The 70,704-nt window shown below is 47.9% G+C and overlaps 1 protein-coding gene, 1 non-coding gene and 1 pseudogene across 3 annotated transcripts; all 3 read left to right on the forward strand.

The window, feature by feature from the left end:
- The first annotated feature begins 5,969 nt into the window (after positions 1–5,969).
- PPP2R1A (protein phosphatase 2 scaffold subunit Aalpha) lies at positions 5,970–38,397 on the forward strand. 2 transcript variants are annotated; one of them, XM_066271227.1, is made up of 15 exons: positions 5,970–6,152; positions 14,659–14,749; positions 18,674–18,774; positions 22,062–22,294; positions 23,282–23,429; positions 23,513–23,668; positions 26,236–26,350; positions 26,455–26,525; positions 27,369–27,503; positions 29,959–30,132; positions 30,417–30,477; positions 31,519–31,673; positions 32,422–32,564; positions 35,794–35,885; positions 37,792–38,397. In XM_066271227.1, the coding sequence occupies exons 1-15, from the start codon at positions 6,075–6,077 to the stop codon at positions 37,809–37,811; spliced, it is 1,773 nt and encodes a 590-aa protein (XP_066127324.1). In that variant the 5' UTR covers positions 5,970–6,074; the 3' UTR covers positions 37,812–38,397. The 2 variants fall into 2 exon arrangements, with proteins under 2 accessions (XP_066127324.1, XP_066127325.1); XM_066271228.1 differs by lacking the exon at positions 37,792–38,397 and adding an exon at positions 36,038–36,487 and having other exon boundaries at positions 5,972–6,152.
- TRNAT-AGU (transfer RNA threonine (anticodon AGU)) lies at positions 16,338–16,413 on the forward strand. Its single transcript has one exon. It is a non-coding gene; the product is annotated as a tRNA-Thr (tRNA).
- An 18,400-nt stretch (positions 38,398–56,797) lies between the features above and the next one.
- Positions 56,798–57,852, forward strand: LOC136332006 (heterogeneous nuclear ribonucleoprotein A1-like; annotated as a pseudogene).
- The last annotated feature ends 12,852 nt before the right edge of the window (positions 57,853–70,704 follow it).

A 70,704-nucleotide genomic window follows, 5' to 3' on the forward strand; every position in this document is an offset into this window, starting at 1 on the left:
CTTCGTACTGCTTAATTACCTTAATTTTCGTGTCGAGATCAGTGGCCTTTCTTTCCTTCTTAGCAGGCTGAGGACAATTTCCTCTTGGTAGACATCTTGGGAGGGGTTTGATGAAAAAGATTCAAGACACAAAACACAAATTGCTGTACCGAGTCTGGGATAACAGTTGAAATGGTGCACGCAGAGATGGTAGTGCTGATGGAAGCTGGTCCGCACTGTCGTATGCCCACCTGGCAGCGCTTGCACTGCCAGACGCGGAGCAGTCGTGGCTAGCGACTGGGATTGTGGTCGTAAAGTAGAATGGCCGTAAGTTGCATAGGTCATAAATCGATCAATATCTGTATTTTAGACAGTAGGGGAGACCTTTTACAGGTAACTGTTGGAATCCATGGGAGTCCGAAAGACCAGAGTAACAGGCTTTATTGAAAGGAAGAAAGGAACCCTGCTGGGCACTTCTCTTGGGGAGAAGAGCGCTGGTTACAGACTAGGGGCGAGTTATGTAGTGTTTGGGAGAGCCTGAGGGGGTACTGAGGCAAAAGTCCTGGTATGTCCTGAATGCTCCTCCTTGGGGGGCTTCGAGCATGTGGGTGTTGAATCAAAAGTCCTGGGCCCTGGCCGGTTGGCTCAGCGGTAGAGTGTCGGCCTAGCGTGCGGAGGACCCGTGTTCGATTCCCGGCCAGGGCACACAGGAGAAGCGCCCATTTGCTTCTCCACCCCTCCGCCGCGCTTTCCTCTCTGTCTCTCTCTTCCCCTCCCGCAGCCAAGGCTCCATTGGAGCAAAGATGGCCCGGGCGCTGGGGATGGCTCTGTGGCCTCTGCCCCAGGCGCTAGAGTGGCTCTGGTCGCAACATGGCGACGCCCAGGATGGGCAGATTATCGCCCCCTGGTGGGCAGAGCGTCGCCCCTGGTGGGCGTGCCGGGTGGATCCCGGTCGGGCGCATGCGGGAGTCTGTCTGACTGTCTCTCCCCATTTCCAGCTTCAGAAAAAATGAAAAAAAAAAAAAAAAAGTCCTGGTATGTCCGGAGCCCCTCCTTGGGGCGGCTTCTCATGACCTCATCACCTCCCGAAGGCTCCACCTCCTAATACCGTGACCTTGGGGATTAGGTTTCAGTATGGGAAGTTTGTGGGACACACACACATCATAGCAGGACCCCTTGTGAAAACGAAACATTGTTTTTATACAACAGAGTAGTAATTTTGGGTGATATGCCTGCACTTCTTCATCCCATAAGAGCCAGAGGGGATTATCCCGGTCAGTGAGGTCAGGCAGAGAAGTGGTAGTGGGACAAAGTACCCTGTGTCTTGTCACTGCAGGGTGAGTGAGGGTTCATTCAGATCAAGCGTCACTAACCTGATATATAGTGGTACCTTAACACACCAGCACTTTAAATCACGAGCAATTTGAGAGATGAGCAGTCACTCGTGGGATTTTTTGCTTTAAGTCACGACCTTCCGCCACCCTCCACTAGATGGCCTGCTGAACGTTCTGAAAGGGAAGAAGAAACAAACTTCCATGGAAAGGTTTTGGTTGAAACGGCCTCCAAGTGAAAGCGAGGAAAGTGTGGCAGAAAAGCCAAAAATCAGTGAAGAAAATGATGATTAACCAATGTAAAAAAAATAGCAATTAAGTTTAGTGATAAAGTTACGTATCATACGTAGTGTATAAGTTAAATTTTGCAATTAAATGTAGCGTTAAGCATGTAGAGTAGTTATGTTAAGTGATAGCACATGAAATGAAAGCCTCCTCTGCCAGTCTCCTCCCCCTCCGCCAGCATCTGTGCCTGACCTTGAAGGTAAATACACTATAAACCAGTTTATTTCTTTACATTCTCTCATTATGTATATGTATATGTATTTGTTATTTATAAAGTACATTTTCTTATTTGAAAGCATATAAAACAAAAAATTTGTGTGGTTTTTGGGGGCCAGAATGGAATAATTGCATTCCCAACTAATTTAAATGGGGAAATCCGATTTGACACACGAGCAAATTGAGTCATGAGCTCACCCATGAAACGAATTAACCTCATGTGTCAAGGTACCACTGTACACAGTTCTTATTATATGAACAATATTCTCTTTGTTAGCCCTGGCCGGTTGGCTCAGCGGTAGAGCGTCGGCCTAGCGTGCGGAGGACCCGGGTTCGATTCCCGGCCAGGGCACACAGGAGAAGCGCCCATTTGCTTCTCCACCCCTCCGCTGCGCTTTCCTCTCTGTCTCTCTCTTCCCCTCCCGCAGCCAAGGCTCCATTGGAGCAAAGATGGCCCGGGCGCTGGGGATGGCTCTGTGGCCTCTACCTCAGGCGCTGGAGTGGCTCTGGTCGCGACATGGCGACGCCCAGGATGGGCAGAGCATCGCCCCCTGGTGGGCAGAGCTTCGCCCCTGGTGGGCGTGCCGGGTGGATCCCGGTCGGGCGCATGCGGGAGTCTGTCTGACTGTCTCTCCCTGTTTCCAGCTTCAGAAAAATGAAAAAAAAAAAAAAAAAAAAAAAAAAAAAAATATTCTCTTTGTTAGAGGGCTCAGACTCCATAGCCCTATGGTGTTATCACCTCTTTACCAGTGGGTATAGCTGATGTACCCTGACCATACTCAAAGTTCTGATTTCCAATGACAGGTGACTGGGACCCTACAGATGTATCAAGCTCAGTCCTTCCAGCAATGAAGGAACATGTCACTCTGGGTCTCCATCATCTGCAGGAGTCCTAGCCCTTACTAGGCTCCTGGGCGATGGGAGATGCACACATCTCTGTGAGTGATGATTTTGTCATTTAGAGCCTCTGTGAAAGGGAGCAGCCTCCCTGAGGACCCATCTGGTGTATGAACTCAGGGCCACCCTGACACAACTACCAGTTACACCTCTGAAAGCAGAAATTAGCTCACTAGTCAGGCCTCTTCAAAACTGAAGTGTGGCTTTTAGGAATGTGTGATTCTCTAGCTTGTTAAATAACAAAAATTCAAACAAGTAAATTTAAAGATCAAATTGGCTTCATTCAATGATTCGTTAATTGGGTAACATCCAACCTGGCAAGTAGAACAGAGCTCTAAGCCCTGGCCGGGTAGCTCAGTCAGTTAGCTACTAACTGAAGATTAGGTCTAGAATCATTTGGTCTATCAACTTCATACATCACCAGAATGGCTAACTTTCGTGGACTGGCGTGAAATTTCTGGCAGAGAAGCACTGGTCCACGGACTGGCAGTTGAAAACCACTGAGAGCATTATCCTGATACGCCAATACGCCAAGGTTCGATCCCTGGTTAGGGAATATACAAGAGTCAACCAATGAATCCATCAATAAGTGGAACAACAGATTGATGTTTCTCTCTAAAAAAAGAAGAAAAAGGAACTCCAAAGGGCTACAGAAAAAGAATTTAAAATTTTTTACTTATTGATTTTAGTGAGAAAGAAAGGGGGAGAGAGAGAAAGACAGGAATGTAGATCTGTTCCTGACTGGGGATCCAACTGGCAACCTCTCCACTTTGGAACAATCCTCTAACTAACCAACCCAACTATACAGCCAGGGCCAGAAAAATAATTTTAAAGGTGTGTGGAGGGAATTTTAGTAAAAAACATTGTTTCAGGCAAGGTCACTCTTGTAAGGGGAATGGAAGGTGACAAATTTTACCTTATTGATGCTGTCCAGGTAGTTCCAGGTGGAGTGGTCAAAGGTTACATCCTGAGAGGCCTTGAAACTGCCATTAGGTTAGGTACTCTGTCTTGTTTTGCTGATGTGTGGTTTCCTAGGCCCATTTTGGGCCTGCTGTCTCTTTTTTTGTTTTGTTTTTTTTGGTGATGGAGACAGAAACAGAGAGAAGGACAGACAGGAAGGGAGAGAGATGAGAAGCATCAATTCTTTGTTGCAGCATGTTAGTTGTTCATTAATTGCTTTCTCATATGTGCCTTGATGGGGGGGGGGGCTACAGCAGACCAAGTGACCCCTTGCTGAAGCCAGCGACCTTGGGCTCAAGCTGGACTTGCTCGAACCAGATGAGCCGGTGCTCAAGCTGTTGACCTCAGGGTTTTGAACCTGGGTCCTCCGCGTCCCAGTCAGGTGCTCTATCCACTGCGACACCGCCTGGTCAGGCTGCTGTCTCCTTTTTAACAAGGCTTGATATTCCAATCTTGAAAGGAGTCAACTTGGAATGTACCACTCGCAAGATAGGAAGGGTCCAAATGTTTCCTAGTTTCATGCAAATTGCATATTCAAGAATGAAGCCAGACTGGGCTTTACAGGAACAAGGGGCACCTGTGTCCCTTATGGAGGAAATCTGAAGCTCCACACTGTAGCCAAAGCCACTGGCCCTAGGAACCCCAATCCTCTGAGATTCCCATACATGCAGGGCCCTGGTCCAGTAGTGGTTTAAGCGGAAACCTAGTGGAGTCCCCTGGGCCCTGTGGCTGTTTAGTCTCTGCGTCAGCTGTGCAGAACTGAAATCAGGTGCTGTTCCCTTCACTGGTCAGCTTTCAGGTACCTGGCCTGCTGCTAGTGGTCTAGCTGTTTATTGTGCCTCTTGGAACACTGCAGACTGGCAGGTTAAGGGCGCCCCACATTTGGGTTGTGAACTATGGAAACTAATTGCAGTGCTGAATTAACTGGGTCACTCATTTAGATGTTTATTGGAGAGGGTCTGTTCTTGAAGAGTCTGACTAGAATCTTTGTTTCTGATGCAGAAGCTACCTCTGCATGGCACACTTGTAACTTTTTTGTTCAGCTTTTTTGGATATAACTGACAACATTGTAAGATATATAAAGTGCACCCTTAGTTATGAAAAACCATAGTCTCAGTGAGCTGGGGTGAGGGTGGGGGAGTGATCCCGGGAATATGGAGGTCGGGGATTGAATTATACAAGCTCCCTCTCCCCTTTTTTGGGAGTTTCTGAACTTGACTGGGTAGGGGGGTTCTTTGGAGAAGATGCTTGGGTTAGTCAGACCTATCCAGGAGTCCAACTCAGGATTGCTCTTCAAGTGGCAGAGTAAAGGAGGAAAGAACACCCCAGGCCTCCCTGTCCCCATCCCCCAACTCCCTCAGGGTGGTCCTAAAATTGCAGTTGCGGGGAGCTGTGTTGAGTGAGGCTAGGAACAGCAATTAGCTCTGTCCCGTCCTTGCTTCCAGTTTGTAAGAGGAGACAGGATACAACGTATAGACACAGCCACAGCTATGGGGATAGGGATTTTGAGAAAGACAAGAGAGAAGGCAGGCAGATTATTTGGCTATGGGGGCTTGACAGCCAAGCCTGAAGTGAGCCAGGGAGATCTGACAGCTGAATAGGAAAAGCTCTCCAAGTAGGGAGGGTACAGTCTGTGCAAAGGCTTGTTGACATGAAAAAGCACGATATGCTTGGTGCTCAGATGGCTCTAATTTTCAAGGAGGGGTCACCTGGAACAAGCAGGGAGTCAGAAGATAATGCCTAGACAGGGCTCAGGAATAAGATGCACAACGGTCTTGAAGACCAGCCCGACGGCCTCGGCATTCAATTCAAACACTAAGGCAGGTCTCCATCCTTCGCTGGACCTCGGCATAATAAGACATAAATAAACAACTCATATTGGCCTCCTCTGGCACAAAGGCGCGGGGAAACCGAACGAGCCAAGGCCTCACAACCCAAAACCTGTAGACTGTTTCTCCATCTGACAGCCTCAGTCCCAGTGACGCACGCGCAGAAGCTTTCTGCAGGACTCGAAGGACAGGCTTCGACTCCTCCCAATCCTGCCATTTATTGGCTAGAAACAACTGCTCGTCTTGGCTGTTGTTAGTAGCAACGTAGGCGGGTACAATGATGGTCGCTGAGATATTACGCACTTCCGTTTCCTACACCACCTTTTTTGGCTCCGGCAAGGCTAACTGCGTCCCTCCGACCAATAGCAAATGGTCACTGGGCGGGACCTTGTGTCCGGACCAAAGAAACGCGGCTCGGCTAGACGTAGGGCGACCAATGACTACGGGGCAGCCCCTGTAGAGTGGCTCGGAAGCCCCCTCGCCGCCTTTTCTCCTCCTCCTCCTCCCGCTCTGCCCCTCCCTAGCCGTATTCAGCACGGCGCTGGCCGCAGTCTGACAGGAACGGGACGGAGCCAAGATGGCGGCAGCCGACGGCGACGACTCTCTCTACCCCATCGCTGTGCTCATAGACGAGCTCCGCAATGAGGATGTTCAGGTCCGGAGACCACGGGAGACTTGGGGAAGGCGGGATGGAGGACCCCCAGGGGACACGGGCGGCCCTCGCGGAAAAGGCTCTGTGTTCGCTGGCGGAAGGTCGTGTCGGCCAATCAGCGTCCATCTCTCATCTCTCCGGCTCCCTGGACTGGATGAGAAGGCTCCCAGGATTGGGCGTCGGTCCAGCGGAGGGCGGGAGCGAGGGCGAACCCGGAGGGTCCCAGGCCTGCCAAGTGCGCGCGGCCCCGGGGCCTGGGAGGCCGCCGCCCGGCCGGGAGTCGGCCGGCCGCCCGGCCAAATGGGGAGAGGAGGGCTCAGGCTTTCCTTGGGGCTGCGGCCGAGTAGGGGAGGGGCCGCCGGATTGGTGGCACCTGGGGAAGTTTTCTCCTTTCTGGGTTTCGGTGGCTGGGTCTCAGCGCTCTGGGGTGGGCTTCCCCAATGGGAACTGAGAGGTGAAGTAAAGGCCGCCTTTCCATTTCCTTCCCACCGTTCCGGTTCCGTTTGGGGGAGGGAGGCCAAGACATCCCACCTTTAAGGAGTTAATGTAGGAACAAATTAAGAGGTGGAACCCCACCCGTGTTCTGGGACCCTCCCATGGTCCGGAGCATGGGCAGCTTACTAAGCGTGCTGTCTCCGTTCTGGTGAGTGGGGACAGGGAGGCTCGGGTCCCTGAGCCCGGCCCTCGAGGGATGGAGAAGAGTTAGGAGTGCACGGTATGCCCACCCAACTACACCTCCTCACCTGCCGTGTGACCTTGGGCAGGTTACTTCACTGCTCTGGGCCTCGGCTTTCCAAAAAATATAGACTGATGATAGTCCTGGCCTCTGGGGGTGGGGGTTGCGGCTGTGAGGGACTGAACGAGTTAATAAACCAAGTATAATAGAACAGTGTATGGCCTCTTTTGAGAGCCTAATAAATGTTAGCTTTAATCACCGAATGGGCCCCATTTGCCCTTTGGGCCTCAGTTTCCCTATATATAAAATGAAGTCGCCCTGGGCCCAGCCACGGAGGTTCTGGGTCTGTCAGTCTGGTTCCGGAGTCACAGGCTGTGGTTGTATGGCCGGCTCTTCCACTGGCGGATTGACACAGGCAGGTTGGTTCAGCTCAGTGAGCCTTGGTTTCCTCTGCTCTCCAGTGCAGGTAGTTGTCTGGTTCATAGGGCTGCTTGTGAACTCATTTGCTCCTTGAACACCTGCCACAGGGCAGGTCTAGTGCTGAGGATATAGTGGTGACATCAGTTGCTACACCGGAGACAGATGTGAAACAGAGCTGAAGAGAGTAATAACACGTGTGAGAAGTGATGGTAGGGAAACAGCAGGATGTTGTGATAGTGACTCGGTAAATATTTTGGGGACCTCTACTTTGTGTCGGACACTGGTCTAGGGATGGGTATGCAGCAGGGAATCAGATAAACAAAACCTGGTCTGGAGAAGCTTACCTTGTAGTGAGGGGAAATGTGATACAAGACAATCAGTAAAGTGTGTTGTCTGTTAGATGGGGAGAAAGACTAAGGAGAAAAATGAAGACGGTTGGGGAGGGTAGTTTTCAAGAGTGATCAAGGAAGGCCTTGCTGAGAAGATGATGTTTGAGCCAAGACCTGAAGGAGGCCAGGGAAGCAACCCGGAGGCTGTCTGGGCAGAGTTCATCGCGGGCATGAAGTGGGCCAGTCAGGGGAGGCTCCTCTGAGGATGCAGTTGAAGCTAGGACCAGGAGAAGGACCCAGCCCCAGGAAGAAGCTGGGAAGAGCCTGCCAGGAAGAGAGAGCAGACAGGTGATGGCAATAGTTCTGCCCACCAGGGAACAGTTGGTATTGTCTGGAGACATTTTGGGTTGTCACACTGGGGAAGTGTGACTGATATCCAGTGAATAGAGGTCAGGAAAGCTGCCAAACCTTCTACACTTCACAGGACAGCCCCCACAGCAAAGAATTATCTGCCCAAAATGTCCACTGTGATGAGATTGAGAGAGACCCTGGTATGGGAAACTCCTGAGGCAAATTTAGTGGCTTAAAAGAATGCCAGGTGATCATCCTACAGTTCTGGGAGTCCAAACTCTGACGGGTTTCACTGGGCTAAATTCTAGGTGTTGATAAGGCTGCTTCCTTCTTAGAGTCTGTAAGGGAGAGTCTCTTTCCTTGCCTGTTCCACCTTCTGTAGGCTGCCTGTATTTCTGGGTTTGTGGTCCCTTGCTCCATCCGCAACGGAAAGCCTAGGCCTGGAAGAGACACCCAAGAGGCAGTGCTGTGGGAGGAGGTATGTCAGAGACTGCCGTGTTTCAAGTTACTCAACCCTTTTGGACCTTTGTTTTCTTGTTAAGTGGAGAAAAAAGAATGGAAAACACACTGGGCCAGGTTATTGTGAGGATTAAATGAGATGTCAACTATGTAAAGACACAGTAGCTACTAAGATCTTGCAACAGCATGCCTGTGTCCACATCTCAGAAGTAGGATGTGACAGGCTCCAGCTTCTTTTTATATATCCCCAGAGTGCCTGGGGATGTGTTGAAGCAGAACTTAAAAATAAGTTTCCCTGAGTTTAAACCAGAAAAGAAGTTGTAGGATGCTGGTGAGGAACATGGGTTCAAATTCCAGGCTCTATGACGAATTCACTAGGTGACCTGCATTTCCCTCTCTGTAAAATACATGCAAAGGTGGTATCTGCTTCATGGGTTTATTACAAGAATTACAATGTGTGTTAAGTCCTAAGCTTCATAAATAGTAAGTACTCTTTGAATGGTAAGGTTTCTTACTGATTTTAATAACTGCTCTGTCAGAAATGTTACAGAGAACCCAAGCAGTAGTTACTTAAACAAGTAAAGGGAACATTTTTACCTTGATTACTAACAAGGATATTACAGAATTGGGTCAGAGTCCACTCTTTTCACCTGCTTCCTGTGGTCACAAGCTTGCTGCAGCATCTACTGTCCTGATGTCCTTGCTAAAAGCAGGGGACATTCTAAGACAGAGGTTCTTGTCCTCCTTTTTGTCAAGGAGGAAAATCTTTCCTGGAAGCGCTTCAGCTGACTTGCTCTTACATCTCTTTGTCCAGAACTAGGTCATGTCCAGAGTTAGCTGGGATTGGGTTTGGCTGTAAGTAATAGGAAAACTCTAAGCAAATGAGGCTTAAATGATCTTGAAGTTTATTTCTAACTCATGATCAGAAAGTCTGGTGGTGGCCCTGGCCGTGTAGCTCAGTCAGTTAGAGCATTGTTCAGAAATGCCAAGGTTTGCAGGTTCGATCCCTGGCCAGGGCACATATGGGAAGCAGCCAGTGAATGCACAATTAAGTAGAACAACAAATGAATGCTTCCCCACCCTACCCCTCTTTCCTCTTTCTGTTTCTCTAAAATCAAGCAATTAAAAAAAAAGTCTGGCAGTTCAATCTGGTATGGCACTCTGTGGTAGGGTCCCAGGCTTGTATGTCCTTCATTCTGCCCTCCCCCATCCCCCAAGTTACCTCAAGGTCCTATGATGGCTGCTAAAGCCCCAGCAGTCACAGCCCCATTCCAGACAGAAAGGAGGGGACAAGGCTGTGACCTGATCTCCCCATAAGGACACTCCCTAGAAGTCACACGTGCCATTCCCACTTGGATTTTATTGGCCGGATGTTAGTCTCATAGTGACATTCAGATGCAAAGGTGATTTGGAAATACCTTTTCTTGGGGGTGGGTGAGGTAGGGTCATGAGCACAGCTGAAAGCCAAAAGTTAAGAAGCAGCAGTGCAGGACCTCCTAACCAGGGCCCTTGTATATTTCCAGGGCAGGTCCATGAATATGGATGAGAAGAATCACATCTTTATTTTCACTAACCTCTAACTCAAATTTAACTTCCCTTCTGTTATAAACTCTAGTATTACAGGAGGACATTATAAGGTCTTGCTTTAAGACCTATCTCATTTCAGCCATTGCAGATACTTTGTGTATGCTCACCTCTTCACAATTTTAATATTGTGGTTGTTATTAAACCTGCTAAAAGAGTCCATGACAGCCTCCCCAATAAAAACAAGTACAGCCTGACCAGGTGGTGGTGCAGTGGATAGAGTATTGGCCTGGGACACTGAGGACCAGGTCGCCAGCTTGAGCGTGGGGTCGCTGGTTTGAGCATGGGATCATAGACATGACCCATGGTCGCTGGCTTGAAGTCCAAGGTCACTGGCTTGAGTAAGGGGTCATTGGCTTGGCTGGAGTCCCCCATCTCCCCAGCAAGGCACATGAGAGCAATCAATGAAGGTGCTGCAATGAAGAATTGATGCTTCTCATATCTCTCCCTTCCTGTCTGTTCCTGTCTATCCCCCTACCCTGTTCTCTCGTCAAAAAAACAAGTACAGATTGCTAGTGGTGATTACTGGTTAAGAGCCACCTGGCTGGGGTTCAGATCCCAAGTCTGCCACCTACAAGTGTGTGAGGTTTCTTAATCTTCTGTACCTTTGTTTTCTCTGCCATAAAATGGGTGATCCTATATTTACCTCATGAGGTTGTTGTGAGGATCAAATGAGTTAAAACACTGACACACCGAGCACAGTGCCTGGTATACAGTATGCACCATGGAAATATTTGCTGTCTGTTCTGTTACTAGTATGGGAGAAGAGAAAAGCGATGGTGGACAGCTAGCCATCTATTACTCGTGCCTTTTTTGGTGGCCAAACAAAACCACGACACTTGTCAACAGGATGAGGTGGCTACAGTGCCATTATTTACTATATTTCCCCATGTATAAGACTTTCCCATGTATAAGACGCACTTTAATTTGGGGGCCTGAAATTTGAAAAAAAAAGTATTACATAAAGTTACTGAACTCAAGTTTTATTCATCATAAAATTCATACAACTCCTTATCTCTGTCAGAATTCCCATCCATTAGCTTGTCGTCATCGGTGTCTGATGACGAATCACTATCTTCAACAATGAGCGCAAAGACACAAAAAAGCGGGAAATGCAAATTAAAAAATCTACAACCACTGTATAAGACACACCTAGTTTTTAGACGCCAAACTTTTGGGGGGAAATGTGCCTCTTATACATGAGGGAATACAGTATCTACCTCTGGTGCTAGGGTATGCCAGTATTGTCACTTTATACTGATAGTAACCTTATGAGAATAGGGATTATAACCCCATTTCACAGAAAAATTAAGTTGAGGCTCAGAAAGATGCAAAATGTAGCCTCAGACCCCACAGCTAATATGTAAAGCAGCTCAGCCTTGAACATGGGCAGTGCGATCCAGAGCACCCGTGCTGCCTTTCTTAAGTGTTAATGGTGCTGTCTACACTGAAGAGACCAGCAGACAGTTTTAACGCAACCCAAAGCGCATCTCCAAGGATGGCTGTGGAAGGAAGAGGGCTCTCCACCAGGGCAAAGACGGCCTGATTCTCGGGGGTCCACCCCTGGGGCATCCTCCTTTTGTGACATTATGATGTGGAGGTTACAGTGCCAAGGCACATGGCTTCTGGTCCTGGCCCGCCGCTTTCCAGCAAGTGACAGCTTCCCTGAATCAGTGTCCTTGCCTCTGAAAAGAGGATTCTGGGAATAACAGCTATCTCAGAGCAGAGTTCTGAGGATTAAATGTGCAAATTATCCATGTCAAGCCCTTGAATGCTGCCAAGCACAGTAAACATCCGATAAATGTTAGCTGCTGTTGCCACTGACCTCGTGATCATGAGATTCTCTGTCACATCAGTCCTCAGGGCTGCTGCTCACCTGTTGTGGCCCTGACCCGTGTATACATTTCCCCCTAGTCCAGCTGTCAGAAGAACCCACAGACCCAGCTTGGAGGTGACAGGAAAGAAATAGGTCACTAAGTCACTGCTTCCCCACCTCATATTTCATCATGGAAAACTGCAAACATACAGAACACTGAAAGACTAGAACAAGAGCCGGCAAACTGCTGCTTATGGGCCATATCCAGCCTGCTGTCTGCTTTTGCAAGTAGAAGTTGTTTTATTGGAACACAGTCATACCCATTTGTTTACATGTTGTCTGGTTCTGTGGCTGCTTTTGTGATGTAAGGACACAGTTGGGTGGTTGGGACAGACCTGGTGGTCCGCAAAGCTGAAAATACTATATGGTAATTTACAGAAGGGGTGTGCTGACTCTTGAGCTAGTACAATGAGCATATATACACGCACACAAATACACACACACACTTAACAGTCCAGGTCCACTGTTAGTGTTCATCATGTTTAGTTTTTTGTTTTTTTAATCTCTTTATACATTTTATTCTTTGGTTGAAAATAAGTTGCCGGTCTTGCAATACTTAAATCTCGTTAAGGTTTTTCTGCCGTCAGGAAGGTGAGTTTTTGGACCACTTCAAGCCCAGGTAGTCTAAAAACCTAGTGATGCTGTACGAAACTGGGTGTGGGGAAGGCCATGATAACATTTAATCAGATTGTCTTCATTGTCTGTGATCTCAAAGAGATTTTTAAACCCTTGGACAAGGGAACCTACTTGATGTATTGCACCCCAGTCACTGACACAACTCTTCACAGTAGCCTGAGGCCTGGGGAAAGGACAGGTTGAGGGGGGGCCCCAGTCCTTTCTTGTTCTGCTTTTCCTTCCAGGCCCCACTGTCAAGGTAGAGAAACAAGGTCCGGGAAGCAGAGGTCACAGTCAGCCGTGCCGTTAGAGCTGGGTCAGGGTCCTCGCTCTCTCAGTGCTTACCTGGACAGGTCTCTGCCCCTCTGAGCCTCTTTGCACAGTGCTGAAAGGGGCTGTCAGTCGTGTTCACCTTTCTCACTTCCAGAGGATGTCATGAGGTCCCAACTGGAAGCTCTGAGGAAGGTCGTGCCCCTCTCCTAGCTTCTGGTGACTGCTGGCAGTTCTTGGTGTTCCTTGGCTTGTGGGTGCATCCCCTGATGTCTCCCTCCATTTTCATCTCACCTTTCCCTCTGTGGGTCTCTGTCTTCTTTCTGCCTGAGGACACTCATTGGATTTACAGCTGTGTAGAGGAAACTCGTTCTTCTCTATGTCTCCTTGACTCTCACACATGGCCACACACAATTTCTGACTCCCGATGTGGGGAGTTCCCCTCACCCAGCCATTCTCTGTGACACTGCCTGGGTGCCGTACAGTTCAGTTCTGACACTAACCAAAGTAGGCCACAAGCTAAGGGCTCAGTCCCACGGGCCTGCCCCTTCCCAACATGCACACACTTTAGATGCCAATGACAAGTCCTCAGGCTGCCCACAACTTCTGCCTGACTTGGCCACAATTTAAAGGTTTCCTGACCCCCTCCTTGGATTGGATGATTTGGTAGAACAGCACACAGAACTCAGGGAAATACATTTACCAGTTTCTTACACAGCAAGGGGTGCAGGTGAGCAGCCAGATAGAAGATAATAGGCTGAGGTCTATAATGTCTGGAGTGGAGCTTCTGTCCCTGTAGAGTCGGAGCGTGTCCCCCTTCTGGTGCTTGGTCATGTTCACCCACTTGGATGCTCGCGAACCCCCTCATTGGGAATTTTTATAGAGGCTTCATTGTGTAGGCTTGATCAACCAGTAACTCAGTCCCCAGCCCCTCTTTGGAGAATGGAGGATATGGTTGAAAGTTCCAAGCTTCTAATCATGGCCTGGGCTTTTAGGTGAGCGGCCCCATCCGGGAGCCCACCCACAGTCACCGCCCCAGAACAAAAGACATTCCTGTCACTCAGGGACTTAGGGCTTTGGGAGCCCTGTGCCAGCATCCAGAGATGTTTCTCTGTTACTTCACAAGATCCCCCCAAAATTTAGGAGGACCTCATCCTGAGATACTTACTTGATTACATCTGCAAAGACCCTGTCTTCACATTCACAATTACTGGGTTTAGGACAGGGAAGTGTCTTTTTGGGGGCCACTATTCAACCCGTTACACTAGTGGCAGGGTTCTTTCTCTTCTTTCTCTTCACACTAGTGGTGTTACTACTACTGCTGATGCTGCTCCTGTTTGTTATACCAGTGCTGTCATAATACTGTCTGATCCATTATCATCACTATTAGCCCACTATTAGTTTCAATCCCTGCTTTGTACCATCTGAGCTGCATGACCCTTAGAAGGTACTTGCTTCCTGAGCCTGTTTCCTTCTCTGTAGAATGGGGCTTATAACACCGTGGCCTCAGGCTTGTGAGAGTTAAAGACCGTGTGAGGGAGCGCCCAGCCTAGGGACTGGCACAGAGTAGCTGTGCTGTGCTGTGCTGGCTGCCGCTGTTGGAGTGTGGTGTGCAGTGTATCCAGAGGTGCCAAGTACAAGAGGGAGGCGAGAGCAGAGGGCTAGGGAGTGGGGGAGTATGAGTTTCCACAGAATGGTCTTGGAAAGTGCTGCTGAGCAGGTGTTAGTTTGCTCAGTGAGACCCTAAAGATGCTTAGCTGAGGCTGTCTCTCCCATGGTAACGTAATGACTCAAGGTCACAGAGTAACTTGCTAGGTGTTTGCCAAGTTATTATTTGGCCTCTTCACACATACTTAGTTGCGGGTGCTGTTGGATTTTCTTAAGTCAGGGCCTGCTAACATTCTCCCCTCCTTTTCTTGTTTTCGTTAGCTTCGCCTCAACAGCATCAAGAAGCTGTCCACAATCGCCTTGGCCCTCGGGGTGGACAGGACCCGTAGTGAGCTTCTGCCCTTTCTCACAGGTAACGAGATGCACTCATGGGGCCCAGGCGGGGTGTGGCGGAGCCTTCTGGGTGGGAGCCTCACTGTGGATGTAACAGGTCGCTTGCAAGTGTCTTCCCTGCACTAGGCACTGTGGGTTCTCAGGGGCTATGAGGAGATGTGCAATCCTTTGAGGGAATGATCTGGAATGGTAGGGGTAGGAATTGGGGACAGGGGTCTGGAGGCAGGTGTGAATTGCAGCTCCGATCATTAGAAGCTGGTGACCTAGACTAGTTACTTCACTCTCATATAGTTTTTATGTACAAATGGGGATGAACACATAATAATAACAATAACCACTAATATTACTGTATGCCTGCCCATACCAGGCACTGTACTCAACCCTTTCTTGTGAGGATTGAGTTAATTCAGCTAGAGTCCCCAGAACAGTGCTTGTGCTCAGTGTAATTCACCATCATTATCCAAGTTAACCCCACAGCAATTCCTAAGGTAGGTAAGACTGCCCCCAATTTTTGGATGAAGAAACTGAGGCATGAAGAGATGAAGTCAGTTGCCCAACGTCATACAGGAGGTGACTCGGAGGGCATATTACCTAGTCATGCTGCCTCCAGACTCTCAGCTTTGATGAATGGCTTGGGGACCTGACTGCCTGGGTTCCAATCCAAGCTCTACCTCTTTCTGGTTGTGTGTCGTCAGGTGAGGTATTTCAAATCTGCCTCTGATTCTTCATGTGTGAAGTGGGCATAATAGTATAATGTAGTCTGGTGTGTGTTGGCGCAGTGAATAGAGCGTCAACCTGGAACGCTGAGGATGCCAGTTTGAAACCCTGGGCTTGCCTGGTCAAGGCACATTTAACAAACAGTCAGTGAACTACTAAAGTGAAGCAACTGTGAAGTGATAGTTCCTCTTCCTCCCAACTCTTCTCTCCTGTCTCCATAAAATCAATAAATAAAATAAAAAAATTAAAAAAAGAATACTATAATGTGCCAGGAAGAGTAAATACAATGCCACGTAGAATGCTGTCCCGGTGCCCAGCCTGTGTGCATGCTGCTTACACGTTAGCGAGTACCCTGAGCGCTCTGGTGTTTGCAGTGTGGACGCAGCACTGAGGACGGTGTCTGACACCAACTGCTAGCAAGTCCTCTTCCTATTATTCATGTTACAACTTTATACTAATTAATACTGCAGCTAAAGCCACAAAGTCACACAGAGCTTTGTCCTTAATGAACTCCTTCTCATCCAGTCTTCTCTCTCAGACCTAGTGACAATCCCGGGGGAAAAAGGGGGACATGGCTTGTTGTCCCTTCCTCATTTTACACAGGGGAAAGTGAGGCGTAAAGGACAGGGACTTGCCCACAGTGACACAGCTCTGACTCAGAATCACAGGTGTGTCTGTTCCGGGTGCCACGTGAGAAGTCAGCATTGGCACACATGACACTGAGCACATGGCCCCTAACTAGGTGGCTTCACAGGTGAGCTGTTGGAGAGACTTGAGAGCCTTCAAATGCTGAGATAGTGATAACCTCTGAGACAGCAGGGGACGGGGGTGTGGTGCAGAAAAGCTAAAGTGGTTAAAAAGTTGTTTGGGTGATAAAAAGTTGGAAACCCGCCCTGGCCGGTTGGCTCAGCGGTAGAGCGTCGGCCTAGTGTGCGGAGGACCCGGGTTCGATTCCCGGCCAGGGCACACAGGAGAAGCACCCATTTGCTTCTCCACCCCTCCGATGCGCCTTCCTCTCTGTCTCTCTCTTCCCCTCCCGCAGCCAAGGCTCCATTGGAGCAAAAATGGCCCGGGTGCTGAGGATGGCTCTGTGGCCTCTGCCTCAGGTGCTAGAGTGGCTCTGGTCGCAACATGGCGACACCCAGGATGGGCAGAGCATCGCCCCCTGGTGGGCAGAGCGGCGCCCCTGGTGGGCGTGCCGGGTGGATCCTGGTCGGGCGCATGCGGGAGTCTGTCTGACTGTCTCTCCCTGTTTCCAGCTTCAGAAAAATGCAAAAGTGCAAAAAAAAAAAAAAATTGGAAACCCAGTGGTGCCACCAACCTCTACTCTGTGAGGCAAAATTGGCCACACCACCTGCCTTCCTCCATGTCCTTACCTGTGAGAGTCCGACCCAACTCCCAGGGCGCTCGGGAGGATTAAATGCTTCCCACATAGCCTGGTCCTAATGGGCTGGCAGAATTACAGCGAGGGGGCAGTGGACCAAAGAAGGCCCGAGACAGGACGTGGACTGAGGAGACAGCAACTATGAGCAGAGTCCCCACAGGTGACCTGAGTCTCAGTCAGGGCTAGACAGCTGGCTTCTGTCCCACGCTGATGGGCTCCAGTGCCTCCTCTGTACTGTGGGAATAGCCATGTAATACAAACTGGGGCCATTGTGAAGATTCAGGGAGTTTAATGGGTGTGTCATCTTTATTATATTGTAGAGTCACTTGTAAATTAATAATCTAGATGAGAGGGACTCTCGGAACCATAAACTTGAAGAGGAGCCAGTAATACAAAAGAAAAGTTTCTTTGGGCTGCTGTAATCCCAAGTGACAGATTTTCTTTACTTTGGGCTTCAAGAAATTGCAAAATGTTCAAAATGGTAACTTTCAGAAAAGCTGATACTGTTTTGGACAGAACAAGCTGAAAGTCTTCTCTGAGCTTCCAAGGCATTATGAGGAAAACTAGTTACAAAATGTCCAGTGTTAAAGAGACCAGTGTTGGTCATGTTTGGCCGTAATTTCTGAGGCGTGGGTAGGCTCCAAGGTGAGTCAGGTCACCTGTGTGTCTCTTACTGGGCTGCAAAGTAGCCTGCAACTTAAAGACTGAGACTCAGGTAAACACTAATGGAAAGTATGCTCAGAAATCCTAGGTCTGCCGTGAACATACACGATGGTTTTGTTGCAAAGACCTCAGAATGTAGGTTCCCTGAGACGGAGGAGAGGAGCTTGGTACTTGCCTTTAGGCATTTACATTTCAAGTTCAGAAAAGAGGAGTAGTCCCACAAGAGGGGGGCAACGATGGTGACACCATAAGAAGGTTGTGGTGAGGAGGTGACCCTGAGCTCAAACCTACTACTCCCACTCCATTGTTCAGAGAATAGTCATGTGACCATGCCAGCTACAAGGGAACCTGGGAAATGTAGTCTGGCTGGATTGTCATAGGCCTGGCTTAAACTCAAGGTTTTTATGCTAGGCTAGCATAGACGCTAAGATTGTTAGCATCTTCTGCCATGGAGGTCAGTAGTTCCCACCCTTCAGGGAAGACAGGATGGAGTTGAAGAGGAAAGGCCTTTGGGTTCAACATCAGGACAGAGCGTTCTCTCCTTATACAGTTATTTGGTATTTTAGCAAACCCGGACTGGGCTCCCACTGCTCTGGTCGCTGGCAGGCACTGGGGCACAGGAGGGAGCCAGCCCTGGACTCCTATAACAGGGACTCTGGTGAAAATAGCAGGAGGGTGAGAGCCCAGAGAAAGGACCCACCCTGGTCTGGTCAGGAACTCTTGCAAGAAGCAATAGCTGAACTGAGTCTTGAAGGATGGAGAAGAATATCTCGGGCCTAAGGGAGAGAAGTTCCTGGCAAAGAATACTGCTGAGGTTGGAAGCTGGACCAGATCAAAAAGCTCTGTTCAGTGGCTCCGCACTCACTCACGTGGGCCGTCTGACTCTCACTGAGAGACGGAGACAATGAGCACCATTTTACATGTGCAGAAACGGGCGTAGAGAGGTGGTCTCGCTCACCCTGTGGCCCACTCCTAGTCGGGCAGAAGTGGGACGTGAGCGCCCAGACATCTGACTCATGCCCATGCCTCTATCTCTGTGCCAGCTCTGGTGGAGGCAGGGGCTGTATGAACCCACAGTTTGAGGAAGCAGAGCAAGGCTGCATCTCCCAGCTAGGGTTACTGTGGGGCTGGGGTCAGACTTCAGGTGGTACTGGAGCAGAGTCTGTCTTGGTCCCACAGACACCATCTACGATGAGGACGAGGTCCTGCTGGCCCTGGCGGAGCAGCTGGGAACTTTCACCACCCTGGTGGGAGGCCCCGAGTACGTGCACTGCCTGCTGGTGAGTCTGGAAGGAGGGGACGTGCCCTTGCCTTCTCCCTGAGGGTCAGGGAGCGGGGAATGTTGGAGGGTCTGGGGTCACATACTCAGAACAGGTGGGCCTTGGGCATTCACTTAATCCAACACAGGGCTTTGCGTTAGGAGTTAGGCTGGCTTCTCCCACTCGTTTACTGTGTGACTTATAAAAACTACTTAGCTTCTCTGTGCTATCCTTTGCTCATCTGTAAATGGAAGTCATTAACACCAATCTTTATAATCGACTTTAGAAGCCCTTAGCACAGTACTTGGCACATATTAAATGCTAACGGGTATTACTGTCATTGCCATATGTTATGTGGTCGTGTCCTCTTGGGATTGGAAGGGCTCCCTTTCTACAGATGAACCACCAATACGCTGAGAGGCTGAGCACCTTGTCCAAGGTCACACATCTAGTAAGGGACAGAGCTGGGATTCCAGGTGTGTCCATTTGACTGTCCCCCAGACTCCACCCCACTGCCTCCCTGTCTGGCATTGTGCTTGTGACAGGGACACAGCAATTGGGCAGGTACTGACAGGAACGGCTGCTTGGGAAAGGGGAAGGGAGGATTCCCATTGTCCTCAGGGAAGGGCTGCAGTCCTGTGATCTAAGAGGAAAGCACCCCTGAGGTGGTCCAGGCCCTCGGTTTTCTCTGCTCCTCAGACCACTAGGCCATCGTGTCCCCAGTAATTCTATATTTCACGGTTTCTAAAAACACAGTTTATATATACTTGGGCCTCTGTACTTGTTCCCGTCAGCAGCCTCTCTTCCTTTTAGTGGTGTGTAAAATACATGCTTGTAATCATCAGATCTTGAATTTCAGCAAATGTGGTCATTTGTTTTCTCCCAAGTCTAAGGAAATTTGATCATTGCCATTCAGTGCTGGTATCTGAGCTTGCATCTGTGTGTATGTGTTTAATTTGTGTGGGCACGCAGGAAGTTGTGTGTGAGATTGCACACGTTCCAAGTGTCTGAGGCACAAGTAACCCATTCCATCTGACCCTGGGAGACGTGCTTCAGTCCACAGGTGGCATACTGAGACACAGGCGAGTTCAAGTGAATTGCCCAAGCTGTAAAGAGGAGGAGTCAGGATTTGAACTCAGGCCACTGCCTCTTAACCACTCTGTCTCCTCTGTCCTTTCCTCAGAGGGCTCCTGATTGCTTTCTAACTGCTCAGAGCTGGGAGGAAGGGACACTGGGGCCCTCAGAACCCAGAGGAGGCTCCGAACCCAGTTTAGAAGGGACGGGGAGCTGTCAGGAAAGGCTTTCGGGAGGAGGAGACCGTGAACCTGGATTCCAACAAGTTATAAGAAATGGAGAATGATTATTGTGCAATTTGTTTATTCCACACCCGTGAGGAGGGACTGTGGGCCCTGGGAACGCAGAGGGTGTGGGAACCGGCCCGGCCCTGCCCTGATCCCTGCATTGGTGAAGTGGAATGCACTTCACTGGGCTCTGCAGCTGCAGCACCAGGATTGTTCCTGTATTAATAACTCCTGGCCTTTCTGGAATGGTGGAGCCCTCTGAGAGTCTGGACCTCTCCTCAGGAGATAACAGAAGATTTTAGGAGTTGCATGTCCCCCTCCCCCCCACTGGTTCTCAGATCAGGAGCCTCGCCCTCTATTGTCCATAGATAGGCCCGTGACAGTGGGTCTTCATTGTGCCAGAGCATTGCTTGTCTTTTCCTGAATGTGCGCCTTCCTGGGCCCGGCCCTGGAGTCTGATTCTTTAGCCCTGTGCTGGGGGCCGCCTCTTGGGTGACCCTGCTGGGGACAGTCTGGGAACCTGTCCCTACAGTGACCCACTACCACTCAGCCCCGGTCCTCAGGCCACTGCTCTAACGACAGATGACTAAGTTCCACTTCCGGTCCCTTAGTGAGCAGTGAGCACTGGCTGCCTCCTGTGCACCTGTCCCAGCAGCAGCCCAGTGACCTCCCGTCTCCCCGCAGCCCTGGGAGCCAGCCCTGCTCCCGAAACCCTGGCAGAGACAGCAGGACCTGCGTGCAGGCGTCACCAGTGTCCCGAGCCAGCCCAGCATCACCTTTTCCTTTTCCTCCTGAATGCCAGCCTTTATGCAAATGAGATTAAAAAAAATTTTTTTTATTTGTTTTCCCGTATTTTACTGTGGTAGAATGTTCATAAATTTTGACCATTTTAATTGTTTTAAGTGTAGTATTGTATACATTCACTTTCGGATCTACAAACCTGCTTACTCTAGTCTAATGCCTCATTTATAGGAATCATGCAATTTATTGTCTTCTGTGACTGCTGCTTTCATTTACATATGTCTTCAGGGTCCATCATGTTGTAACACGTATTAAGTGAATTTTTTTATACTTAAACCCTGTCCTTTCTGGCTACTTTTGGAAACCAGGTTTGCTCTTCCAGCTGTGTTCTCGTTGTGATGGTTGGTGTGCCAGGAAGTGGCTGTCCTCCCTAGGCTACATGCCACAGTCTCGCCTCTCTCTGTCATCCCCATCTGTCACCTTTGCTTGATGCTCCATTCTGTTACCTTCCTACGCCCTGGTCGCATTTTCCTTTGTGATTCTTTCTGCCTTCTTGTACCTGTCAGGCCACACTGGACTTCAGACTACAGACCTCTGCACCTTTATTTGAACAGATTAAGATAGGCTGAGTCTTCCTTCACTGGGTCAGTGATTACCAAGTTCCTGCCCTGTGTCGGGAGCTCTGCTGGGCTCTGGGCATGTAGAGGTGAGCCAATCGGGCATTGCGCCAGGCCTCCTCCTACCAACCGAGTGAGCCCCAGGGTCCCCCACCAACATCAGTGCCTGAGAGTCGCTGGTCAGAAACCACAGCTGTATATATCAGCCCTTGTAGGCCTGAAGCCAAGTGGCCTGATTCAGAGCCGGGCTATAGCTCTGACTAGCCTGCGTGTGTCTTGGGTCCCTCTTTTTTACCTGATTTATAAGAGTCAGTGCGTGAGAACCAGTGTCCCTGGGGCTGGGTGGCACCGTGGCCTGCCTAGATCACATGGTAAATAGGCATTTCAGTGAACATCCTGAGGATTACTTCACTTTGTGAAGTTAGTGACAGTTGTGGCCTCCTCCTCAGAAAGTGACGTATGTGATTTTGAGGTTCATGGACCCATCCCACTGAAGCCCCTTCAGGAGGTTGGTTGTGGTCCTTCAGGGATGGCACGCTGCATGAAGGCTGGGACGAGTGACACGAAGGTTCCTTGGAGGAAATGAACATGGAAAGGTTTGGGGTGGCGAGGAGGGAGCTGTCCCCTGATTCTGTGCTCTGTGCTGTAGCCGCCCCTGGAGTCGCTGGCCACAGTGGAGGAGACGGTGGTTCGGGACAAGGCCGTGGAGTCCTTGCGGGCCATCTCTCACGAGCACTCGCCGTCTGACCTGGAGGCCCACTTTGTGCCGCTGGTGAAGCGGCTGGCAGGCGGCGACTGGTTCACCTCACGCACTTCGGCCTGCGGCCTCTTCTCCGTCTGCTATCCCCGCGTGTCTAGCGCCGTCAAGGCGGAACTTCGACAGTGAGTCCCAGCCAGGGCTTCTGGGAAGCTCAGCCTCCCCTTCCGCCTGGTCCACTTCTCTCAATCCCAGCCCCTGTAGGCCTCCCCGGGTCCCAAACACCCCTGATCTCTCCTGACCCCCTACCCCCTTTCCCACCCTCAGGGAGGCTGTGTCACCAAGGACCTGCTCTCCACTCCAAGTGCTGCCTCTTGACCATTTAGGAAATGGAACTATGACAGTTCTTTCCTCCCTTTGGTTCTTGTGAGAATTTAAAAGAATTACTGCATAAAGAACAGTCTAGCATGTCACAGGTGCTGTGTGATGCTGTCTGAGGCCTGTCCCCATTCCAGAACCTTTGGTAGATGCACCATCTCTCTAGGTTTGGCCTTCTCTGCTCTCCTGCCCCTGGGCCTGATACAGGGACTTCTTTGCAAGACTTGCCTTCCAGAAGAATGAATGAAAATTGTTTTATTTGGATGAAAGTTTCCTATTAATATGTGTTTTTTCTTCTCTGGATTTCGTCCACCCACCAACCCCCACATACTTGAGCAGCAAGCCCAGGCCATGAGCCCTGACTCACCCAGAGTGCTGTTGGACAGCTGGCCACAGGTCCCTGGGGAACTGTGTTTGGCTCCCTGCATCTCCAGCAGGGGAAGTCACTGCTGAAGAAAAACCTTTGGCCCCAGACTAGCATCTCAGCTACACAGTTTTATGTGGTCATTATAACGCAGGCAGCATCTGCCATTGTCTCCAGACTTATGTGCTGACAGGCTGCTATATGCTCAGACCGTGAACCCGTTTAAACCTCCCAGTGACCCTGGGGAGTAGGTACTGTCACTGTTAGGTTATTACACAGGTCAAGGAAGACTCAGGAGTGAGATCCCTTGCCCAAGGTTACCAGGCAAACCCAGGACCTGCGTGACTTCAGTCTGCTTGCTCCCCTCTGCCACATTGCCTGCTGCATTGGGGTTCCAGGGACTCCTCCTGAGCCCCATTCTGACCCTCAGGTATTTCCGAAATCTATGCTCCGATGACACCCCCATGGTGCGGCGGGCCGCAGCCTCCAAGCTGGGGGAGTTCGCCAAGGTGCTGGAGCTGGACAACGTCAAGAGTGAGATCATCCCCATGTTCTCCAACCTGGCCTCCGACGAGCAGGTGGGTCCCGCTCCTGCCCTCCCCGGGGGGCCCTCCACAGCAGAGGGAAGTTCAAGGCTGACGGGGTCCCATGCTCTCCCCAGGACTCGGTGCGGCTGCTAGCGGTGGAGGCATGCGTGAACATTGCCCAGCTCCTGCCCCAGGAGGACCTGGAGGCCCTGGTGATGCCCACCCTGCGCCAGGCCGCTGAGGACAAGTCTTGGCGTGTCCGATACATGGTAGCTGACAAGTTCACAGAGGTGAGTGAGGGACTGTTGACAGTGTCTCGCACATGGGTAAACGGAGGCTCTCAGAGATGAAGGGGTGGGTTTGAGTTCATCACAGTAAATCTGGAGGTGTGTGAGCAGTGCTCTCTGCTCACTCTCCTGGACCTAGCCTAACATGCCAGCCTGCTTGGTTGGTAGCGGCAGCTCAAAGCACTGTGTTGAGAAGGGTTCTGGGTTCTGGTTCTGTGGGAGAGAGCGCCACAGGACCCGAGACGGCTGGCACGTGTGCGTTCCTGACTTCAGTAAACTTGCTCTCTTTGGACAAGAGACGTGGCGTAGTCTGTGAGTTGGCCAAAACTGCTGTCACAGTCCCCACACTAGCTCTGCTCCGTTTCCTCACAGTTCCGAGGCTGCACAGCTGCAGTCAGGTGTCTGCTGGCTGGTTTTCCTGGCATTCTTTAGTTGGCCTGCAGACGGCTGTCTTCTCCCACTGTCCTCACAGGGCTGTCCTCTCGTCTGTGTCCTAAGGACTTAGCCATTTTGGATTAGGGCCCACACTGACGACTCAATGCACTTGAATTAACTCTTTAAAGACCCTATTTTCAAATACAGTCTCATTCTGAGGTACTGGTGGTGTAACATAGAAATCTTGGGGAGGGGAGCACAGGTTAGCACACTGCCCAAAAGTGACATCATCAGACAGCCAGAACAGGGACAAGAGCCCGCATCTCTGACTCCTGGAACAGTGCTCTTTCCACAGGACTCAGGTTTGCTTTGATCCCACCAGCAAGTTTGTCAAGAACCAGCTCTTTGCTGGACACTGGGGATGCCATGAATTCAGCAAATGCCCCTCTGTCTGGGAGCAGGCAGGCTGAAGAGGGGGGGTGTCCAGTGAGATAAACTTCAGAATCCAGTGTTGCAGGGGCCAGCGCCTACACACATGTGGGCTGGACACACTGAGGAGCGGCGGAGGTGTGCCAGTGGTTCTAGAATGAGAGTGGATGAGAGCTGGGACGGGAACCGACCTAGCAGCAGGGCAGCACATGCAAAGTACCTGTGGAGTCAAGAGCAAGCGCAGATGGAAACCTTCAGGCCTGGCTGTTGGGGCACCCTTCACGAGGAAGCTGGAGGGACAGGCAGGGCCTGAGCAGAGGCCTCGGGGCCAGTCTGCCCTGTGGCTGCTTGTCCCTCGGTGTTTACTGGAAGGACTTGAGGCTAAAGATGACATTTCCCAGGGAGGGAGGGAAGGAAGGAGGAAGAAGTGCTTGGCACACAGTAGATACTCAGTAACTGTTATGTGACTACAAGGTGACATTTGCCCAAGGTGGTATTAGAGCCTTTTAGGTCTTGACTGGTTTGTTCCTGTCTTAGCCGCAAACCACCCTGCTTCCTACCAGGCCTTCCGGAGGCAGCTGTGCAGTTGGACCCGGTGCCAGGGAACAGGCAGGGCCCACCCAGCATGCCTTCTTTCCTTCAAATTACAGGAGTGCTTCTAATAACCAACCTTAAAAAAAAATAACAGCCTGGCCTGTGGTGGCGCAGAAGATAAATCATCAACCTGGAACGCTGAGGTTGCCAGTTCAAAATCCTGGGCTTGCCTGGTCAAGGCACATATGGGAGTTGATGCTTCCTGCTCCTCCCCTTTTCTCTCTCTCTCCCTCTCTCTCTTTCTCCCCTCTCTAAAATGAATAAAGTCTTAAAAAAGAACAGAAAGAAAGAAATAGAAGTATATAAATCAAACAGTGAGGCTGCTAGCTATATCATCAGAATGTTTTTGGATCAGGAAATAGAAAACCCAACTCCACTAAGCCTGCACAGTGTGGAGGCCTCTTGTTATTTTTCATGTAGCCACCACCACCGTGTAGTAGGCACCCTGTAGTCTTCATTTTGCTTTTGAGGAAACGAGATCAGAGATGTATAGTGACTTATTCAAGTTCATGCAGTTGATAAGTGAGAGGACAAATTTGAGCCAGGCCCTGGTAGGTTAGCCTATTAGGTTAGAGCATCATCCCGATATGCCAGGGTGGTAGGTTCAATCTCCAGTCAGGGCACGTACAAAAAGCAACCAACGAAGGAATAAATAAGTGGAACAACAAGTTGGTGTTTCTCTTGCTCTATCTCTCTCCCTTTCTCTCTGTAAAATAAAAATTTAAAAAGCCTGACCTGTGGTGGCACAGTGGATAAAACATCCACCTGGAATGCTGAGGTCTCTGGTTTGAAACCCCGGGCTTGTCTGATCAAGGCACTTAAGAGAAGAAGCAACTGCTTCTTGCTTCCCCTCTCCGTTCTCTCTCTATCTCTCCTCTCTCTAAAATTAATAAGTAATAATTAAAAAAAAAGTTTAAGCCAGGCAGTTGGACATCAGAACCACGCTCGTGACCAGTGTTGTGCCCAGCCCCACTCCCCCCACAGTGAGGAAACCGCAGCTCGGAGGCTCAGCCACCGGACTGGGGTCTCCTCGTGGCACGGGCGTTAGATCTTGGCAGTGATTCTAAGCCATCCTCTTGTCCCTCATTCTGGGGCCTTTAACTTTCATTCTGGTCTTATTTGCCCAGAGTACTTCAAGCCCGCTAACTTCTGCCCACCTTCCCTTCCTGCAGCTCCAGAAAGCTGTGGGGCCTGAGATCACCAAGACAGATCTGGTCCCAGCCTTCCAGAACCTGATGAAGGACTGTGAGGCCGAGGTGAGGGCCGCAGCCTCCCACAAGGTCAAAGGTTGGTGCTGGCGACCAGAACAGAGCAAGTGGGTGGGCGCCTGAGGTGCTAGAGGTGAAACCAGGACGTTGGGTCTCACCTCCTCTGCCCTCCCCCGTCCACAGAATTCTGTGAAAATCTCTCAGCTGACTGTCAGGAGAATGTGATCATGACTCAGATCTTGCCCTGCATCAAGGTAACGGGGACTTAGTGGGAGGAGGAAAACAGACCAAAGCCTGTTGAAAAGAAGGGGCGGAGACTGGGCTTTGGGGACAGCTGGATGCAAACCAAGTTCCCGGCCTTCCAGGACTAGGAGCCTTGGAGTTGAAGTAGTTAGGGACCCTGAGGGGAGGCCAAACCTGAGGCTGGGCCCAGCTTTAAGGTGGGAGTGCTTCCCCTCAGAGGTTACCTAGTCCTCTCATCCAGAAAGCTTTGGGATCAGATGGGGGCTACTGTGACCAGGGTCATTGATGTGAAAGTGGTGGGACACACAAGGAACTCTGTTTTTTTGTTGTTGTTTTGTTTTTTGTATTTTTCTGAAGTGAGAAGCAGGGTGAGGGAGGTAGAGAGACAGACTCCTGCATGCGCCCAACCGGGATCCACCGGCAAGCCCACTAGGGGGCGATGCTCGGGCTCTGGGGCGTTGCTCTGCTGTGGCTGGAGCTACTCTAGCACCTGAGGCAGAGGCCATGGAGCCATCCTCAGCGCCCAGGCCAACTTTGCTCCCATGGAGCCTTGGCTGTGGGAGGGGAAGAGAGTATAGATAGAGAGAAAGGAGAGGGGGAGCGGTGGAAAAGCAGGTGGGTGCTTCTGTGTATCCTGGCCGGGCATCAAACCTGGGACTTCCACACGCTGGGCCGATGCTCTACTTCTGAGCCAACTGGCCAGGGCCACACAGGGAACTCTGATTGCCTCTGTAGCCTAAGCCTTTCTCTGCTCCGTGAGTGGCATGCAAAAGCCGGCCATAGCTCAGACTTCATAGGAGTTGGAGTGTCCTTGGCCACTAACGCTATGGCTGCCCCTTTTTTCTCCTTGCCAGGAGCTAGTGTCAGATGCCAACCAACACGTCAAATCGGCCCTGGCCTCGGTCATCATGGGCCTGTCCCCCATCCTGGGCAAAGACAACACCATTGAGCACCTTCTCCCCCTCTTCCTGGCTCAGCTGAAGGACGAGGTGAGGACATCAGGCAGGCTTCAAACTCTTTGAGTTTGCAGAGGTGACTGGTAGGTAGCTGTTTGCCCAGATTGGCCAAGGATCTCCTGGAGTCGCAACAGGCACCCCGGATTGCTCATGGCTGGATGTGGACCCGGTGTACTTAGTCACTCATTTGTTTATTAGGCAGCCGTCTTGCATGCCCTCACTCTGTGCTATTCCTTTTCCTGGGCACTGAGGGGACCAAAAAAAGAACAAGATGGTTTTGATTCCCAGAGACCTTCAGAGATTGACAGAGGAGAGAGACAGATGGGCAATCCCATGATTCCATGATCGTACACTTGTTGTGATGTGTTCATGTTTACTACTGGATAGGCTGAGACACTTATAGAGACCCCAAAATACAGTGACCAAAATAAGATAGAGAACTATTTCTCTCAAGGAGTCCTTTGGTGGGTGGGTTTATGCGAGGTTTAACCCTGCTGACTTCCATGCCCTCTGAGTTGCAGTGGGCTGCTCTGAGTCTGACCACCTCCCAGCCAGCATGAAGGGAGGAGGCACGGGACAGCAGCAGGCCTGGCTCCCCAAGAGCAAGGCCTGGAAGAGGGCACCCATCGGCCTGCTCGCGCCCCATGCACCCCATTGCCCACACCGGTCCCTGAGCAACCCTGGCCGCCTCGCTGGCCTGGCGTACAGACGACGAGAGTGTGCTGGGCGATGGCTGGGAGAGATCATGGGTTCCAGCCAGAGAAGGGATGTGGCCTGGAGTCTGGTCAGTGAAGGAGCGGAACAGATGGACCCTGAGGCTATTGTCGGAGAAAGATAGAAGTGTGGCAGCCAGGGACAGGCAGGGCCACTAGCTTCCTCGTGTCTTCTGCCACTGGGGTCATGTGGTCAGAGCTTAAATCTCTCACCAGTGATGTTGACAGCACAGAGTGCAGCCACCACAGGAGCTCACTTCAGCCTGGAATGGAGTCACTGGCAACTTTAGTTATTGTGTCCCCACCCCTTCAGAGTTCAAGCTGATCCTGCCTGGCCCCAGACCCCCACCATAAATCACATTGTCAGTATAGTCTGTCTGGCCTGGCCCAGGGCGCCTGGCTAAACAAAGGCGCCCTATCCTGGCAGGATATTCCACGGGTGTAGAGATCCTCTCCCAGGAGCCAGACAAGGGGCAGTGTTTGGGAATGTGCCCTGTTCACCCAGCCTGCTGTGTATCCCTTCACTGCACTGCACACTTGCTGACTTGCTTCACTGATTCACTTCTTAACTTGATTCAAGTTAGAAAGGATTAGCCAATGGTGTCTGCCATCCAGGAACATGTGCTCATCCAGAACAGTGATCTGGTAGGGCTCCTGTTTTAATTAACAAGAATTAATTGGCCTGATCAGGTGGTGGTACATTGGATAGAGTGTCGTCCTGGGATGCTGAGGACCCAAGTTAAAACCTGAGGTTGCCAGCTTGAGCGTGGGGTCGCTGGCTTGAGTGTGGGATCGTAGACATGACCCCATGGTCGCTGGCTTGAGCAAGGGGTTGCTGGCTTGAGCAAGGGGTCACTGGCTCAGCTAGAGCACCCTGGTCAAGGCACGTATGAGGAATCAATGAACAACTAAGGTGCTGTAAATATGAGTTGATGCTTCTCATTTCTGTCTCTTCCTGTCTGTGTCTGTTTATCTTCTGTCTCTTACTAAAAAAGAAAAAAAGGATTAATTGTGTTTATGTGCCTTTTCTTATAAGTTGCTTCACATACTTCATGAAAGGTAAATGGGGTAGATATAGATACATATTTTATATATATAATATATATATTATATGTATGCACACACACATATTGTTAATCAGTGCTCATAATATTAGTAGTCAACAGGCAATTTAAAAATTATTTATTTCATTGTTCATTCTTTTAGCGGAAATGTATTGAGCACCTGCTATGAACCAGAGACTACTGGTACTGGAGACAGGATGAATGACATGTGCTCCTCACAGAGTTCAAAGACTAGCAGAGAGAATAAAAGTAATAGAAACGGGCATGATAACCTCCCACGGGTCAAGCCCTTTGGGATGAGTCCTATGGCGGACACCTGAGTAGTCTCACCCTCCCTTTGAGGCCAGATGGATGTTTCCATGTCACAGATTGGTATCCAGGAAGGTTAAATCCTGTACCAAAGGGCTCCCGGCCTGCAAACAGCAGAGTGGGGTTTTACATGTGTTTTTCCCAGGGTTCCATATTTCTGCACTGTGATTCTCGCAAGTTCTTCACAGTGGCTGAACTTTCCTTGTACTGCTAAGCTGCCTCACCTTAGTCCATGTTGCTTGCTTTCATGTGCTTCTAGTGTGTCCCCAGGGCAGGGAGCTGGGCCTGAGCAGCCTTAGGCCCTTGGTGAGGTCTATTAGATCAGTGCAGTTGAGCTCTGTCCACTCTACGTTGGCTGCCCTGTTCAGTGCGTTCTCTCAGACCCCTCGCACCCTCCCCCAGTGCCCTGAGGTGCGGCTGAACATCATCTCCAACCTGGACTGCGTGAATGAGGTGATCGGCATCCGCCAGCTCTCCCAGTCCCTGCTCCCCGCCATTGTGGAGCTAGCGGAGGATGCCAAGTGGCGCGTGCGGCTGGCCATCATCGAGTACATGCCCCTGCTAGCTGGACAGCTGGTGAGTGAGGACACCGGGGCTGGGCATGTGCCTTGGGGTGGGAGTGGCCCGGGGCCAGTGACGAGGCAGTGTGACTAGCTGCAAGGACCGCCACTGAGTGGGAGCCAGAGACACAGGAAATAGGGCCCTAAGAGAGGCTTCGACTAGGAAGAGACGGGAGAGGAGCTGCTCAGATGATGCTGAGCAGTGTCTTTCAGTCTGTCCGGGCATGGGGGTGGTCTCCTTGGAGGATTGCTGGACACTGCCTAGTCTTCCTCTGTCCTTTACCTCCTTTTTTCCTGCAGGGCGTGGAGTTTTTTGATGAGAAACTCAACTCCTTGTGCATGGCCTGGCTTGTGGATCATGGTGAGGACCCCCATAGGGCTGGAGAGGAGATGGGGCCCCAGGATGGTGGGTGACAGGTGGCTAGGGCCAGCGGGGGAGTGGGGACACTGGAGTCCCTCTCCCAGGCGTCACGTGCTCATCAAATCTGGACCGGTTCCCTTCCTTTTTAGAAGCCTGGAGAGAAGTGTAGGAAAGGAGGTGGCACATGACAGATCACCCAGGGGCTGCCTGGTTTTAGTGGAGAGTCCGAGGGCCACCAAGCAGACAGCCCTGGGTTTGAATCTTACTTCCTGGCTATTGCAGCTTAAGCAAGTCATCTACCTTACTCCTCTGAAACGTGAGGCTTCTCATCCCAGTGGTTTGTTGTTTTTTTTGGGGGGGGGGTTTGTATGCGTGTGACAGAGAGAGGGGCAGAGAGAGGAATAGATAGGGGCAGACAGGAAGGACAACGATGAGAAGCATCAGTTCTTTCTTGTGGCACCTTAGTTGTTCATTGATTACTTTCTCATATTTGCCTTGACTGGGAAGGGGGGGCTACAACAGACCAAGTGAACCCTTGCTCAAGCCAGTGACCTTGGACTCAAGCTGGTGAGCCTTGCTCAAGCTGGTGACCTCGGGGTTTCGAACCTGGGTCCTCTGCATCCCAGTCCAACGCTTTATCCACTACGCCACCGCCTGGTCAGGCCCATCCTAGTATTTGAGAGCCAAGCCATCATGAGCATTGGTCATTTTCACCAGGACTGGTAAAAACCAGTCTGAATCAGGCAGCATTCCAAGCACTGAGTACTAAATCATTTGCCTGTGGCATCACTCCCTGAAGCCTGTTCGTTGGCCCATCTGTAAAATGAGGCCAGTATGGAACCTGCGTCTTGGGGCTGCTGAGAGGAGACCACGTGGAAGGAAAGCCCACATTTATCCCACAGTGAGCCCTCCAGAGCTGTTGGCTCACCTGCAGCTGAAGGCCTGCAGGCATGCAGGAAGGGATAGTGGGCGTGGCTGGTACTCCTCCACATCTGTCCTTCAGCACCTGAAGCCCTGCCCTCCCCCCTTTCCGTCCTGCAGTCTATGCCATCCGGGAGGCCGCCACCAGCAACCTGAAGAAGCTAGTGGAGAAGTTTGGGAAGGAGTGGGCCCATGCCACTATCATCCCCAAGGTCTTGGCCATGTCTGGGGATCCCAACTACCTGCACCGCATGACCACACTCTTCTGCATCAATGTGAGCCCCCCACCTACCCACCGGCCTGTCTCCCTCTCCTGGAATTAGGCGTATGTGGGAGAGGGAGCGGGGACGGTCCTTGAGGGAGACACCAGGCTTGAGAGTGGGGAGGAGGGGGATCTAAGGTCACAGGGATAAGTCCCTGGGGACTTGGAACCCCCCTCTCCCCCAATCAGAGTCACAGGGCCTCTGGTGTTAGGAACCTGGCTGGTGGGAAAGCCAGGACCAGGGAGACTTGACCTTTCTGAGCACAAGTGTGCAGATATATTTATTTATGATAGCATGAGGCAGTGAGCAGGCTCTAGAGTCAGAGCTAGTTTTTAATTCTAGCTCTGTGATGTGTTGGCTGTGGACCTTGGGACAGGGACCTGATGGCTGAGTGCTTGGGTTGTCCCCCTGGAAAGGATTTGTGCTGCAGTCACAGTGCCGCTTTCATTAGGTCATGACGTAATCGGGTTGTACAGGCAATGGGCAGCTGCTTCTTTCTAATCATTTCAATAAACCATACAAACACCTAGCTTGGGATGAAAGAGTAACATTTAAAAACAATTAGACCTAAGTGCTCTGGTAATTTTCTGCCCACACCTCACCTTGGCGACGACTGAACTAAGACCGGGATCCTGGGGGTTCGAAATCAAGAGTCCCTGTACTGCACAGCTTTACCCTCAGGCCTGGGGGTCCCTGAGGAAGGGGAAGAGGGAGTGAGCCATGAACATGGGCCAACCACGTGTCTGCCACTCACCTCCAGGTGCTGTCTGAGGTCTGTGGGCAAGACATCACCACCAAGCACATGCTGCCTACTGTTCTGCGTATGGCTGGGGACCCTGTTGCCAACGTCCGCTTTAACGTGGCCAAGTCTCTGCAGAAGATAGGACCCATTCTGGACAACAGGTGAGGCCAGGACCAACTCTTACACACTGGCAGGGCAAGTTATGGTCATTTTCATTTTTGACCTTTGAAGCCAGAGGCTAGAGTTTGAGATCCAGCACTGTTCTTCACTTTCTGTGTGACTGGCTGGTGTCTTCTTCCCAGGTCTTACTTTCCTCAGATACAGAATGAGAATTCACATAGCCTACGTCACATAGCAGTAGCGGGTGAGGTGGCAGTTCTGTATACTAGCGACAAATCATTGTAGAGTAGAATTAACAGATACAAATATCATTTACAATTATATATGTAAAGTGTAATCTATTTTGCATACCTAATACATACATAACCATATATTACATATATAATATACTTGACATTATACGTATGTAAAATGTCTAATATAATTATGTACAATTTGTAGTTGCACCAAAACCATTAACTACCCAGGAATAAAGTTAATGAGAGATGTGTAACACTTCTAGTGAAAACTATAAAACCATTGCTTTGAAAACTGAAAGACCAATATATTATTTCTAGATAGGATTGTTCCTCAAATTCATATATAGGTTCGGTATAATCTCAGTCAATGTCAGCAGCTTTTTTAATGAAAAATTGATAGGTTGGTTCTGGAATGGACTTGGAAATGCAAAGATCTGAAAAGCCAAGGCAGTCCTAAAGAAGAACAGAGTTGGAAGGCTTATACTTCCAGGTACCCAATCTTACTGGTTGACGCTGCTGTCATTAAAAAGTGAGTTGTTGGCACAATATTCAAATAGCCAGTGATACAGGATGAAGGGCTCAGGAACAGCCACGTGGATATAGCTTGTGCCCCTGCAGTGCAGGGTGGAATGAGGTATTTTCCCTATATGGCTGCATCAGTTTGATTTGTACGAGGGAAAAAAACCTCCCATCTCAGGGCATAAAAAAATTAGATAACAGACCAGAATCAGAAAGATTGAAAAATGAAGATCCTAGAAGAAAGCATTGGAAACCATCCTCAAGACTTAAGGTAGGCACAGGTTTGTTAAGCAGCTCACCAGAGGAAAAGTTGACCTTCAGTAAAATAAACTTTTTTTTTTAAATTATTTATTTATTTATTCTTTTTTTTTTTTTTTTCTTTTCATTTTTTCATTTTTTTTTTCTGAAGCTGGAAACGGGGAGAGACAGTCAGACAGACTCCCGCATGCGCCCAACCGGGATCCACCCGGCACGCCCACCAGGGGCGACGCTCTGCCCACCAGGGGGCGATGCTCTGCCCATCCTGGGTGTCGCCATATTGCGACCAGAGCCACTCTAGCGCCTGAGGCAGAGGCCACAGAGCCATCCCCAGCGCCCGGGCCATCTCTGCTCCAATGGAGCCTTGGCTGCGGGAGGGGAAGAGAGAGACAGAGAGGAAAGCGCGGCGGAGGGGTGGAGAAGCAAATGGGCGCTTCTCCTGTGTGCCCTGGCCGGGAATCGAACCCGGGTCCTCCGCACGCTAGGCCGATGCTCTACCGCTGAGCCAACCGGCCAGGGCTATTTATTCATTTTAGAGAGGAGAGGGAGAGACAAAGAGAGAGAGAGAGAGAGAGAGGAGAGGGGAGGAGCTGGAAGCATCAACTCCCATATGTGCCTTGACCAGGCAAGCCCAGGGTTTTGAACCAGCGACCTCAGCATTTCCAGGTCGACGCTTTATCCACTGCGCCACCATAGGTCAGGCTAAAATAAACTTTATCAGCAGAACATTGTGAGAACAAGAGAGCAAGAAGCCACTGACCAGGAGGAGGTGTTTGTGATACATGTGTCTGACAGGACACCTTATCCAGAATACTGTCCTGCAAGTCAATATGAGAAAGAAAACCCAAGAAAGAGGTGGGCAAAAAAAAAAAGACCTGAGCAGGAGCTTAGAAAAGAGATCTCCAAATAGCCAGTGAGCGTGTGACCTGATGCTCAATATCTCTAACCATCGGGAAAATGCAAATGGAGACACCCCCAGAATGGCTAGACTTTGAAAAGCCGGTCATTTGGTGTTGGTAAGTGGGCTGGAATTCTCCTGCACTGCAGGTAGGGCTGTAGATGGTACAATCTAACAAAAGTATGTTTGTGGTGGTTTTACTCATATTGTCCTGGAAATGGAAACAACCCAAGAGCCTATCACCAGTGCAGGGGGTAAATTGTGGTTCACTCATACAAAGAGGACTGTTCAGCAATGAAAAGACACCCGCTATACTCAACCACGTAGCTGATGGTCTCAACTCATGCCATTACGTTGTGTGAAAATCCCACAAGAAAAGTATACTGCCCTGTCTGGTTGGCTCAGTGGTAGAGCATCAGCTAGGCTTGTGGAAGTCCCAGGTTTGATTCCCAAGCAGGGCACACAGGAGAAGCACCCATCTGCTTCTCCACCCTTCCCCCTTCTCCTTTCTATCTCTCTCTTCCCCTCCCGCAGCCAAGGTTCCATTGGAGCAAAGTTGGCCCTGGTGCTGAGGATGGCTCCATGGCCTCCACCTCAGGTGCTAGAATGGCTCTGGTTGCATCGGAGCAATGCCCCAGATGGGCAGAGCATCAGCCCCTGATGGACATGCCGGGTGGATTGCGGTTGGGCACATGCGGGAGTCTGTCTCTCACTTCAGAAAAATACAAAAAACCAACAACAACAACAAAAAATGTATACTGTGATTCCATTTATATCAAGTTCAAAAATAGATAAAACATCTAGATGACAGACATGAAAGGGGACACATAATGCCTGCCCCTCTGATGTCTCTCTCTGCATCGGTTCCAGGATACAGCGTCACAACCTTAGTGTGTCTCTGAATTCCACCTTCATTTCCCAAAACAGTGGACTGTCAATGCAGACAGATTTCCCTGGGCCTCCGAACCAGGAACTCCTGTAGGGACTTCCCTTTCAGCAATTGCCCCTCTGTTCCTTATCATCAGTTGGCTCTGTCTCCCTTCTCGCCCAAGCTCCTCATGAGCAAGCATCGAGGATGTTAGATTTACCTCTCTGTTCACATCCCACCCTTAGCAGGCCTCAATAAACAGTTAAATGAATGAAAGACATCCATCTGCTTACCCTCAGAGACTTGTGGGTTCTGTGATTCTCTGGCCCACTTGCTGAGACTGTCCGACCTCTCTGTGCCTGTTCTGGGCCCGAGTCCTCTTACTTTCCGTGCGTGCCTTTGTCTGCACCTCTCACCTGGGCCTTTGCTTGCCGCGTGCCATCCCTGCCTGCCTCACCCTTTCCCTTGTCTTCCTCTTTTCCTTGCAGCACGCTGCAGAGTGAAGTCAAGCCCATCTTAGAGAAACTGACCCAGGACCAGGACGTGGACGTCAAGTACTTTGCCCAGGAGGCTCTGACCGGTGAGGCTTGGAGAACTCGGCCCCAGTGGGAGGGTTGCGTGCAAGGCAGGGCCTGGGCCTGGGAGCCCGGCTCCTGGCAGGGGAGATGCAGGAGCAGTCGTGGGCAGGGGTTTACTGTGGTTCTGACTCCCGCCTGTTCCTGTTCCCCCCAGTTCTGTCTCTCGCCTGATGCTGGAAGAGGAGCCAACACCGGCCTCTGGTGTCCACCTCTCCCCCCAAGTTCCCTTCTCTGGGAGATAGTGGGGGACCTCTGACTCTCACTCCCTGTGCATGGTCTGACCCCAGGTCCCTACCCCAGCACGGTTCCTCCTCTCCCCAGTCTGGGAATCCAACTTCTTACTGTCCACCTCCCAAGGAGCTGGGGGAACACAAGATGGGACAGGACAGGGACCCTGGGAGGAAGGGGCGGCCACTCCCACCCACAGGGGAGAGAGGTGAGCCTCCCTGGTCATTGGTTCCTGCTGCTGTAATGGGGACCCCCCTGCCCCACCTTTTCCACCTCCCTGCCTTCCTCCTCCTTCGGTTTTATTTGTGTCAACTGTGCCATTTTTATTTTATTCCTTGTTTTTCCCTTTTCACAGAGAAATAAAGGTCTAGAAACAGCTGGTCCTCTGGACTTAGTCACTAGCATGAAGGAAGGTTTCCATGTGAGGGCCATGGTCTCTGCCCTTCTGTCTGGGGAAGCCCTGATTACTGGGGGTAGGCTTTCTGTGGGAAGTGCAGCTGGCCTGTGGAATAGGGGGCCCGTGAGGTGTCGCAGCCGGCAGGGTTTTGGGACTGGCTCAGTCTTGTAGACATTGACTGAGTATATGGTGGTTAAGACCAAGTGCCTTGGAACCAGACTGCCTGGGTCCAAATCCCAGTTCTCTCAGTTAGTAGCTGTGTGACCATGCAGAGGTAACCAGTCTCTGAACTTAGTTTGTGCTCTGTAGGATGGGGATTACTAGAATGTAGAGCGCAGGGCTGGCTGTGAAGACAGAATGCATTAATGCATGTCTGGTGGGCCACAGCCTGGCTCTGAGCAGTGGTCCAGGCATTCTTTTTTTTATTATTATTTTTCTGAAGTGAGAAGTGGGGAGGACAGAGACTCCTGCATGCGCCCGACCAGCATCCACCCAGCATGCCCACTGGGGGCGATGCTTTACTCTTCTGGGGCATTGCTCTGTTGCAACCGGAGCCATTCTAGCACCTGAGGCGGAGGCCATGGAGCCATCCTCAGCTCCCAGGCCAACTTTGCTTCTGTGGAGCCTTGGCTGCAGGAGAGGAAGAGAGAGATAGGAGAAAGGAGAGGGGAAAGGGTGGAGAAGCAGATGGGCACTTCTCCTGTGTGCCCTGCCTGGGAATTGAACCCAGGACTTCCATATGTCGGGCCAATGTTCTACTCCTGAGCTAGCTGGCCAGGGTCTTGGGGCGTCCTGTAATGGTGTCTGCACATTGGGCTGTGTGCGTACTGCCTCGAGGCAGGTCTCCCATCACCGCTTAGTCTGCCTTTCCCTTCTCGCTCCCCACACCCCCCATCCTCCCACTTCTTTACCAATAGACTTGACTCCCTGGATTTCAGGCCTTTTCCCAGGTTTCTTGAATTTTGGTTTGGCACGGTAACTAAATTCTGGCTAATAATATGTGAACAGAAGTGGCATATGCAGCTTGTAAGGGAAGTGTTCCTGAGAGGAGATGTGTTCCCCTCCTTGCCTCCTTCCTGTGCCCTGGAATACAAACCCAATGGCCAGAGTGGGAGCTGCCATCTTGGCCCAGGGACTGATCTTAGGAGTGTAGGCCCAGTAAGGCAGCAGAACAAGACGGGAAAAATAAAGATCCTTCTGTGATGACTCACAAATCAGTATCAGTGACCTGGGCATGTTAAACTGTTTGAGTGACTGTTCGTTTGGGATTTCATCACTTACAGGTCACCTGAATTCTAACTGATGCAGGGGCCAAAGAGTCCTGGAGAGAGAAGCAAGAGACTTAGTGGATGACGTGCGAGTAAGGTTTCACAGACGACGTGATACTTGAGTGAAATTTGGCTCAGCAGGGTGGAGTGGCATTCAGTATATTGGGTGGCAAGGTGATTTCACCAGCTCAGTCCTTACATTACTAAGTCTTACCGTTTGTTAGATTTGGCCCATTTGGACCCTAGAGGGTTGAGAGTAAAGGAAACCCTGCTCCTCCCATTATTAGCTTGTGTTATGTTATTTTCATAGGGCAAGGCCTATGGTTTAAACTCATTGTGACCACCCCCGGACCCATGACACAAATGTACCTGTCCTAGGATATAAATATTTAAAGGACTTGAGTGAGTGAAGAATTCATGAGGTGGGAAAGTTGAGGGGTATTATGATTACTTTCAGCATGATGTTGAATGTTCTAGCTTAATAAGCAACAGGCAACCGACCAGTAATAGTTGAAGGGACATTGAAATGAGTGATCCGTGGTTTTCAGTTATGTTTTCCTGCATAGCAACACATCCCCAAAGCTTAGAGACTTAAAACAATAAAGATATTATTTCTCATAACTCTGTAGTCCGGGCTTGGCTCAGTCAAAAGGTCCTTGTGCTCCTTGTGGTGTCTCCTGGGGCCGACATGTTTGAGATGTCTTTTTCATTCCCATGGCTGACACCTGAGCTGGGAGGCCTGGGACAGCACCTTTCCCCATGGAGCCTGTCCAGGTTGGCCGGTCCTCTTGATCTGACAACATGCATCTCAAAAGCAGTTTCCAAGAGAACGAGTTGACAAATGCTTTTCACACCTATGCTTGCACCACCAGCCGAAACCAGCCACAAGTCAACCAGTGTGACAAGGGCCAGCCAGGATGTGAAAGCCTGCAGGCACATATGATGGCTGCCAGTGTGACAGTGCCCCACACGGTGCGGCGACAACTTAGAGTTCAGCTGAGCTCCACTACTGATGTGCTGGGGTCAGCAGCATGAGGAGATGAGGCTGATAAGCATTTTGCAGCAAGCTGAAGGTTTGAGTGATCCTGCAAGGCAGCAGTAGCCACGGGGTGTTTTGGCAAAAGAGTGACAGCTTCGTGAGGACAAGAGGCCTCTGAGGATTGTGATCTAAGTGAGAGGAGTTGGAGCAGGTACTGTGGAGTAGGCAGAAATGGTGGGTAAAAAGGGGAACAGAAGAAGATCCCCAAGGAGACAGACTGGGACTTGGTGACTCCTGGATGGGGGAGTCAAGGGCAGGATGCAGTCACCTTGGCAACCAGGATGCAAGTCTGCCCAGCCTCAGCACTTCTCCCTGGAAAACATCCTGGGTTCCTGTAAACCCACATGCTTCAACATCCCTGACCCTTTGGTTGTAATGAGAACCTCTTCCTGCAAAGCTTCCCCTCCTCACTCTAGGGCACCAAGAGTTCAGTACGGAGAGCGGGCTAGGGGAGAAGTGGCATGGTACAGGTGAGCTTGGAGAAGAATGTAGGGGCCAGAGCCTCCAAATATCAGGGTGAAGGGCTTAAACTTGACCCTGAGGGACAGGGTCCAGGAAGGCATGCGAAGATCCTTCTGGGATCAGACAAGGCCCGGAGAACAGGGGTGGCAGGCGTGATGGTCCTAGAGGGTAGGACAAGGCCTCAGCTGGGGCTGTGGCCAAGCAAAGAGGACAGAGATTCAAGTGGTAGATGTAATACTACTGTTTTTCAAACCAACGAAGTAACAGAAGGAGTGGCCCTCCTGTCTTCACATCTAATCAAAACATCTGAAGTCTCAGCACGTGCCTTGTTCTCGGCTCCCCTGACTGGAGGAAGGCCCCACTCCAAGCACTCTTCTTTAGTCCCCTGGTGCAGCTGAATTTTAGAGCTAGGGGAACAGGCCCACCGTTTTGGGTGTGATGTGGGCTCATACAGACTGGCCAGTTTAGAACCCCACAAATCCAGAAGAAAAAATACTTTGGTAGCTTAAGATCCTCCAGGGCCCAGCCAAGGGGGGAAGCTAGCCCCACAAACTAGAGGAAGAAAAGCAGGGCGTGGCTGGCTTCTGGCACCGTAGGAAATGTGGGACCTGATCTCTTAGCCATGATGTACTTTGTAGAAATCCCTGTAGATTTTTTCATGAGTTACTGGGGACAAAACACAGTCTGACCTCAGCTGCTATACTGACAAATCCTGACTTAGACTGCTGTTGAATTTTATTCTCTTACAGGGAATAGAAACCACAGCAGAAATATTTATGTTAAGAATATATTGAGCCTGACCAGGCGGTGGCTTGGTGAATAGAGCGTTGGACTGGACTGGGATGCGGAGGACCCAGGTTTGAGACCCCGAGGTTACCAGCTTGAGTGCGGGTTCATCTGGTTTGAACAAAGCTCACCAGATAGGACCCAAGGTCGCTGGCTAACTACAGGGTTACTCGGTCTTCTGAAGGCCCATGGTCAAGGCACATATGAGAAAGCAGTCAATGAACAACTAAGGTGTCGCAACGAAAAACTGATGATTGATGCTTCTCATCTCTCCCTTTCTGTCTGTCCCTATCTGTCCCTCTCTCTGTCTCTGTCACAGACACACACACATGCAAAAAGAATATATTGAATTTGCAACCAAAGTAATATCCACAGAGAAAATCCCGGGCCCTGATGGTTTCACTAAATTCTATCAAAGCATTTAAAGAATACTAATTTTTCACAAGCTCTTTTAAGTAGAAAGGGACAGTATACTTCCCTACTCATTCTGAGGCCAGCATTACCCAGATGCTTAGACCAGGCAAAGACACCAAATGAAAGAAGTCTACAGACCATTGTCTCTTTGAACACATCGCCACCAAGGGGAATTTATCTGCAGCAAGTCTGTAGAGACCAAGTAGATTAGTGGCTGGGAAGCCACAGGTCAATGGTAAGTGACTGCTTAATGGGTATGCGTTTCTTTTTGGGGTTATGGAATGTCCTGGAATTGATGATTTTTTTTGTTTTGGGGGTTTTTTTTGGTGGAGATCTTTGCACACCTTTGTAAATATGCTAAAAAGCCAGTGAATTGTATACTACAGATTTATGATATGTGAATTACATCTCAATGAAAAACAATCACCACCAAGCCACAGATTAGGCCCATAGACTGTAGTTAACCAACCCTTGGTCCAGGTAAGTGCGTTTTCTAAGTAGAAAATGGAGTTTTCTTCTCTTCACAAAGTTAAATATGCTATTTGTTTTAAATGCTGTTTAAAAGAGGATTTTCTAAACACGTTTGCTAGAATCAATTCCTAGCATCTTTGAATTATTTCCAGAGAATATATTTGATATATAAAAAAAATTGTATAGCTGCTGAAATTTATGGACCCAGTGTCTATCTCTCTCTCTTTTAGCGAGAGAGAGGGACAGAGAAGAAAGGAGAGAGATGAGAAGCATCAACTCATAGTTGCTGCACCTTACTTCATTGATTGCTTTCTCATATGTGTCTTGACTGCGGGGGTGCAGCAGACCAAGTGACCCCTTGCTGAAGCCAGTGACCATTGGATCATATCTATGATCCCACACTCCATCCCAGTGAGCACATGATCAAGTCAGCGACCTCGGGGTCCTGGCTTCTCAGCTTCCCAGTCGGACATTCTATCCACTGCGCAACCACCTGGTCAGACTGTAAATCTCTGTATATCGTTGAATAGAATGTGTAATCTGCAGGTGTTGGGAGCAGCATTCTGCAACATTTTACATTCAGTCCAAAGATCAAGTTTATTGTTTGTTAGTAGGCCAACCTGCTATTTGGCAATTCTGCTTTTTAAAAGATAATGCTAAGGAGCTTTCCGGCAGTGATGGCCGCCCCGCGACAACATGCCTCTCGGTAAGTAAGGATTTTCACTGCCCTGGGGAAGAGCCCCTGTTTCTACTTAATGTATGAAGATACAGACCCACCCTTATGTTGTATGAGGATTATAGACCCAGCCTTATGTTGTATGAAGATCATAGACCCACCTTGATGTATGAAGATTATAGAGTCTACAGTCATTGGGTCTATAATCTTCATACAGCATCGGAGTGGTTAACTCTCATGGACTGGCAGCGGTCAGTGGGCCCATAGTTGAGAAACACGGCTCTCCAGTGTGTACAGGGTGGGGACCACAGGGTGGGAGCTGCTATGCGTGTTGATTTAGGCAAAGCCATGGGAGAGAGAGCATTCCTCTGGCTCCTTGGACTCCACTGGGAAAATCAGATGCTCTTGGTGGCTGGGGTCAGCCATTCCCCAGGAAGACATCCAGCATCAATTTCAGGCTACCTCTCTGAAGTCAGAGTCTAGTTTCTGACTTCCCAAGCTTTTAGTTCCTAATGGTGTGACAATTGTGGAGCTGCTGGTCTTTTTCCTCTCCTGGATGCTGAGGGGTAGAACCCAGGCCTTGTAAGCCTGGGCCTCACTCACCCACAGGTGTGGAATGTTCAGGGCACTGAGGGAGCTGGTGAAGGATTGCTTGAGCCAGGTTCTGGAGCCGCGTCCTTCCTGGATGTTCTCATTTTGACGAGTCCCTGAATTTAAAAAAGAAATGTTTTGGGGGTTTTTTTATTGTAAAATAATACATAACAAAGTTTACTATTTTAACTATTTTGGATTTTTTTTAACCATTTTGAAGTTACCATCCAGCCCTTCCACTCATTTAATCTTGTAAAACAAACTCTATACCCATTAAACAATAACTCAATAACTTCCTATTCTTCCCCTCAGTCCCTGGAAACCACCTCTCTACTGTCTGTCTCTGTGATTTTAATGATCTCTTAAGTAGAATCATCCAGTCTTTGTCCTCCTGTGACTGGCTTATTTCACTCAGCGTAATGTCCCCAAGGTTCATCTGTGTTGTGTTACATTGCAGAATGTCCTTTCTTTTAAGGCTGAATTGTATCCCATTGTATATACATGCCATGTTTAACTTCACTTATACATCAACAGGCAATTGGGTTGCTTCCACATTAGCTATTGTGAGTAATGCTTTTTTGGATATATAAATCTTTCTTTGAGACCATGCTTCCAATATGATTCTATTTTTATGATAATTTTCTGAGGAAACACCATCCCATTTTTCAGTGGCTGTGCCACACAGCTTTAATTCCTGTAGCTTTGTAGTAAGTTTTTTCAAGATCATTTTGGTTATTGGAATTCTGTAAGTTTAGGGTGGGTTTTTGTATTTCTATAGAAAGGCTCATGGGGGTTATGATGGCTGCTTGTATGTTCACTGAAACCTCTGTTCTCACTGGCCTCTGGGCGCTTAGAATATGCCAGAGCCAGCAGCCCTCTGGGACAGACAGGACAAGCCAATCCCTCGAGCAGCCTCATGTTTGCATTTGCTCCCCTTGTCCACCCCACGTGGCACAGAGGCGATACAAAGAGGCCCGGGTGGATCTGCACACATCCTAGGTTTGCATCATAACTAAAAAGCATAAAGGTTAAGAAATGTCCATCTTTTCAAGTTGGTCACAAGCAAACCTGCCAAAATTTTGCCTCAGAAGGAGGCATTGTCTTTATTGTGTGGGTCAAGTAACCTGCCCTTTTTCCTGGGCAGAGAGAAGACAAACCTTAGCTTGAAAAGATCATTCAGGACAGAGCTGATTGATACAAGTTGTGAAAGCACTTACAGCAACTTTGCTGTTAAAGCATGGGAATTGCCTTGGCCAGTGGTTAGTGTTGTCCCAATATGCAAAGGTGCAGGTCAATGTTTCTGTCTCCCCCTTCCTTTCTTCCTCAAAAAGAAGCATAGGAATAATCAGTCCCCTTCACAAAAAAGTCTACTGCAGATTTTTGACATCAAGACTAACGGTTATGTGTCATACTAAGGTTATAAAGATTGAAAGGTACGAGAAGGGACAGAATTAACAGGAGACATGACAGAAAGTCAATTCTGAGGAGGGGGTGATATTAAACTGGATGAGGCAATGATAGGTGACAGCAAATAAAAAGGAGGCCAAATCCATTTTTAGAATAAATTGAAATGTGTTATCTTGACCCTGGCTGGTTGACTCAGTGGTAGAGTGTCAGCCTGGTGTGTGGATGTCCTAGGTTCGATTCCTGGTCAGGGCACACAGGAGAAGCGACCATCTGCTTTTCTTTCCCTTCTCTCTCTCTCTCTCTCTCTCTCTCTCTCCCTCCCTCCCTCCCTCCCTCCCTCCCTCCCTCCTTCCCTCCCTCCCCTCTCTCTCCCCCTCCTGCAGCCATACCTCAATTGTTTCAAGCTCATTTGCCCCAGGCGCTGAGGATAGCTCTGTGGATCTTCCACCTCAGGTGCTAATAATAGCTCAGTTGTGAGCATGACCCTAGGTGGGCAGAAAATTGGCCTGAGACAGAGGTTGCCAGGTGGATCCTCGTTGGGGTGCATGTGGGTGTCTGTCTATTTTGGAAAAGAAAAAGAAATTTATTATCCAGACAGAAAAAAGATTTAAATCACTAACTACATATATAACAAACTGATTCTGAGTGATTTTGGAAGTAAATTTTAGAGGTAAAAAATGACTTGTTTAGAAGAAAATGAAGGAGAACATCTCAGATTTATTTCTTTTTTTTTAATTTTTATTTATTTTTTACAGAGACAGAGGGATAGACAGGGACAGACAGGAACGGAGAGAGATGAGAAGCATCAATCATTAGTTTTTCATTGCGCATTGCAACACTTTAGTTGTTCATTGACTGCTCTCCCATACGTGCCTTGACCGCGGGCCTTCAGCAGACGGAGTAACCCCCTGCTGGAGCCAGTGACCTTGGGTTCAAGCTGGTGGGCTTTTCCTCAAACCAGATGAGCCCGCACTCAAGCTGGCGACCTCGGGGTTACAAACCCGGGTCCTCTGCATCCCAGTCCGACGCTCCATCCACTGTGCCACCGCCTGGTCAGGCTCAGATTTATTTTTGAAGACTTTCTAGCTTGACCGGTGGTGGTGCAGTGGATAGAGCATTAACCTGGGTCAATGAGGTTGCAGGGCCGAAACCCTGAGGTTGCTGACTTGAGCGTGTGGTCATCCCAAGGTTACTAGCTTGAGCCCAAAGGTCACTGACTCGCCTTGAGCTCCCCTGCAAAAGGGCACGTAAAAGAAGCAATCAGTGAACTAAAGTGACACAACTATTGTACAACTACGAGTTGATGCTTCTCATCTCCCTTTATCTTTTTTTAAAAAGTGGCTTTTTTAAAAAAGATTTTGTTTTTGATTTTAGAGAAAGAAGAGAGAGAGAGAAGGGGGCAGGTAGCAGGAAGCATCAACTTGTAGTAACTACTTACTGTATGAGCATTGCCTGGGCAAGCCCAGGGTTTCGAACTGGTGACCTAAGCACTCCAGGTCAATGCTATATCCACTGCACCACCACAAGTCCACCAAAAAAACTTTTTAAATATTTAAAAAAAAATTTTCAGTTGTACTTCACATACAATATTGATTTCATGTGTGCAACATAGTGATTAGACATTTATATAACTTAGGAAGTGATACACCTATTAAATTTAGTAACCCCCCTGCCTGACCTGTGGTGGCGCAGTGGATAAAGCATCGACCTGGAAATGCTGAGGTCGCCGGTTCAAAACCCTGGGCCTGCCTGGTCAAGGCACATATGGGAGTTGATGCTTCCAGCTCCTCCCCCTTCTCTCTCTCTGTCTCTCTCTCCTCTCTCTCCCTCTCTTTCTCTCCCTCTCTCCTCTCTAAAAATGAATAAATAAAATTAAAAAAAAAATTTAGTAACCCCCTGACACCATACAGTACACAGTTATTACAATATTTTTTTTTAATTTATTGATTTTAGAGACAGAAACATCAATCTGTATCTGTATGTGCTCCGACCAAGGATCAAACCAGCAACCTCTGCATATCTGAATAATGCTCTGATCAACCAGGCTGTCCATCCAAGACCCATTTATTTATATATTTATTTATTTATTTACTGATTTTTAGAGAGAAACATTGATTTGTTGTTCCACTTATTTATGCATTCATTGGTTGATTCCTGTATGTGCCCTGACCAAGGATCGAACCTGCAACCTTCTCATACAGGATAATGCTCTAAACAACTGAGCTACCTGGCCAGGGCAATAATCTTTTGTATAAAGTCTCTCTTTGCCAGAGTTGCACTTTGATTTGTGTATAGGTAAAATACATACTGTAAGGTATTTTTCCCTGCCGAGAAGGAAGGAAGGGGCCGGAGCCACAAAGTGTGGAATAATAAAAGGCTTTATTGACTACAGAGTGCATCCTGTCTGACAAAGTTTTCTGGTCCCGGGGGACAGAGGCCAGAGGAGTCACATGGGGTGACCCGTGTGAGAGATATTTAAAGGGTCCCTAGGGTGGTTGAGCTAATATGACGTGGTGAAATCTCACTGGCTGACGGACGGTCACTCTTTTCCCAAGGACCTCTGGGAAGTTTCTTTTGGCACACTTGGTTGTGGGCGGCCCTAGCCAAAATTCCCGGTTCTGGGCTCCTCACATGGCCTTCCCTCATTATCCACTGATCTTACATTCCAATCTTTTTATGTTATTAGAGGTGCCGCATATCTGTCTGGCTACTTCCTGCTGATTAGGGGTGTTGTGGGGAGGGGGAGATCGGCAGGTGGTGGCTTTGAGGGGTGTCAGGAGGAACATCTATCTGTTTGACCATGAGTCGAGAAACCTCGTGGATGCAGTTCTGTAAGGATTTTTTTAAAAACGAGGAGTAATAGGAGGATTTGCAGAGTCCAGCCTTTTGGTGAGCTGGAGATGGGTAGGGTTGAGTGGTTCCAAACTGCCAGTGATCCTGCATGGGAGCAAGCTTGAGGCGAGAGACATGGTTAGAAATGAGGGTAGTATTGATTATGGGGGAGCCCTTGGTATTGAGGAATGGTAGGAGTAAGTGGGAAGATGCTGTCAGCTAGATAGTGGCTCTGAGACTATGTATAATGTCTCAACCCAGAAAGGGTACAGGGCATGATGGCATAACTAAGAAGGAGTGCGAAAAGGGGATTCCGTCCAAACTACATGTCAGGGGTGGCGTGTGAAGGGGAAAAGAAGGGGTCCCATCCATTCCCATAACCGAGACCCGTGAGGAAATTAGAGGTCTAGAGTGTGGTGGCAAAACAGAGAAGGTAGCCTGACCTGTGGTGGCGCAGTGGATAAAGCGTCGACCTGGAAATGCTGAGGTCGCCGGTTCGAAACCCTGGGCTTGCCTGGTCAGGGCACATATGGGACTTGATGCTTCCAGCCCCTCCCCCCTTCTCTCTGTCTCTCCTGTCTCTCTGTCTCTCTCACCCTCTCTCTCTCCTCTCTAAAAATGAATAAATAAATAATCAACAGACTTAAGTAAAAGTTTCAAATTTCTACACATGAAAAATTAAAAAAAAAAATGACAGAAATAAAAAAGAGAAAACCAACCTTAAAAAAAATTAAAAAAAAAAACCAGAGAAGGTAGCTCCCGTGTCCACAAGAAATGAGATGGACTTACCCATTTTTGCAGCATTACTCTGGGATTTGGTGAGTTTCATGGGGGTCTCCGAGTCCAGGGCGTCAGTCCTAGGAGTTCGAGCGATGGGCCCACCTGGCTGGATTGGCCTCCCATTTGGGTGGCTTGTCCTCCACGTAGAGACACTGAGGAAAAGCCTGTTGCCCGAAGGGGCAATCACTCTGCCAGTGACCGGGCTGCTTGCAGTCAGGGCAGGGTTTAATGGGCAGCCGTGGGCAAGGGCACTGTCAGGCACAGTGGTCCTGCTTGCCATGCTTACAGCAAGCTCCTGGTGGGGATTCTCTTTGTGGTCCAGACTTGAGTCGGGCACTTCCTGTGCCTTGCCCCTGTTGCTCTGCAGGCCTCAGGGCTGCCACAAGAGCCTGGGTTTGGAGTGTTACCTTCTGCTGCATGCGGGCCTGGCGAACAGCCTTGGCCTTTTTCTACTAGCCATGATCATTGGAAACTTTAAATGCCATGTTCAGAGGTCCTGGATAGGGGTTTGAGGTTAGAATAAAAGGAGGAGGGCTCCTAGGAAGCCCACACCCAGATCCAGCTGGAAATGCTAGAGCCAGAGGCAGGACAGGGCCAGACCTTCCTTCAAGCAGATTGGGGTTGGGCATCCTGCAAACTGGTGTAAGGGGCCAATGACAGGCTGAGAATGGCCTGATGGAGGAGGGGCTTAAGAACAGTGGAGAAGGGAGGGGCCCCTGGCCAGCAAGGGAGGAGAAAGAGACGTATTTGCAAGTGAATGAGAAACAGGATTCTGCAAACGGAGGGGGCTTTCTGGAGGGAAGAGACTTGAATGGAATAGGTCCACAGAGGGACCAGAGAGGGGTCCCAAGAGAGGGGCACCCCTGGGGTCAGGCAGGAGGGGGGAGAGTTGGGGGTCCACGGAGAAGGAAAGATTAGGAGCAGAGGTTTTAGGTGAGGTCTCTCTGGCCAAAAATGGCCTGCATGGTGGGACAGGTGGCACAGAAATTAAGGATGGGCATGCGAATAATTAGAAGCCCTGAATGTAAGGGATCTCCAATCAGTTCCCAGCTTTTTTGGCGATAGTTAAATTGGTGAGGGTGTTAAAACTCCAAGTCCCTTCAGGAGGCCTCCTGGTCTGATTATCCTGTGGTTTCTGTGGCCTGGCCACAGCGGAGAAGAACAGTTTCTTCTTCTTTAGGGAGGGAGAGATTTCGGATAAGGCAACTCCAGGAGTGTTTTTGGATTCCTGTGCCCCCACAGCCACCCTCAGTCCTCGGAGTGGTCAGAGTTGAGAACTGGCGTCCCAAAACTCAAGCTCTGGCCACAGATGGATACGGAAAGTGGATGTGCTCGGGACGTCTCCATGGGTACACACACACTGTAACGGAAATAGGTCCCTGATGTAGCTACGATTTGGTGGAAAGAACTGAGCGGAAGGCTGGAGGCAGGGGACTTAACGCATCTTGCACCGAAGTGGGTGGAAGGTCAGAGATACTGATTCTTTCTCAGAAGGGAAGGAAAGAGGAGTGGTCCTTGAGGACTTCAACTCCTCCCTGGTTTTGGCAGTAAAATGTAAGGTATTTTTCCCTGCCAAGAAGGACGGAAGGGGCCGGAGCCATGAAGTGTGGAATAATAAAAGGCTGTATTGAGTACAGAGCGCATCCTGTCCAACAAGGTTCTCTGGTCCCAGGGGACAGAGGCCAGAGGAGTCGCATGGGGTAACCGTGTTTTACTGGCTGACGGACGGTCGCTCTTTTCCCAAGGGCCTCTGGGAAGTTTCTTTTGGCACGCTTGGTTGTGGGTGGCCCTAGCCAAAATTTCTGGGTCTGGGCTCCTCATATGGCTTTCCCCCATTATTCACCGATCTTACACGTGTGTGTGTGTGTGTGTGTGTGTGTGTGTGTGTGTGTGTGTGTGTATTTTTTCCTACCACCTTCTGAGTTCCAGCTGGGCTAATAATCAATTTAACAATGATAGATTAACAGGAGAAAATTGAATTTTTAATACATGTGCATGGGGAATTCACATAAGCATGAAAATTCCAAAGACAGTGTGGCAACATTGGGTGTATGTGCCATTTTTCAACAAGGAGAAAGGCTAGGGGGTGGGGTGTAAGATTTCAGAAGTGAGAAAGGGCTTGAACACATATGGCAGGAAAATCCCCCTAGGTGACATACTGGGAAAAGAGTTTTGGGGATGTGTGGTATCTAGCTAACAGGCACCTGCCTGAAGGCCCCCATTACTGTTACTAGAAACAAAGCTGGACTCAGGGTTACCTATCACCCCTTTTACCAATTTGAGGAGAGAGGAGGACCACAAGTAGGTATAAGGTGTGTCTTTTTTTTTTGTTTGTTTTTTTGTATTTCTCTGAAGCTGGAAACGGGAAGAGACAGTCAGACAAACTCCCGCATGCGCCCGACCGGGATCCACCCGGCACGCCCACCAGGGGGCGATGCTCTGCCCATCCTGGGCTTCACTATGCTGCGACCAGAGCCACTCTAGCGCCTGAGGCAGAGGCCACAGAGCCATCCCCAGCGCCCGGGCCATCTCTGCTCCAGTGGAGCCTTAGCTGCAGGAGGGGAAGAGAGAGACGGAGAGGAAGGAGAGGGGGAGAGGTGGAGAAGCAGATGGGCGCCTCTCCTGTGTGCCCTGGCCGGGAATCTAACCCCGGACTTCTGCACACCAGGCCGACGCTCTACCACTGAGCCAACTGGCCAGGGCCTAAGGTGTGTCTTTAATCAAGATTTACCGGTAGCCTGTGAAGGCAAGGGAATTCTGTCCACAAAGCTGCCTTGACATTCTCTTGGTGCTGGAGGTTTTTACAGAGTTCAGGGGCAAAAGAAAAAAAAAGAAGTCCGTAGTTAGGTGACAGTGTGCAGGAGGTGGGGGTTCAGCTGCAGAAAAGTCTCTGCAAGTTCTATGGAGTGCAAGCCCAACCAGCATGCTCCTGTCTGGTGTCCTTGGCAAATATAGGCAGTGCGGTGAGGTGTCTTCCAGGAACAGCTGGGACCTGGTGCCTCTGAATTATCTGAAAAGACTCCCTGTTTTCTTGGGATACAGGGTAAAAATGAAAGATTGGTGAAATGTTTCTAATTTATAGCCTTGACCTTTCACAGTAAATGCTGTGGTTGGGCTTTTTTTTTTAAATTTTTTATTTATTCATTTTAGAGAGGAGAGGGAGAGACAGAGAGAGAGAGAGAGACAGGAGAGACAGAGAGAGAGAAGGGGGGAGGAGCTGGAAGCATCAACTCCCATATGTGCCTTGACCAGGCAAGCCCAGGGTTTCGAACCGGCGACCTCAGCATTTCCAGGTCGACGCTTTATCCACTGCGCCACCACAGGTCAGGCATGTGGCTGGGCTTTTATAAACAACTATTGTGACTTAAACTCCCTTGTCAGGACCCTCCCTCCCCAATGTAAGTTTCCCCAACATTCCTGCAAAGGTGAACTTTTTGCTGTATTTCAAAGTAAAAGCCAGGGAGCCGTTAAGAGAGACTAGCAAACAGATTAACTACCTAACCCTTACATATCTCCTATTTGTTACAACTAAAAGCCACTATTACAGAAGCCAAATTTCTCACTTTTGGGCTCCCCTATTATTTCCCCATTTGTTTTAACAATCTTAAATCAGTAAGATTAGTTTTATATGGAAGTAATTATTTTGCTCTTTTTCTGGGTTTGGAGCTGAAATGCAACTGAGGCCTAGATGTTATACCTAGGGGTTAACGCTTAAGCTCTATTTCCTGACCCCCCCTGGTTTATTTCTCTGCTGAGGGCTTTAGCTGCATGCCCAACAATATGCTAGTAGAAGAAGGGTTACCCTTTGGGTGAGGTTTTCCTTTTCCTATTTTTTCCTGTTGCTAGATATTCTGAACTCCCTTCCTGGGTGGCCTTCCGTGCCTTGCCCATAGTCCTTGCTCTGCTCATCTGTCTAACTGTCACTTACATTCCCCCTCGAGTATCCTGGCCCTGAATTCCTTCAGAAAAGGGGCGCAGAGTCACTTCTATAGCTGCTTCCTGCTAAAGAAGGGCGTCCTTTTCCTTCAGAGCCAAGAGATGCTTGAGTCTATCAGAGAGATAAGACCTGGGCACGGAAGGAGGTGGTGTCCCGAGGAGGAGTCAGGCTTGGAACCTGGTAGAGATAAGCCTTGTTACACATTTCAGTATGACTGGATAGAAAAAAAAACAGTAGTTCAGAGGGTTGTAGCTAAACCATTCAAGAAAATCAGAAAAATTCAGGATCCAGTCTGCCTTCTGCTATTCATAACTGTATGCTAGTAGATTTTTAAAAATATTATTTTTGCCCTGGCCGGTTGGCTCAGCGGTAGAGCGTCGGCCTGGCGTGCGGGGGACCCGGGTTCAATTCCTGGCCAGGGCACATAGGAGGAGCGCCCATTTGCTTCTCCACCCCCCCCTCCTTCCTCTCTGTCTCTCTCTTCCCCTCCCGCAGCCAAGGCTCCATTGGAGCAAAGATGGCCCGGGCGCTGGGGATGGCTCCTCGGCCTCTGCCCCAGGTGCTAGAGTGGCTCTGGTCGCGGCAGAGCGACGACCCGGAGGGGCAGAGCATCGCCCCCTGGTGGGCAGAGCATTGCCCCTGGTGGGCGTGCCGGGTGGATCCCGGTCGGGCGCATGCGGGAGTCTGTGACTGTCTCTCCCCGTTTCCAGCTTCAGAAAAATACAAAAATATATATATATATTATTTTTCTCCCTAAATTTACCTTTCATTTTTTTTTTAGATTTTAGTTATTCATTTTAGAGAGAGGAGAGAAAGAGAGATAAAGGGGGGAGGAGCAGGAAGCATCAACTCCCATATGTGCCTTGACTAGGCGAGGCCTGGGTTTCCAACCGTGACCTCTGTTCCAGATCGACGCTTTAACCCAGGGGCTGGGAACCTATGGCTCACAAGCCAGATGTGGCTCTTTTGATGGCTGCATCTGGCTCGCAGACAAATCTTTAATAAAAAGTAATAACGTTAAAAAAATAATAATAACATTAAAAATATAAAACTTTCTCATGTATTACAATCCATTCATTTCCTACTGCTCATGTTCATAGTTGCGGGTGGCTGGAGCCAATCCCAGCTGTCCTCTGAGCAACACCAAATTTTTATTGGATAATGCATAACATACACGAGTCTCTGTATGGCTCTCAAAGAATTACATTTTAAACTATGTGGCGTTCATGGCTCTCTCAGCTAAAAAGATTCCCGATCCCTGCTTTACCCGCTGTGCCACCGCAGGTCAGGCCTACCCTTCATTTTTATTAGAGTCAAATTAAGATGAACATAGTTACATTATTCAATCTTGTTTTAACTTGGCCTGGTAATTTGCATAAACACAAGAATAGCAATTGATCATATTGGATTTTTTAAAATTCATTTTTAGAGAGGGAGGGGAAGCGGGGGAGGAGCAGGAAGCATCAGGTCCCCTATGTGCCTTGACCCAGCCAGCCCAGGGCTCTGAACCTGAGACACTCCATCCACTGCGCCACCACCGGTCAGGCCTCATATTGGCCTTTTTTTTTTTTTTTTTTTTTTTTTTAAAGACTTTATTCATTTTAGACAGGAGAGAGAGAGAGAGAGAGAGAGAAGGAAGCATCAACTCCCATATGTGCCTTGACTGGGCAAGCCCAGGGTTTTGAACCGGCGACCTCAGCATTCCCAGGACGACGCTTTATCCACTGCGCCACCGCAGGTCAGGCCCCATATTGGCCTTTTATATCTGCTTTGCTGGAAGTTCAGAAGGAATTTTCAGATTGAGTTTTAATTAGCCCCTCAGAGCACACACATAAATAAAGCCAAGTCACACAGTGACCGCCAGGCTCTGCCTGCATTACCTGTAAGTTTGGATGAGTTCCTCAAGCTCCTGAAGCCCCCAAGAATGTCCCAGGGTTCCTTTTGCCACCTCCTAGGAGAGCAATCTTTCTTCCTGACCTGGAAATCCCATAAACCATGGATAAACAAGGTAACATATTGTTTCTTCATTGGCTTTTATCAGCTTCAAAGTCAATCTCAATTCCTTAAATCTTTCTGTGACATCCACAGTCCAGGCATATTCTTTTCATACATGACATTCCAGTAAAAGCCTTGGTTAATAAAATTATAAAAAGAAACCAGTTCTGTATCTTATAAAGAGAACAGATTCTTACTGGATTTATGCAAATAAATATATTACTATTACAATAGTAAATATTTACTATATTATTATTTTTTATTTTTGTATTTTTTTTTGTATTTTTCTGAAGCTGGAAACGGGGAGAGACAGTCAGACAGACTCCCGCATGCGCCCGACTGGGATCCACCCAGCACGCCCACCAGGGGCGACGCTCTGCCCACCAGGGGGCGATGATCTGCCCCTCCGGGGCGTCGCTCTGCTGCGACCAGAGCCACTCTAGCGCCTGGGGCAGAGGCCAAGGAGCCATCCCCAGCGCCCGGGCCATCTTTGCTCCAATGGAGCCTCTGCTGCGGGAGGGGAAGAGAGAGAGAGGAAGGAGAGGGGGAGGGGTGGAGAAGCAGATGGGCGCTTCTCCTGTGTGCCCTGGGCGGCAATCAAACCCGGGACCTCTGCATGCCAGGCCGACGCTCTACCACTGAGCCAGCCGGCCAGGGCCTTTACTATATTATTTAATGAGTAATGTATTTACTCATTAAGAATTGACAAATTCTGGAGGAATTAAGTAGGGAGAAAAATATAAATGCCTTAATATTATTTATAAAGATTTACTTTATTAAACTGCTTAAAGAAATAACCTTCCTTATATCTAGAAAACAAAACAATTTAAGTATCAACAATACTTTGAACAAAGTCAGAAAAATAATTTTTTGTTGTTTATTCAGCTCTATAATTAATGCTTTTTTATCCTGGTTGTCAGTATTTTCATGAATCTAGTTACTTTTCAGAGTTCTATAAATCTTCATCTGGTTCAAAGAAATGATCTGATCATTTATTTTCAGAAACCTATATTTTAGAATAAACCCAAGTTCTTTTTCATGGACTGAAGATGTAATATATCTGCAAATTCATCAGACCAAAACAGTGGCTCTTTCTAAATGACAAAATAATATATGGTTATAGGTCTAAATAATAGAATAACAAATGAAAGTATGTTAAAACCTTATTGACTTATAGATTTTCACAGAATTTCTAGAACACCTGTTCCTAGTCTAATACCCTTTTCCTTTCCATTTTCCTTTTCAAGTGAGGATAGTACAATGGGGGCATGCAGTTAGTCATAAAACAGGATAACGGGTTCCCAGCATTGTAAGAGTCATCAAGCAAGATGGCTGGTTCCCAGAATCGTAATTTCTTCTCCATGGTGTTCTGATCCAATCGCAGTCTTTATTGCTTTATGGGCACCAGTCATCTCCTCAGGGGGTATGGAAATGTCCTGCTTCAGTTCTCAGGGTATGGAAACTTCCAGCTTCAGTATAGGAAATAGGTTACATATGATGCACTAGCTGTCACATATATATATATATATATATGTGTGTGTGTGTGTGTGTGTGTGTGTGTGATTGATATATATATATATATATATATATATATATATATATATATATATATATATATATATATAGTGTACAATCAATAATATATACCCTATCACTTTCAGGATAATCCTTCTTCTAAAGTCTTTCCTTCCTGTAATATGTATGTCCTTTTCCTTTATACCTCCTTTTCACCTTTTTTTTTTAACATTCTCAAGTCTTTCTCTTTTTGCTTCTTCCTTCAGCACAAACCTGCAACCTGAACAAACCATATGCAACTTAAACTGTCTTCATTATTCAGAAATAACTAGCTTTCAGAACACTTTAGTTTTTTTTCCTTTTTCTTTCAAAAGCATCTCCATAACTTTTATACCTTTTATCAGTAAAACTATATAATTTCTGCCTGACCTGTGGTGGCGCAGTGGATGAAGCATTGACCTGGAAAGCTGAGGTCACCGGTTCAAAACCCTGGGCTTGCCTGGTCAAGGCACATAGGGAGTTGATGCTTCCTTCTCCTCCACCTTCTCTCTCTCTCTCTCTCTCTCTCTTCTTTAAAATGAATAAATAAAAATAATAAATAAATAAATAAAAATTAATAAAGCCATATAATTTTTTTCCAATTAGAACTCTCAATTTCCAAAAACCTTAACTTTCAGTGAGAACTAAGTCAGGAATTAGCAATTTTAGATTGATACTTTTGTGAACATATTCCATGACCTTTAGAAACAGGTTCTTTCATTGGGAAACATATTTTCAAAAGATGCAACAGAGATAACAGGAGCCTTTTGTAAACCCAGGCAAAACAAACATTTTTCTGATAAGTTTAAAAAACATTACTTAAATTTAAACCAGTAGTAGTATCAAATGCTTTTCTAGACCTGATTAAAAAAACTTTTGGAATAACTTTATATTTTACAGCAGGGGTCGGGAACCTTTTTGGCTGAGAGAGCCATAAACACCACATATTTTAAAATGTAATTCCGTGAGAGCCATAAAATATGTTTAATACTAAATACAAGTAAATGTGCATTTTATATAAGACCAACACTTTTAAAGTATAAGAAGTCTCTGAATTCTTTTTTTTTACTTTATTTTTTTTTTTATTTTATTTTTTTCATTTTTCTGAAGCTGGAAACAGGGAGAGACAGTCAGACAGACTCCTGCATGCGCCCGACCGGGATCCACCCGGCACGCCCACCAGGGGGCGACGCTCTGCCCACCAGGGGGCGATGCTCTGCCCATCCTGGGCGTCGCCATGTTGCGACCCTCCTGGGTGTCGCCATATTGCGACCAGAGCTACTCTAGCGCCTGGGGCAGAGGCCACAGAGCCATCCCCAGTGCCCGGGCCATCTTTTGCTCCAATGGAGCCTTGGCTGCGGGAGGGGAAGAGAGAGAGAGGAAGGCGCGGCGGAGGGGTGGAGAAGCAAATGGGCGCTTCTCCTATGTGCCCTGGCCGGGAAGCGAACCTGGGTCCTCCGCACGCTAGGCCGACGCTCTACCGCTGAGCCAACCGGCCAGGGCCTGAATTCTTTTTAATAACATTGTTATGCTGTTGCTAACCAATGATGAATAAAGTACTTCTTACCATTAATGCGACTTCTGGTGCAGCATGATTTTGCTGATGGCTTTGTAGTCTGGTTGATACGTGGTGAGGTTAAGCTTCATGCAGGCGTTGAGACTTTTATATGTTAAACGTGATCATAGGTTGGTCTTAATGTTCTTTAGATGTGAGAAAGACTGCTCACATGCATACATAGAGCCAAACATTGTCAGCACAGCAATACTCACGCTGCAGTATGTGGTATGTGAAGGGAAGCGCGTTCCAAGTTTTGACAATCAGCTGGTCCTCGGGTTGAAGTTTTTTCATTTCTTCCTTCTTGTGTTTGCTCGCCAACTCTGCTTGATGTCGTACAAGTCTTTCCAAATCTTCATTCAGTGACTTGAACTTATTCACCCACATGTCTGAGGCCTTCAGGTCAGCAGCTTGTAGCTCAAAATCTCTAACGGAGACACGGGGATGTAACTCAGGTCGGCGATGTTCACTGCACACTTGTATGGATGGGTGATGAACTTAAAAAGACGAGTGCGGAGATACGTTTGTTAGATCTCTCCTTTTTGCTGGTGGACACCGCGGAGTGAGCATCGCTGAAGTCTATTCTCCTGCAGTCATCATGTCTAAGTCAGAGTCTCCCAAGGAACTAGAACAGCTGTGGAAGCTCTTTATTGGTGGTTTGAGCTTTGAAACAACTGATGAGAGTCTGAGGAACCATTTTGAGCAATGGGGAATGCTCACAGACTGTGTGGTGATGAGAGATCCAAACACCAAGCACTCCAGAGGCTTTGGGTTTGTCACCTATGCCACTGTGGAGGAGGTGGATGCAGCCATGAATGCAAGGCAACACAAGGTGGATGGAAGAGTTGTGGAACCAAAGAGGGCTGTTTCAAGAGAAGATTCTCAAAGACCTGGTGCCCACTTAACTGAAAAAGATCTTTGTCGGTGGTATTAAAGAAGACACTGAAGAACACCACCTAAGAGATTATTTTGAACAGTATGGAAAAATTGAAGTGATTGAAATGATGACTGACCGAGGCAGTGGCAAAAAGTAAGGCTTTGCTTTTGTAACCTTTGATGACCATGACTCTGTAGACAAGATTGTCATTCAGAAATACCATACTGTGAATGGCCACAACTGTGAAGTAAGGAAAGCCCTATCTAGGCAAGAGATGGCTAGTGCTTCATCCAACCAACGAGGTCGAAGTGGTTCTGGAAACTTTGGAGGTGGTCATGGAGGTAGTTTTGGTGGGAATGACAACTTTGGTCGTGGGGGAAATTTCAGTGGTCGAAGTGGCTTTGAAGGCAGTTGTGGTGGAGGTGGATATGGTGGCAGTGGGGATGGCTATAATGGATTTGGTAATGACGGAAGCAATTTTGGAGGTGGCGGAAGCTACAATGATTTTGGCAATTACAACAATCAGTCTTCAAATTTTGGACCCATGAAGGGAGGAAACTCTGGAGGAAGAAGCTCTGGTCCCTATGGTGGTGGAGGCCAGTACTTTGCCAAACCTCGAAACCAAGGTGGTTATGGTTATCCCAGCAGCAGCAGTAGCTATGGCAGTGGCAGAAGGTTTTAATTACTGCCAGGAAACAAAGCTTAACAGGAGAGGAGAGCCAGAGAAGTGACAGGGAAGCTACAGGTTACAACAGATTTGTGAACACAGCCAAGCACAGTGGTGGCAGGGCCTAGCTGCTACAAAGAAGACATGTTTTAGGCCCTGGCCGGTTGGCTCAGCGGTAGAGCATCGGCCTGGCGTGCGGGGGACCCGGGTTCGATTCCCAGCCAGGGCACATAGGAGAAGCGCCCATTTGCTTCTCCACCCCCAACCCCTCCTTCCTCTCTGTCTCTCTCTTCCCCTCCCGCAGCCAAGGCTCCATTGGAGTAAAGATGGCCCGGATGCTGGGGATGGCTCCTTGGCCTCTGCCCCAGGCGCTAGAGTGGCTCTGGTCGGGGCAGAGCGACGCCCCAGAGGGGCAGAGCATCGCCCCCTGGTGGGCAGAGCGTTGCCCCTGGTGGGCGTGCTGGGTGGATCCCGGTTGGGCGCATGCGGGAGTCTGTCTGACTGTCTCTCCCCGTTTCCAGCTTCAGAAAAATACAAAAAAAAAAAAAAAAAAAAAGAAGACATGTTTTAGACAATACTCATGTGAATGGGCAAAAAAACTCAAGGACTGTATTTGTGACTAATTGTATAACAGGTTATTTTAGTTTCTGTTCTGTGGAAAGTGTAAAGCATTCCAACAAGAATTTTGTTTGTTTCATTTTTGTATTTTTCTGAAGTTAGAAACGGGGAAGCAGTCAGACAGACTCCCACATGTGCCCGACTGGGATCCACCCAGCATGCCCACCAGGGGCAATACTCTGCCCATCTGGGGCGTCGCTCTGTTGCGACCAGAGCCATTCTAGTGCCTGAGGCAGAGGCCATAAAGCCATCCTCAGCGCCCGGGCCAACTTTGCTCTAATGGAGCCTTGGCTGCGGGAGGGGAAGAGAGAGACAGATAGGAAGGAGAGGGGGAGGGGTGGAGAAGCAGATGGGTGCTTCTCCTGTGTGTCCTGGCCAGGAATCGAATCCAGGACTCCTGCACGCCAGGCTGATGCTCTACCACTGAGCCAACCGGCCAGGGCCTCAACAAGGGTTTTTAATGTTTTTTTTTCTGTTGTTTTTTTTTTGCACCCATGCTGTTGATTGCTAAATGTAATAGTCTGATCATGACGCTGAATAAATGTGTCTTTAAAAAAAAAAAGATGAGAGCGCTCACAAAATTCTCCAAAGCACACTTTGAATGACTGCAGGAGATTAGATGTGAAGCCTGCTAGCTGCTGGAGATCAAGATATTGAGCAGGGTCATTTGCTGTGCATGCCTCTTTAAACTCTCCCAGTTTTTCAGAGTGTAGTAAATGACCTGTTTCAATGTCGGCAATGAAGAGTTTCAGCTTGTTTTCAAATGCAAACACTGCTTGTTGAAGGGATAAGACTGTATTTCCAATGCCTTGCATTTTCACATTGAACTGGTTCAGATGTTCAGTCATGTCCATGAGACAGTAGAACTTCAGGAGCCACTCAATGTTAGCTAACTCAGGATGCTCGATGTCTTTCATTTCAAGAAAAGTCCGGATTTTGCTCAGAGAAGCCGTGAAACGGTTGAGCACCTTCCCTCTTGACAACCAATGCAAAATGCTGTGCAGAAGCAGACCAGGATAATTATTCCCAACTTCATCCAGCAGTATTTTAAACTGGCGATCACTTAAAGCTCAGGCAACAGTAAAGTTGACCACCCGAATAACCAGCGACATCACCTCACCAAGCTGCTCGCCACACATCTGAGCACAAAGCGCCTCCTGATGTAGGATGCAGTGAAAACTTAGGATGGATCTCTTTTCATGTTCACGAAGAAGTACTACAAATCCTCTGTTTTTCCCCACCATGCACGGAGCACCATCAGTACACTCAGAAATAAGTTTATCCATCAGTAGATTTTTTTCTTTTGCGAACTCAGTGAAAGACTTGAATAAATCCTCCCCTCTTGCCTCTTTCACAGGCAAATCAGCAAGACTTTCCTCATGTAGTGTGTCACCCACAGCATACCTTGCAATCACGCTGAACTGGGATAAATGGCTTATGTCTGTTGACTTATCCAAAGCGAGAGAAAAGAATGGTGCTGCATTTATGTCCTTCACTTGTGTTGCCTCAATTTGATTTGCCATCATGATGGTACAATCATGAACAGTTCTTGCTGACAGAGGCATGTCTTTTATTCATTTGATTATCTTGTCTTTATCCGAAGAGTCATCAAAAAGTTCATTAGCAACATCAAGCATGAATGTTTTGGCATACTCCCCATCTGTGAATGGCTTTCTGTTTCTCACAATTGCTAAAGCACCAGCAAAGCTAGCCAAATTCCAGTCACCTTGTTGGGTCCAAACACAGAGTTGCTGCTGACTAGCTTGCACTCTGCACAGTAGCTCTTGACATACTTTCTTCCTGCTGTCGCCTGCTGGATATTTTGATGCAAATATAGTATGGCATGTGTCGAAGTGCCACTTTATATTTGACCATTTCATCGATGCAATTTTATCATTGCATATTAGACACACTGCAGAAACTGCTCTCTCCACAAAGGCAAATTCCTCTGTCCATTCCTGCTGAAAAGTACGATACTTCTCATCTTTTTTTCTATTAGCCATCTTCTTTGTCAAAGGGTTTCTGGAATTAGCTAGCTGACTACTTAATTAAAAGGAGAGAAGTTTACTTTCTGACCTCACAATGACCTGTGTATGTTATGCATTATCCAATAAAAAATTTGGTGTTGTCCCGGAGGACAGCTGTGATTGGCTCCAGCCACCTGCAACCATGAACATGAGCATGTAGTAGAATAACCCATTGCATGGCCTTGGATGGGAACACAGCCAACAAGAAAAGAATGTTTTGCCAAGAGAATTGTTTTGTGACTTGAAGGCAGGTCACTGAAACAGATCTATGTGACTGAAAGCAGTTGCTGGGCTTTTCTCAGTAAAACATTCTCATAAGATTTCTATTCCTTTCAAGGTTATCCCTTGAGATAAAGAGAGGAATGTTGTGGGAACCATAGAAGCAATAGCAGTTAATGCCTTTTGATATTATATTGTTATTAAGCTATCATGCAGGTATACTCCATATATTTTTAAGTAAAAGTTATGCTTGATGTTATGCCAATTTCTTAGTAAACTGGCTATTTGAAATCTTGTAAATTAAAATACAACACAGCGCAAACTCGGGGCCATTTGCCTGAGCCAGTGGTGGTCCTTTGCTAGTCCACGATGATTTCATCTGCTGATCTCTCTCTCTGCGCCCCTGACTCACAACAACATATGGTGCCTACCATGGGGCCTTAAGAAGAGATTAGGAACAGGCGGATCCCCGAAAGGGTAAGTTGGACACGCTGTGTACGCAAAACTTTCAGAAAAACTAGCAAAGTCATGGGAAATTCCCATTCATTATTGGACAATTATGTACAAGTTTTAAAATCCCTTTTAAAAGGGTCTGGGATTCAGATACAAGACAAGGTTTTGTTATGTCTTTTAAATGCTATTCAGAAACATTGTTATTGGTATACTCCTGAGCATCGTAATCTATTGAATTTGAATGTTTGGCAACGAGTAGGAAAATCTTTACACCATGCTCATCAGCACAAAGATCCGCTTGATGCTGAAATGTGGGCTGCTTATAATCTTACTGCTACAGCCCTTAGCCCTTTGCTATCAGATGGAGATTCTGTTAAAGACTTGAGTGAGGCCCTGGCCGGTTGGCTCAGTGGTGGAGCGTTGAACTGGCGTGCAGGAGTCCCAGGTTCAATTCCTGGCCAGGGCACACATTAGAAGCACCCATCTGCATCTCCACCCCTCCCCCTCTTCTTCCTCTCTGTCTCTGTCTTCCCCTCCCGCAGCCGAGGCTCCATTGGAGCAAAGATGGCATAGGCGCTGAGGATGGCTCTGTGGCCTCTGCCTCAGGTGCTAGAATGGCTCTGGATGCAACAGAGCGATGCCCCAGAGGGGCAGAGCATCGCCCCCTGGTGGGCATGCCGGGTGGATTCCGGTCAGGTGCATGCGGGAGTCTGTCTGACTGCCTCCGTTTCCAGCTTCGGAAAAATGAAAAAAAAAAAAAAGACTTGAGTGAGGTTATTTATGATATAACGAGCCTGAAGAATTTGATTCAGCACAGAATAAACAGAATGATGATTTGGACAATACTGTCTCTGCTTCTGAAGTTACTGATAATGTTAATGAAATTCAGCCATCCACAGGCTTTCATCCCTCTTTCTTAAAAAATGAGGGAGCAGCCCTGGCCAGTTGGCTCAGTGGTAGAGCGTGAGCCTGGCGTGCAGAAGTCCCAGGTTCGATTCCCGGCCAGGGCACACAGGAGAGGCGCTCATCCGCTTCTCCACCCCTCCCCCTCCCCTTCCTCTCTGTCTCTCTCTTCCCCTCCCGCAGCCAAGGCTCCATTGGAGCAGAGATGGCCTGGGCACTGGGGATAGCTCCATGGTCTCTGCCTCAGGCGCTAGACTGGCTCTGGTCGCAGCAGAGCAATGCCCCGGATAGGCAGAGCATCGCCCCCTGGTGGGCATGCTGGGTGAATCCCAGTCAGGCGCATACAGGAGTCTGACTGCCTCCCCATTTCCAGCTTCAGAAAAATAGTAAAAAAAAAAAAATTAGGGAGCCCCTATGGATGATGTTGCCTGTCTAAAACATTTATTAAATAAATTACAACTTACACTAGAACAACAGGAGAATGGAAATCAGTATACTGCTTATACTGCTTATAAAAAGCAAGATATAGCCCTGGCCGGTTGGCTCAGCGGTAGAGCATCGGCCTAGTGTGCGGAGGACCCGGGTTCGATTCCCGGCCAGGGCACACAGGAGAAGCGCCCATTTGCTTCTCCACCCCTCCGCCGCACCTTCCTCTCTGTCTCTCTCTTCCCCTCCCGCAGCCAAGGCTCCATTGGAGCAAAGATGGCCCGGGCGCTGTGGATGGCTCTGTGGCCTCTGCCTCAGGCGCTAGAGTGGCTCTGGTCGCAACATGGCGACACCCAGGATGGGCAGAGCATCGCCCCCTGGTGGGCAGAGCGTCGCCCCATGGTGGGCGTGCCAGGTGGATCCCGGTCGGGCGCATGCGGGAGTCTGTCTGACTGTCTCTCCCTGTTTCCAGCTTCAGAAAAATGCAAAAAAAAAAGCAAGATATATGTGAGCCTATGGCTCCTCCAATTTAAGATAAAAAATTAATTGGGAGCCCTGGCCGGTTGGCTCAGCGGTAGAGCGTCGGCCTAGCGTGCGGAGGACCCGGGTTCGATTCCCGGCCAGGGCACACAGGAGAAGCGCCCATTTGCTTCTCCACCCCTCCGCCGCGCCTTCCTCTCTGTCTCTCTCGTCCCCTCCCGCAGCCAAGGCTCCATAGGAGCAAAGATGGCCCGGGCGCTGGGGATGGCTCTGTGGCCTCTGCCCCAGGCGCTAGAGTGGCTCTGGTCGCAACATGGCGACGCCCAGGATGGGCAGAGCATCGCCCCCTGGTGGGCAGAGCTTCGCCCCTGGTGGGCGTGCCGGGTGGATCCCAGTCGGGCGCATGCGGGAGTCTGTCTGACTGTCTCTCCCTATTTCCAGCTTCAGAAAAATGAAAAGAAAAAAAAAAATTAATTGGGAGCCCAGGCCGGTTGGCTCAGCGGTAGAGTGTCGGCCTAGCGTGCGGAGGACCCGGGTTCGATTCCCGGCCAGGGCACACAGGAGAAGCGCCCATTTGCTTCTCCACCCCTCCGCCGCGCCTTCCTCTCTGTCTCTCTCTTCCCCTCCCGCAGCCAAGGCTCCATTGGAGCAAAGATGGCCCGGGCGCTGGGGGTGGCTACTTGGCCTCTGCCCCAGGCGCTAGAGTGGCTCTGGTCGCAACATGGCGACGCCCAGGATGGGCAGAGCATCGCCCCCTGGTGGGCAGAGCGTCGCCCCTGGTGGGCGTGCCGGGTGGATCCCGGTCGGGCGCATGCGGGAGTCTGTCTGACTGTCTCTCCCTGTTTCCAGCTTCAGAAAAATGAAAAAAAAAATTAATTGGTACTGGCAGGGGAAGAATTTTTCAATTCCCTGAAATCTCTGAAATGCAACAGGTGCTTATGCATCATGATGATTTAGAATCTAATTCTAGTAATTTTTCTGCGTCTATTTTTTCAATTATTCAACAGCTTTTTCCTCTTAATACTCCAGATTGTGGAGGAGGGCATAATATCCAATTTGACCAAACTGAATTTACTTTCTTAAAGCTAGTCAAACAATCTGTTGCTACGTATGGACCTCAGCCCTCATATGTTCAAGGTCTTATCTCTTCCTATTGTAATGATCATTTAATCATTACTTTCGATCGGGATTTACTTGCTAGTACAGTTTAGGAACCAGGACAATATTTACAATTCAAATCTTGGTGGAGAGAGGAGGCTCTTCTAATATCTCACATGAACGCCAGAAATAATCCCCTGGGAGCTATTTTGAAATGCTCATCGCCATTGGTGCTTATGTAGCTGTGGGACAACAAACTGGTTATACTGATGCTGTTATAGCTCAAATTAAATCTACTTGTCTTAAAGCCTAGATGCAAATCACTAGAGTTAGAAACAAGGGAAAAAAGCTTCCAGCTTTACATAAGTTATAGAATTAAGACATATAGAAGAATCAGGAATTCTTAGAATTCTCTGGTCTTTGTAATAAAATAAATAAATACTGATTTTCTTTGGTGTTTTAACTACAGTCCTCTGAGCTATCATTTTGTTTCTTTCTTACTCTTTGCCTGGAAACTGAGGCAGGGGTCATGTGTTGGATCTGACTATAGAAAATATCTCAGCAGCTGCCAAGAGAATTTTCTTGGGGAAATTTTGTTTAGTCTCCTCCATTGTCAGTCCCTCTGTCAAAAAATGCCCTGATTAAAATCAGGCAGGCATCTTTCTAGTTTGTGCTCTGAAATCCTGGGTTTCTCTTTGGTTTGTCTGGTCTGGTTTGTCTGATCATAATTTCTGTTTAGTTTTTGTTTGATGTTGTCTAAAATGTGATTTTTAAGGCCTGAATTAAGTGTTTACCTACAAAGATTAAAAATGCCGGCTTTTATATTGGGAAAAATAGTTTCATCCATATATTTTTTGCTTTAAAATTAGAAATTATAAGGAGCATTCATTTAAATTTAAATTGAATAGAATATAGATCCTTAAGACTTGCTAATTTGGTTAATACATTGTAAGGTATATACAAAGTTTGAAATCAAATAAGAATTCAAGTATTAGGATTAATTAAAGTTATATGTTATACTTGTGTTTCTGTGTTGAAAATTGTCTTTTTTATGTGTAAAATATGCTCAAATTTGTAAAACTAAGGAATTAAGTAAAATTAAGTCATTTTAAGAATTTACCTCAAGCTGCATCAGACAGTTGGCTGCTTGTAAGGCAACATCCTGAAAAAGGAGGTACTGAGGAAAGCAGGAATTTAGTTCCTCTGATGCCCTACAATAGACTTAACAATACAAAGGACTTTTAGATGTAGAAGCTGATATATCTCTTATTACTAAGCAACATTAGTTTTCTTTTTAGTCCACTTAGGCAGTAGTCACTAAGCTGCATGGCTTAGGGAAAGTCCCTAACAAAGCTCTAAGATTTCTTTTACAATAGGAAAATAACAAGGGTCATTTGGCCTTTGATAAAGAAAAACATTTATCTTATAAATAATTAAAACAACAACTTTTTAAATTACAGTCTAAACTTTCTGATGAGTTTTTTATACTCACTATGACCAAATTTCTGTCAAAGCTCTTAAAGAGTTAAAAACGGCTTGCTCCCAGTATAAAACTAACTGTCTTTATACGCAGGAACTGCTATCCTCCTTCATGGACTCTGAATGTTTTATTTCAAAAAATTTAGAAATGTTAGCTCGGACTGTTCTTTCAAAAGCGAAAGAGCCCTGGCCGGTTGGCTCAGCGGTAGAGCGTCGGCCTAGCGTGTGGAGGACCCAGGTTCGATTCCCGGCCAGGGCACACAGGAGAAGCGCACATTTGCTTCTCCACCCCTCTGCCGCGCTTTCCTCTCTGTCTCTCTCTTCCCCTCCCGCAGCCAAGGCTCCATTGGAGCAAAGATGGCCAGGGCGCTGGGGATGGCTCTGTGGCCTCTGCCTCAGGCGCTAGAGTAGCTCTGGTCGCAACATGGCGATGCCCAGGATGGGCAGAGCATCGCCCCTTGGTGGGCAGAGCGTCGCCCCATGGTGGGCGTGCCGGGTGGATCCCGGTCGGGCGCATGCGGGAGTCTGTCTGACTGTCTCTCCCTGTTTCCAGCTTCAGAAAAATGAAAAAAAAAAAAAAGCGAAAGAGTTACAATTTATGACTTAGTAGTAGAATCAAGTTTGTATTCAAGCTAATCAAAATGCTAATGCTAACTCTCTTATTAATATTACACAAGATGAACTTTTTAGATGGACAGTTTGCTAATTTACAACAGCAATGTAGGCAAAATGTAGGGGTGAGGATTTGCTCCTATCTGCACAGATACAGGAGACCAGTAGATACCTTCCAGAAGATTGAAGCCTCGGCATAAGTTGGAAATAGAAAAAAGGGAGATTTGACAAATAAATGTACCCAGGAGGCAAAAAATGTTTTAATTAAGACTAAGACTTCAAAGACATCTTTGACTCTGTGTCTAGCAATGTTAGCTGTTGTGTCTATAACAATAAGCAGAACTAACTATTCTTACTAAATTTATATTATTTCCATAAGCAATGTTGAATAGCCCAACACTGTATCAACATTATGTAAATCAACCTTTAAAAAATTCTTCAGAAATATCCTCAACCTTTAATAATCCATTATATAAATGACATATTAATAGCTTATAAAAATAATGCTGAACTTTCAGTCATCCTTAAAAATGCTTCTGAAACCTTAAATCAGTATACTTTAATTATAGCTAAAAACAAAATTCAAACTTCCTATTCTATTAACATTGTTACTGATTCACAATATGTAGAACATAGAGTTAAACTGGTAAAAACTGTTATATTTCAAATGATAGTTCTACATTGCACAAATTGTTTCAAGAGTTACAACTTTTATTATAAAAACAAAATTCACCTGTCTATATAACTCACATTCGTTCTTGTACAGCTTTACCAGGACCTATGTCTACTACAAATAATAAAATTAATCAATTACTCATTAAATCAATAGAAATAGCTACTAAATTTCATACAGAGACTCATACAAATAGAAAAGGTTCCCTGGCTGGTTGGCTCAGTGGTAGAGCATTGGCCTGGCGTGCAGGAGTCCTGGGTTCAATTCCTGGCCAGGGCACACAGGAGAAGCGCCCATCTGCTTCTCCACCCCTCCCCCTCTCCTTCCTCTCTGTTTCTCTCTTCCCCTCCTGCAGCCAAGGCTCCATTGGAGCAAAGTTGGCCCGGGCGCTGAGGATGGCTCCATTGCCTCTGCCTCAGGCACTTGGGTGGTTCTGGTTGCAACAGAGCAATGCCCCAGATGGGCAGAGTGTCGCCCCCTGGTGGGCGTGCCAGGTGGATCCCAGTCAGGCTCATGTGGGAGTCTGTCTGATTGCCTCCCCATTTCAAGTTTCAGAAAAATACAAAAAAAAAAAAAAAGAAAGAAAAGGTTTAATGCAAAAATTTAGAATAACCAAGCAAGAAGCTCAGAATAATGTTGAAAACTCTCCTCAGTATTATATTATAAATGCTCCACCATTACCGAAAAGAATGAATCCTAGAGGACAACACAGTAATAACCTGTAGCAAATAGATATTGCTCATATTTCTTCTTTTAAAAAACCACCTTATGTACAGTTTTATTAATATTTATTCTTCCTTTCGATAGGCCACACCTTTGCCTAGAGTAAAGACTAATTGTGTCATTCAACGTCTTATTGAAGCTTTTAATGTTATAGGCATTCCTAAAGCAATTAAAACTGACAATAGTCCTGCCTATACATCTACTAAATTTCAACAATTCTTAGCATTTTAGAATATTAAACATACTACTAGAATTCCATATAATCCAAAGAACAAGCAATTATTGAACGCAGTAATTGCACTCTGAAAAATATGTTACTTAAACAAAAGGGGGGAGAAAAAAAAAGATTATTCCCTAGAATTATGTTATACAAAGCTTTATTTACTTTAAATTTCTTAAATGTAGGAGAAGATAATTTGTTGCAGACAGACATTGGACAAAAAATAACAGTTCTAAGATTAATCAACCTGTGCATTATAAAAGTGAGTTGGATCAATAGGTACCTAGTGTAGTACAACATTAGGGAAGAGGGTTTGCTTGTGTCATTGCAGAATCCGGTGAAGTCCTCTGTAGTGCTGCTCTCAGAATTAAACTAACAACATGAATAAGAACAATAGATTCTTTTTTTTTTTTTTTTGTATTTTTCTAAAGCTGGAAATGGGGAAAGACAGTCAGACAGACTCCCGCATGCGACCGACCGGGATCCACCCGGCACGCCCACCAGGGGCGAAGCTCTGCCCACCAGGGGGCGATGCTCTGCCCCTCCGGGGCGTCGCTCTGCCGCGACCAGAGCCACTCTAGCGCCTGGGGCAGAGGCCAAGGAGCCATCCCCAGCGCCCAGGCCATCTTTGCTCCAATGAGCCTTGGCTGCGGGAGGGGAAGAGAGAGACAGAGAGGAAGGAGGGGTTGGGGGTGGAGAAGCAAATGGGCGCTTCTCCTATGTTCCCTGGCCGAGAATCGAACCCGGGTCCCCCCCACGCCAGGCCGACGCTCTACCGCTGAGCCAACTGGCCAGGGCCAGAACAATATCTTTCCATATCTACCCATTACTGAGATGGAAGAAATGAATTTCAAAGAAGAATCTTAAAGGTACTAGTGCTTGGTATTGAAAAGGCTAAAATACCAAGTTGGGTCAACTTAAAAAACTGACCTTTAATAGTAAAAAAATGCTACCAACTACTAGAAAAGAAGAAAATGCTACTAACCGGTTTTTAGCAATAATTGCTTTGGTAACAATTCCGGTAAGTAGAGCTGAAATTTTTAGTTATTAGGCATATGTCCCTAATCCTCCATTAAGTAAAGCTATTCATTAGGAAAATAGTGCCTTTCCTATTTTAGTTAATGACTCTAATTGGCTTCCAGGACTTTTTAATGATAGGTCCCTTAGCACCTTCAGAAGAAGGCATGAAATTAGAAAATTATACAACAGGAGTTGAGGGATTACCTATATGTATAGGACATGAGCCACATTATTTAAACATAGAAGTTCAAGCTTGGCTCTCTATTGTCAAAATTAACAGTAAACAAAAAAACATTTGTTACATGGATATAAATTTAAAAGTAATATAGCTGTACATAAAACGTGATAGATTAAAACCCTCATAGCTCTGCCCAAGTTAAAGGGCAGGGTGCTGATTTAAGGTGGCCTAAGAACAATGGTTTAATTACAGCTGGTGGTCAAGGTAATTATACTATCATATAGCATAGAGGAGAGATGTCACCTCGAGCTCGTCATATAAAATTTGGTCCTGTACAATATCATTTGTGAAAAGTAGCCCCAGCACTTAAACATATGTCAGTGTACCTGGCCGGTTGGCTCAGCGGTAGAGCGTCGGCCTGGCATGCGGGGGACCTGGGTTCGATTCCTGGCCAGGGCACATAGGAGAGGCGCCCATTTGCTTCTCCACCCCCCCCTCCCTCTATGTCTCTCTCTTCCCCTCCCGCAGCCAAGGCTCCATTGGAGCAAAGATGGCCCGGGCGCTGGGGATGGCTCCTTGGCCTCTGCCCCAGGCGCTAGAGTGTCTCTGGTTGCGGCAGAGCGAAGCCCCGGAGGGGCAGAGCATCGCCCCCTGGTGGGCAGAGCGTTGCCCCTGGTGGGCATGCCAGGTGGATCCCGGTCGGGCGCATGCGGGAGTCTGTCTGACTGTCTCTCCCCGTTTCTACCTTCAGAAAAATACAAAACAAACAAACAAAAAAACATATGTCAGTGTAGAAAGGAAAAATCTGGAGAAATTATCCTTCTAATCATATTATGTTAATCTTTAAGAAGAATGAAACATTTCATATCTGCTTGTGTTAGATTGCCTTATATGTTTGTTATAGGTGAAACCAAATTGACAGCTGAAAATTATTCAATAACTTGCAATAAGTGTGCTTTTTATACATTTATTAACTCTTCTATTCTTTTTAATAAAAATAGTCAGTCTTTACATTTTAAGAACCTGAACAGGACTCTAGATTCCAGTACAGATACATTGGATGTAGCAGGGTTCCCCTTCCATGATGCTGTTACAACATCTTATTAAGTCCTTGAAGTGAACCAAGAGACTGGTTGGACTGATCATCACCATTATTATGGGACTAATAGCTGTAACCACTGCGGCTGCTGTATCTGGAGTTGCATTACATCAAAGTATACAGACTGTGGACTTTGTGCAAAAATGGCATGAAGATTCTGAACAACTGAGGACTTCTCAATAACATATAAATAGTAACATTAATACTAAAGTTAATGATTTAGAACAGACTGTGATTGTGTTAAGAGATCAAATTGTTAGCCTGCAAAGACAAATTAAGCTAAAATGTGATTAGAATGTAACTACTTTTTGTGTTACCCCTATTTTTTAAAATCATACTTATTTCCATTAGGAAAATGTTAAAAAAGCATTTGTTAAATCATGATAATGTAACTAAAGAAATCATTAAATTACAAAGACATATTCATGAAGCTTTTCAAAGAAAATTAGAAATTCTAACATGCCAACCTATATTCTAACATGTCAACCTATATTGAAGGGATTAATAAATAATTTATCACAATTAAATCCTATTGAACATATTAAAGGATTTTTGGGATCCACTGTGGGACTTTTTATAATAGTATTAATTCTATGTTTTCTTTTATATGTAGTCTGTCGACAAATCAAAGCAAGAGAAATAAGGGATGAATGACAG

This window comes from Saccopteryx bilineata, chromosome 3 (genome assembly GCF_036850765.1).
Source record: "Saccopteryx bilineata isolate mSacBil1 chromosome 3, mSacBil1_pri_phased_curated, whole genome shotgun sequence".
NCBI classification, from domain to species: Eukaryota; Metazoa; Chordata; class Mammalia; order Chiroptera; family Emballonuridae; genus Saccopteryx; species Saccopteryx bilineata.

What these genes read in the sequence shown, in the direction of transcription:
- PPP2R1A (XM_066271227.1), top strand. Translation starts at nt 6,075, where the DNA reads ATGGCGGCAGCCGACGGCGACGACTCTCTCTACCCCATCGCTGTGCTC. An exon ending in TAGCTGACAAGTTCACAGAG is followed by an intron (nt 23,669 to 26,235) that starts GTGAGTGAGGGA and finishes CCCTTCCTGCAG; the next exon opens with CTCCAGAAAGCTGTGGGGCC. An exon ending in TGCCCAGGAGGCTCTGACCG is followed by an intron (nt 35,886 to 37,791) that starts GTGAGGCTTGGA and finishes CATCACTTACAG; the next exon opens with GTCACCTGAATTCTAACTGA.